Consider the following 70,864-nt stretch of genomic DNA (forward strand, 5'->3'; position numbering starts at 1 on the left):
TCTGTAAGCAGTCTTGTTGTTACATGTGATGTATCCAATGCTGCAGCTACAGATAATCCCAGAAGTCTGATCTGAGTCCAGGCTAGTAATCCACAGCAACTATAAGTAAGAATTAAAGTGAAATTGTTTCCAAAAAATGCTGTAAATGCAGCCAGATTCTGGTGAAAACAAAAGAGGAGCAGTGATGTTAAGCACAGCATCATCTGTTGAGAGGCTCTCAGCTGAATCAGAACCAATCCCAGAATCATTGGAAGCAACACTGCTAGTCTGGATTGCTAAAAGAGATGTGGAGCTTCATGTAACAACTCCACGAAGATATCAGTCTGCTGGAGAGTGGTGGTTTTACACTTTAAAAAAACGTTTTATTTTTTCTCTGATTTATTTGTAAAAACTAATTAGCAAGCAACGCTGTAAGGAAGCAGAGACGGAAACACACACTGACTAATGTGAACCTTGACTTCTATCACATAACTCTGTCAGGCAATCCATTTCTTAAATGAGTTGAATGTTGATTCTGATTGGCTGTTAAGACACAATAATACTTTCAGAGTATATCAATATATGGTAGTGGAATTCATTATTATTTTTCTTTTGAGCAGTTGCTCTTGCTCCCATTTTTTTAATACAAGATGCTCAAAAATAGACTGGGTCCTACTGGTTCTACCTTAGCAGAAGACTTTGACACTTGTGGAACAGTTAATCAACCAGTAGGGGGCAGTGTAGCCAGCGGAATACATACCAAGAGGTACAATGGCATGTTGTGATGAAGGCAAGAAGGGGAATGACACTATACTAGTAGTTTTTCAGAATATCTAGAAGATTTACACAACTATTTGACAGACCAGGATAAGGAGAATAACAATCCTGTTGTTGGGACATATGAGAGTGTGCAGAAAGATGAGCTGATTAAGTAGATGGCAAACAACAAGGGCAACCAAGACTGGTACATTGTGATTATTTCGTTAGAGTTTGGGAATTATGTTAGCTGCTGTTTTTAATCAATCATTCAACCTTTGATTGAATGACTTTACACATCCAAAATGACCAAAGTGTTTGAGAGGTTCTTAAGTAAAAGAAAACCAAAAAATACATAACAAATCACCAATATCACGCAAACACCAAAAATAAAACAAAAATTAAAAGTCATGGTAAAAAGACGGGTCTTTCATTCAAGATTTTGGCTATCCTTACAGTAGGTTGTAGTAGTCCTATCTAGAGGTAATAAGAACATTTAACACCTGTTCAGGGTAACTGTGAGGTAAATACGGTTTGATTTAGCTAATTAACCCGACATGATGGAAGCTAGACTGGAATACTGCATGAATCAGTTCATCAAATCTAGAACTCTTTTCAAAAGTTTTCCATGATTCCTGATAGTAGTCAAATTAAAAGAACTAAAAGGGCTAATAGCTCTACTGCGTTCTGCAGTTTTCCCAAAAACAAGCACCTCTGTCTTATTCTCATTCAAATGTAAAAAGGTCTTATTCAAGTTTTAGGGTCATTTAAACAGTTTACCAGATTTTGAACCAACTGGATTCCATTTGCTCTCATAGGGACATAAATTTGCAGATAATCTGTAAAGTAATCTGTAAAGTTTTTTCGCAGCATTTAGGCAAAAAAAAGTATAGCTCCTAAGAAGGAGCCTTGTGGTACCCCAAAATTCAAAGGGAGGTCAGAGGAGGAAAACTGAACTGACAGGACAGAAAACCTTCTCTCAGACAGGTAGCAGCAAAACCAATTAAGAGCTGGGTCCTAACACCAACAGACTGGTTCAAACATGATAATAAAACTTCATGGTCCAAAGCAGAATTCAAATCAATCGCGATTAAAACAGCTCAATCTCCCAAATTAAAAGCAGATTGAAAAACGCTCTGGTTCTGCACTGTGACACAATTTAAAATAGAAATTTTCAGTACTCCCACGTTGCTGTTGATGCTCCTAAAGTTGGAAATAACACTCCTATAAAACTTCAGAAAGAAAAGGCAACTAAAAAATACACATCAGGTCTCAAATATCAATAGGATCTAAGTTGATCTTTTAAAGATAACATTGGACCAAACTAGCTGGAGAAACAAGATGTATGGCAGGAGCAAGGGTGGAATGAGATTTTGATCACTGAGTCTTGCTTCCATAATTACTTTACATTTCATCACAAACAGTGTCTAAACAATTCAAGAGCAGATCAACATCTCCATCCTGGTAAAATGCCTGAAGGAAATTATTGTTAAATGTCGGCAGACGTTAGACCACCACACACAGCATTTTCTGTCTCTCCATCTGAACGTCAAAGCTGGAATGACCATTATGTCAGAAAAGAATCATGACGGGTTCAAGGGTTTATCATCAGCTTTCCACTTTTAAATAATTCAAGTCACTTCAGTTTATACAGCATCAATTCACCAGGCGTATTGTCTCAAGGCAATTTACCAATAAAAAGACAGACTTATGAGAATGACATTTGTGTAACAGAGCATGACAATCATAAACCAGAATAGCAGAAACTTACCAGCAGATGAAGTGAACCAACAAAACAGCAATTTAAATGTACACCTATTTACTGGTGCCATCTTGCCACATCAATACATTTCAATCAAGCATTGTGGATGTTGAGCAGAGAAATTACTATTCTGTGGTGTTTTAATGGGACTTGTTGTAATTGTAATTGACCATTTAGACTTAGTGATGACACGCACATTTCCCGTCCTGGTAGGAGTTTTCACAGCCGTGGCATTTTAAAGATTGCTTCTACAGGTCTTGTAGGAATTGCATAAGAATACAGAGTACATAGCTTGGCTCCTCTCCCAGTGCCACTCTTGGTTTGAAGTTGATTTCCTTAGAAAGATAACATATCAAATCACATCCGACACCCTGAGCAGTGCTTCAGATATCTATACATGTTATTTTCTCTTAAATAACCACATGGGATACTAGTTTCAAAATAATTCAATCGCTGTCAAATTATTTTGCCATAACCTATCTTAAACTTATCCTTCTTTTCTGCAAAATGAGGAAAAAAGGAAACTTTATAAACTGAACAAAAACAGGGAACTCAGTATTATCATTGTTCTTTTTGTGTTGTTTTGTTTTTCTCCTATTTCCCTGAGACACACTTAGACTCAAACACTCCATAAAAATTCAATATTACAGACCCAAGGAAGGGCTGAGTTTTGGAAATGAGGTCAGTACCAATGTTTCCTACACACTCCTCTGTCTCTGTCTAACCTTTAGAGAATCCTGCCGACACTCAGATTAAGTCTCAGTGAGGGTAAATCCTGGTCGACAGCTAACACGCACACACACATGCGTGCACAAAGGAAAAGTAATGCTTTCCTGTCACACAAAGAGCCGATTCCTTTCTGTATCTCTTGCAGACACACACACACACACTAAAGTGTATATAAAGTAGCATCTCACACAGACAGACACAACCTCTCCATCTCTAATTCTCGAGTGTACACACACACACTCTGCAGCTCTTGTACTATCACTTTGCAAATGTGAATATAGACGCTCCCCCTGGTTCCCTCACTTCTACACACACGCACACACACATGCATAAATACAGGTACACACACTTACAGAGGGGACCCGTCCTGAACTTTTGGGATCTGTGGGTAAAAAGCTGACTTGATGTGATGGGAGGTGTGCAGACTCGGCAGAAGTGCTTTGCTGCAGATGGCTGATGTGAACCTGCAGCAGCTGTCAGATCTCTGTCAGAAACTGTCACCATGCTCTTTATACTACAAGCTCTGCCTCTCCCTTCACCCACCCTCCGCCCTGCTTCTCCCCCCAGGAGTTTGTCAAACCTCAACCTCATCCTCCAACTGGGACTCAAACGAGAGAGAGAGAGAGAAAATGTGTTTGAATGCTGCACAAGATCATTTTCTACTTCGAAGGCATCACACTTTTTATTTCAATAAGTTGTTAAGTAGACATCTTTGTTATTTTATTTGCCTAAATAGTTGATTTATACATGGCACTGGATAGAAGATGAATATTATTTTGTCGTGAAAACTACAGATTACAATCAAATTCTTTCACTGGGAGGGACCACACTAAAATGAAATGAGCTTGAAGGTTTATTCAGGAAAGGGGCAGAGGGGATGGATGGGATATGGGGAGGAGGAGACTCAGTGTGGGGGTGCAGTCTTTGGGAAAATTGTCTTTTCCTGAGCCAACACAGGCAGCCCCCCTCCCCAAACTCACAGATGGATCCTGGAACAAAGAGGGGTAGAGGAAGAATAAAAATAGAAAGTAGGGATGAGGGTGATGGGATGAAGAGGAGCAAACGAGATGAGGGACGAGGAAATGTCTGTTGGGGAAACTGAAGGGTGGGGTTGAAGGAAGGTGACGGACAGTGAAGGATGGGTGAACTGGGTATAAGTAGACTTCTGGGGAATTAGAGGGGTGGTTGGGGTTTGGCCCTGCTCACATTCCTAAGTTCACACATAGATTTCATTAGTTGTTTGTTGCTGTTTTTGTGTTTGCTTTTTTTTGCTACGTCTCAATGTGTTTAGTGCAAAACCCAAAAGGTCGAATAGGTCTGAGGAAAAAAGTTGTATTGTCTAGGGAGAAAACAAAAGCCCTTAAATGTTGGATCTTCATGTATCAGTTTGAAAACTCAAACCTCCAGAACCAGATATCAGTCAGCATTAACTTTATCTTATTTGCCTCAATGAAGCACCTCTCAACATGCCGTGTTTGCTAACAACAAGTTTAACTCCCCACTTTTGCTCCAGGTTAGCTGTAAAGGCCAGATATCATATTTAACTGCCAGAAAATATAAACATCTTAAAAGGTGTGAAACCAATGAACCACATAGATGTCCATAGATTTTTAAAGCAAATAGAAAAATCTTATTACACATTTTGGACCCTTTGAATAATGTCCTCAAAACAAGATATGCTCATAAGTGCATGGGTAACACCTGAACCAAGATGGATTTGTTGTGAATTCTAGTTATTGTCATCCATCCATCCATCCATCCATCCATCCATCCATCCATCCAGCCATCCATCCATCCATCCATCCATCCATCTTCTTCTACCGGGTCGCGGGGGTAGCAGCTTCAGTAGGGAGGCCCAGACGTCCCTCTCTCCAGCCACTTGGGCCAGCTCCTCAGGAGGAATACCAAGGCGTTCCCAGCAGAGAGACATAGTCCCTCCAGCGTGTCCTGGGTCTTCCCCTGGGCCTCCTCCCGGTGGGACGTGCCCGGAACACCTCACCAGGGAGGCGTCCAGGAGGCATCCTGACCAGATGCCCGAGCCACCTCAACTGGCTCCTCTGGACGAGGAGGAGCAGCTGCTCTACTCTGAGTCCTCCCCGGATGACTGAGCTCCTCACCCTATCTCTAAGGGAGAGCCCAGATACACTACGGAGAAAACTCATTTCAGCCGCTTGTATCCGGGATCTCGTTCTTTCGGTCACGACCCAAAGCTCGTGACCATAGATGAGGGTAGGAACGTAGATCGACTGGTAAATTGAGAGCTTCTCCTTTTGGCTCAGCTCTCTCTTCACCACAACGGATCGGTACAGCGTCCGCTTCACAGCAGACGCCGCACCAATCCGCCTGTTGAACTCTTGCTCCATCTTTCCGTCATTTGGGAACAAGACCCCAAGATACTAAAACTCCTCCTCTTGGGGCAGGACATCCTCCCCAACCCGGAAAAGGCACTCTACCCTTTTCTGGCTCAAGACCATGGCCTTCTTGTCACCACTGGGGTAAATTACAGGCAGACTGCTTGCTAGAGAGCTCTTAAAGGAGATAATTACAAGTTTAACTCCTCCCGCCCTTCAACTTTACTGTTTGCCAGCCAACTGCCTGCTCCGATAGCATTAGCATAACGGTTAGCATTAGCAAACAGAACAAAAGCTTCTGAGCCCCTCTTCTTCCTGAAGTTGGCTGATGTTCTATCCTTTTTTGGTTCACTTGAATCTGAAATTTGTAACGGAAGCCGGAGTGAACCCAAACAGGGAGAACATGCAAACTTCATGCAGAAAGACCCAGGGTCAGACTCAAACCCAGGACCTTCTTGCTGCAAGACAACAGCGCTACCCACTGCACCACTGTGCATCCCCCTACTATCCTTTCATGTTGACTTGCTCAGTAGCAAGTCAACATAACTAGGAGTAATTATTTATATATTTTGGATATGTCAAAATTTATAAATTATTTGCTATGTATTAATTTTTTTTTAATAAAATAATTGCTTTGTTCTACACTACTGTAGATGTTGGAAAAATCTATCATTTTGATGAAAAGGTTGTAGCTATAAGCTCTAAATCTCAGAAACTGTGGTGGTTTATGTAAGCCCCATTTATCCTCACCTCTTCCTTCTCATTGGATATATCACTATTGAAATCTTCACTTTATGCCCTGACATTTAGGATGTCAAATTCACTTTTTAAATTTTTTAATGTCTACTTTGGACATGAAAATTACTATAACCATTGTTCCTGTGTAAACACTGGCAAAAAAATGGAAAACTGGAAAAAAAAATTAAAAACTTATGGCATTGATTAGACCTCTATGTACTCCATATTTCATGCAGGGTGTTTTTCGTTAAATAAGGACCAATTTTTGCAGCTTTTCATTCTGTCTTAGGACCAACATCAAAGTACATCTAAACAGTTTTAAGTGTGAAACTTATTCAAAATATTATGAAATATTTACCATTATAACAATTGGGCAAAAACACGTTTTTTTTTTATATCAGGCTCTGACTGGTTTGAATAGTGTATCAATCATTTTGTAGAGCTATGGTGAATTTGAAACCTTTTCTTTTACTTCTACTCACAAACTGTTTTGTAAATAGTAGGCCATTTTTCATTGAAAACAGATTTATTTGTACTATTTCTGCACAATGCAGGACGGTTCAGCTGATATGAATTCATCCGTCAGTTTACATCACAATATTTTAGATGAATTTAATCACATATAAACTGAAATTAACACTAAGACATCAGAGTTTCATTCTGCTGTAAAGAAAATACAGCAATGATTACAGCTGACCGCTGAATCAGCACAGGAGAAATGGCAGAAAGGAGAAAAATAGGAGAATAGGAGTCAAATATTGAATATTGTATATGAAAGAAGTAAAACAAAATAGGGAAATGTTAGACATATTCACTCAGATGATCACATATTCAATTCAACTATTCCTTAAAGCTAAACCTGAGTAATAGAGAGATATGTGATGGCACTAATCTGATTATATATTTGAGAACTGTCTGCAGTCCTCAATCATTTCTTCGCTCCAGAGCTCCTTTGTAATTAATGCTTTTGGTCTGAATACAACATGTGAAATATTAACAGTTCTGTGCTTTAAGCTACCATAAAGTCTCATCTGGCAGCAGCCGTCTTCCAAAACAACCAGCGGGCTCTTTAAAGGTGCTAAAACATCCAAATAGTATTCCTTGCAAAACACTAAGGACATTTTAATGGCTGTTGCATGTAGTCTCACATATTCTGGTCAGTTGTTGTTTTTAACGTAAAATCTAAATATATATGCCAGGGACCAGACTTAAATAAGGACAAAGGGTATTCCAAAGATAAGAAAAACTTCAATTTAATAAAGTCAAAAATGGTTAACAAAAGGGTCAAACTTCAATACAAAATAACTCAAATAATAAATAACTTGGATTTGGCCCAACTCAACTGAGGTTAACTGAACCGTAACAAAACGCAAACAAAACTGACCTCCAGACAAAGAACAGAGGCGGCATAAATAGGGGTGGAATAACCTAAACTTTCCACATGAGGTAGGCACAACATAACAGACGAGCAACAAACCAAAAATATAAACACAAAAAATAACATAAAATCATCTTTAACTTAGCACAAATAAAATAATTTTAAAATAAAATAACTAAGGTCAGCTTTTGGAGTAGTGGTATGTTCCTGGCTTTCCCCGCCACCTGATTTGTATTTGCAGAACCTCAAAAAAAAAAAAACAACAAGTGTAAGTAAATCATTCAAACAGATAATTAACTAAAGTGTGCACCCATTAGAAAGTGTATGTCTAAAAATAATTTGAGTTTAATTTATGTATAGTGTAATCTGGAACCAATAAATGTAAATTATGAAAAACAATACTAACACTTGGTGGTGGTGGTGGTAGAAGCATCCGCCACAATCTCTAGATAATATGCACAAATCTGGTAAGACTCTCTGATTCAGCCAGGTGTTGGTTGTTCCCTGCGCCTCTTCCTCCTGATCTGATTATTTCATTTGGACGTTTCTTTTGCCTTCTCATGGTAATAAACCTGGATTTCAGTGTCAGAGCACAAGGATTTTCCAACTCGGCGGTGTCCCACAGAGGAAGGCTACAGCAGTGTTTATCACTGCAAACATGCACGCTTACACACACACACACACACACACACACACACACACACACACACACACACACACACACACACACACACACAGTATTAAGACTGCACACATACTCAGGGTAAATATGATAGCAGGGATTTCTCTCCTCGAAATTTGTCAGTCAGAAGGGTGTAGCTTTCTTACTGATGCATGCAGTCATATGCATACGTTTAGAAATACACAGATACTGTATACAAACACACAAAAAGGGATTATTATTATCACATACACACATGCAGAAAGCTTAAGTGTTTTTTACTCACACAGTTGAGCATACACACACACACACATACACTGACACATGACAAGGCTTACGTATACACACACACACACACACACACACGTATTCCTCACATAGTTTAATCTCAAGGAAAGAGGCAGAGATGGTTCGGCAGCGGCAGCGAACGAGGATTTACAGCATCTTCTTCCTCCTCCTAAGCAGCCTTCCACATGATGCACACATATCAACGCACAAAGCTTATTCAGCAGAGGAAGAAATATCATGCCTTTCTGAAATAGGCGCCCTTTGCAATGTGTGGCCTCGACATGGCCGAAATAATCTGAAGCTATTCTCGGTGGTGTGAACCTGGGCGGAGAATACAAGCCGCCCAGTGAGAGACATTTGGTAAGCACAACTGATGCTGTGGTATGAATCAAACCCTCCTGATGATGACACTCATCAGACCCCAGGAAAAGGTATTGTTTTTACAGACAGAAGGCGGAGGTCATGGAAAGCAGAATATATGCTAAGCTAAACGGGAGGAGCCCACGGGTTCATCTCTGCAGCTCCAGGGGACTTTGGTGTTGTGGCTGTTGGCTTTCCTCTCCACTTTTTCTTTCACCTTTTCTCCCTCTTAGGCATTTGGTTTCATCTGTTTCTCTACTTTTTTCCTCTTCTACCTTCTTGTTTCAGTGTCCATTGAACATGAAATAGTCCCAACATAAAATCTAATAAAATTTCTTGCATATAAATCGCGCGGAGCACTGTAGATAAAGCAATAATGCTCCACTTGTGAAGGTAAAATCTGTTGAGCTCTTTTCAGCATCAACACAACAATTCTTAATGCTACTTTGCCAGACAGGACACACAAAAAATAAAATTTAAATAAAGCCGAGCCAAAGACCTACTTGTTCACCTTATCTTATGCAGCCTAATTCAATGCCTAAGCTTTATTGTTTTAATATTGGTGCTTCAATTAGTTTTTATGTTTTTATCTATTTTACCTGTTTTTAAATTGTATTATTTATTTCTTGTCTTACTATTTTTATCACCTACTGTTCAGCACTTTGAATGAAAGCGCTTTATGAATAAAGTTGTATTATTATTAACATAGTGTTTTATAAATAAACCCCATTTTATCACTGCTGTTCAAACTGAAGTGCTCTCGCTCCATATGTTTACTATATTTACCATAAATCTGTCCATTTCCCCCTACATTCTTTGTAAACACAGTGAGTGACATAACAGTTTTTTGTTAATTTTGTACGTAGAACAAAATTGCAAAGGATAATGTTGCTACAATCATATTTATCTTTTTTTTTTGTTAACATTCTTTATTTGCTGATGCCATGACTCATATTTTGCTAAATCATTAAATATCCCTCTGGGTGAATTTGGTCCCTATTTCTTTCTGAAGTTATATAACCCAACGAGCACTTTATAATATAACGAGGAGCTGAATCATACTCTAGATCAGTGGGTTGTTTTGACTCTTTTACTTGAGTTAAAATCAATAAAAGTATCTGCTCTTAGTCCTATAAATCTGAAATGGAGCACAGATGTCAAATTCTATTTAAAAAGCTCTTTTTGTTTAGTGGAATGATGCATTAGAAACACAGTACAGTTTGCACTTTACCAGCAATATATTATCAACTCTATTAACCCTAATCGGTAGTTTTTGTACGTTTCTTCTTAGTAATTACAGTAATGGTTTAAAAATAAATTCTGGGTGTTACATAAATACTAGAAGCGATTCTGGTCCACCATCCGGCGTCTCAGGAGGGGGAAGCAGTGCAGTACCAACACTGTTTACAGTGGGGGTGGTGTGCTGCTGACCTCGACTCGGGACGTCGTGCGTCGGTGGGCAGAATACTTCGAAGACCTCCTTAATCCCACCAACACGTCTTCCATTGAGGAAGCAGAGCCTGAGGACTCTGGGTCGGGTTCTCCCATCTCTGGTGCTGAGGTTGCCGAGGTTGTTAAAAAGCTCCTCGGTGGCAAGGCTCCGGGGGTGGATGAGATTCGCCCTGAGTACCTTAAGGCTCTGGATGTTGTGGGGCTGTGTTGGTTAACGCGGCTCTGCAACATTGCGTGGACATCGGGGGCAGTTCCTCTGGATTGGCAGACTGGGGTGGTGGTCCCCCTATTTAAAAAGGGGGACCGGAGGGTGTGTTCCAACTACAGGGGAATCACACTCTTAAGCCTCCCTGGTAAGGTCTATTCAGGGGTTCTGGAAAGGAGGGTCCGTCGGATAGTCGAATCTCGGATTCAGGAAGAGCAGTGTGGTTTTCGTCCTGGCCGTGGAACACTGGACCAGCTCTACACCCTCAGCAGGATTCTTGAGGGGGCATGGGAGTTTGCCCAACCAGTCTACATGTGTTTTGTGGATCTGGAGAAGGCATTCGACCGTGTCCCCCGGGGGATCCTGTGGGGGGTACTCCGGGAGTATGGAGTACCGGACCCTTTAATAAGGGCTGTCAGGTCTCTGTACGACCGGTGTCAGAGTCTGGTCCGCATTGCCGGCAGTAAGTCGGACTCGTTTCCGGTGAGAGTTGGACTCCGCCAAGGCTGCCCTTTGTCACCGATTCTGTTCATAACTTTTATGGACAGAATTTCTAGGCGCAGCCAAGGTGTTGAGGGGATCCGCTTTGGTGGCCTTAGGATTGCGTCTCTGCTATTCGCGGATGACGTGGTCCTATTGGCTTCATCAGGGCGTGATCTACAGCTCTCACTGGAGCGGTTCGCAGCCGAGTGCGAAGCGGCCGGGATGAAAATCAGTGCCTCCAAATCCGAGACCATGGTCTTGAACCGGAAAAGGGTAGAGTGCCTTCTCCGGGTTGGGGAGGATGTCCTGCCCCTAGTGGAGGAGTTCAAGTATCTTGGGGTCTTGTTCACGAATGAGGGGAAGATGGAGCGGGAGATCGACAGGCGGATTGGTGCAGCGTCTGCTGTGAAGCGGGCGCTGTACCGATCCGTTGTGGTGAAGAGAGAGCTGAGCCAAAAGGCGAAGCTCTCGATTTACCGGTCGATCTACGTTCCTACCCTCATCTATGGTCACGAGCTTTGGGTCGTGACCGAAAGAACGAGATCCCGGATACAAGCGGCTGAAATGAGTTTTCTCCGTAGTGTGTCTGGGCTCTCCCTTAGAGATAGGGTGAGGAGCTCAGTCATCCGGGGAGGACTCAGAGTAGAGCCGCTGCTCCTCCACGTCGAGAGGAGCCAGTTGAGGTGGCTCGGGCATCTGGTCAGGATGCCTCCTGGACGCCTCCCTGGAGAGGTGTTCCGGGCACGTCCCACCGGGAGGAGGCCCAGGGGAAGACCCAGGACACGCTGGAGGGACTATGTCTCCCGGCTGGCCTGGGAACGCCTTGGGGTTCCTCCTGAGGAGCTGGCCCAAGTGGCTGGGGAGAGGGACGTCTGGGCCTCCCTACTAAAGCTGCTACCCCCGCGACCCGACCCCGGATAAGCAGAAGACGACGGACGGACGGACATAAATACTAAAGTAAAACCCGGAATAAAATTATGTCCTACTTTTTTATCATAACTGAGAAGAAAATAGACATCTTTGGATAATTCAGCATTTCATTTCCACTTTCACGTTGACAACTCTGAAGACAGAGGTGCAAAAGAACTGTGTGACACACGTAGAAACTTTGCTTTACCTCAACATGATAAACAACTAACACACAAACAGGGACATATTTTAGACCTGATCATCACTAAGGGTCTAAACATTTCCAAGGCCAATCACTGATGTTGCCCTATCTGATCACTTTTCTGTTACCTTAGAAAACATAATTTTCTATTACTCATTTAGCCCAAGAGACATCATAAGAAAATGGATCTTTAAGGACAATGCCACTGAAACCGTTAACCAAGCTTACTCTTCTACTTCATCTTTGTCCTGCAACTCAGTAAATGAACTAGTAGATAACTTTCAGTCTAAAGTCTCAGACATCATTGACTGCATTGCTCCAGTTAAAGTACAGTTTGTTTCTGCGAAGAAGAAATCTCTGTGGAGAAGTCCTCCACCTGTTTGAAAAAAAAAACAAGCTGAATGCAGGTGGCGAAAGACTAGACTCCATGTCCACTATGAAATCTATATAGAGAGACTTTACAGATGTAACTTACAGCAGAAAAATGCAAGGGAATCTTTCTTTACAGAGATCATCTGCCAAAACAATAATAATGGTCATTCCTTATTTGCCACAGTTGACAGGTCAACAAATCCTCCTGTGACTGTGGCATCTGAGCTCCACTCCACCAGGGCCGCAATGCATTTGCTAACGTCTTTATTGAGAAAATACAAAAGATTAGAGGAGCAGCCTGTACATCCATATCAAGTTCAGTACCAAACCTGTAGAGTAAAAGTGCGGAAAGTCTGAGTTCTTTTAAATCAAGATTAAAAACACATTTGTTTAGGATTGCCTTTGACTGTTCTAGTTAACTGAAACACCACTAGTTTTTTTCCACGTTCTATTTTCTATCTACATTTTATTCCTACTTGCTTCTATTCTGTTTTATTTTGCTATATTTTAATCACGTAAAGCACTTTGCATTGTCTTTGTACTGAATTGTGCTATATAAATAAATTTGCCTTGCCTTGCCTTGTCTTTGCCGGATCTTCTCTCACAGGACCTTCAGACCTTCTCTCTCTGCCTGCAGTGCCTTCCTCCACTTCATACGAAGTTGTTGGTGCCTTAGCACAAGCTGCATGATCTCCTTTCTCTCCTCCCCTTTCCTTTCTGAGATGTGTTCTGTTTGGAGATAACTTCAACAAACCTGTCCTTGCAGGTATGGTGTATTATATCCCCAAAGACGTTAAACTTGGCTTCAAAGCCTCCTTCCAATGATCCTTCCAGTATCCTGGTCAGATCTGTGTCAAGTGTGTGCCTCTGTGCCATCCATGCCTTCCATAACATTGGGTCCCTCAGCTCTGTGGTTTTTCATCTGGCTTTTGGTCCCTCTTGTCTCACCCACCAGAGCGGTGCAAGGTTGTTGCTGGCCTGTCAGCACACACTTAGTTTTCCCCTGGTGACTTTGCAGTCCTCTAAATGTGGTCCCCTGTTCCCATCCCATGCACACTTTCAAGGAATCTTCTTTCTTACAGGAGTTCTGGTTTTCTCATTGCCTGTTTCCATTACAGTCTTTACCATGTGATCTGTCCGATTAGGCCCATCTTACATCCTTCCTCTCGGAGAACCCCCGTGTTGTTTTGCTTTGAATTCTTTGTAGTTGTTTTGGGTGTCACTCTTGTGAGGGACTTGTAGGTTGGGTAACTAGCCACCCACTCCTGGTGTGATCTTTCCCAGCTACCATCCAGTCTTTCCTCACTGTCCTCTAGTCTCCCCTGAACACCAACTGCTCTATTCACAGTAGTCACTGGATTACCAGAACTTCAGAAATCCCTCAACTAGTCTTCCTCGGAATACTCAGCCCCTTTTTGCATATGAACTGTGCAAACTGGACCTAAGGATGCCACTTAAATGTTACTGTGAATTTTTCTTTTACATTTTTATGTGAACTTGCTTAGTGCTGCCATCTTTGTCTTTACCCTGTCATTGTGGCGCCCTTTTAGGGTTGAACGGTGGCTATTGCAGTTGGATTTTCCTATTGGGTCAAATGGAACATGCTGTTGTCACCATAGCCCTACGTTTGGGGGATGAAAGATCCTCCACTTCAAAAGACAATTTCTTGGTAAAACCACCACATGTCGCCCTGGTCCCTCCATGTTTCAACAGGTCACTTTTCCTCATCCTAAAAACCCATTTGGTGTTTTTGCTCCTCCAGTTGGGGACCACAGTACTAGAGGATGTCGGCCTCTCAGGCATCCCTCCTGAAGTCTGTTTTGTAACGGTTTGTGATGTCTGTGGCCTCCACCTGCAAAGCCATTCCGGTTTTTGGGTTCTCTCATTTCTGTCCCTTTAGTGCACCTGCTGTTAATTTCATTAACATCAGAACTGCTGACACTGATTAACAACCCCCTCCACCACTTAAATGATCAAAATCAATATTCCAGAAGTTTAACTGACTTGAAATTAAACTCTGATTAAAAAGAGTTCCTTAATTTTTTTTTTTTTTTTGAGCAGTGTGATTACTTAGGTTTAATTACATTAAAGCCACTCGAAAGGATTATAGGAATATCTGGACCAAGACATGAAAAGTAGCTAAACAGGAAGACTTTTGTCCAGTGCTCATGCAAACACAAGAACTTATATGCAGAAGCTTCACCTAAAGCCAGATGTTAGAAGCAGACTGAAATGAATCTGAGCGCAGAAACATCAAATCTGTGCAATAGGAAAAGACAGGCGGCTGGCAAGCATTTCCAACAGACACACAGTGATGTGACAAAGATTTTGGACGCATCTCACATTCCTCACTTGCCCACATTTGTCACATCAGGCATCTGAACTGCACGCCTGATCGACGGAGTGTAAGCAGATGTGAATCTGTGGAGGATGAACTTCGATTTGACACTTTTGAGCAGACACCCGATTCAGAGGGAAATGGGCCAATCAGCTGTGAATCTGGTCCCGTGTGGATGTGTGTGTGTGTGTGTGTGTGTGTGTGTGTGTGTGTGTGTGTGTGTGTGTGTGTGTGTGTGCGTGTGTGTGTGGTATTATTTTTACTCATTTTGAGTATTAATTAATACTGAACCATATAGTATTTATGGTTTAAACCAATGAAATTATGTTTAAGCATCAAGTCAAGAAACCAGGTGGTGGAAGTCCAAAGGAACAACAATCTTTTTTAAAAAAAGAAGAAGCCTCTAGAGATCTAGCCTCAGTATAAACAGCCATTAGCCATGACTACAGGATACACTGATACAGGAATACCTTTTAAGAGCAGCAGTATACAGCTTCCCTGGCAGCTCTGTTGGCGACTTCTAGAAGAGAAACAGTTTGACAGATAAGCAGTGAGCCAGTAGCACTATCTATGCAATCAAAAGCAAAGTGATAACTCATAGCATATACCAGCAGCAGTTTCTCTGAGGACATTGTTGAGGAACTAGACATGGTTAAACACAGAATCACTGGGCTCAGCTGATCACCTCTCTACAGAGGTGAAACAGCCAAACACATAGACTTTGAGTGCATCTTCTGCGGAGAGAAATTTAAAAAGATTGTAAATCATGTATAAATGGTGAGCAGTAGGAGAATATAGCAGAGGGAGAGAAAGTAGATCTATGATGTCCTCCAGCAGCTTAAGCCTTTAACTACAGAGATAGCTCAGGGTAACCTAAGCCACTTTAACTAGAAGCTTTGTCAAAAAGGAAAGGTTTAGCCTGGTGTTAAAAGTAGACGGGGTGTCTGCCTCACGGAGCAAAACTGGGAGTTGATTCCACAGGAGAGGAGCCTGATAGCTAAAGGATCTGCCTCCCATTCTACTTTTAGAGACTCTAGGAACCACCAGCAGTGAAGAACGTATATTAGATAAAATTAATTTCAAATACTCTTCTGGATTTGACAAAGAGCTAAAGAAGAGAAACTAAAATACTGATAAAAATATAATTTCTCATTTTGAGTTTTAGTGTTTTATTGCATTTTTTTCCTCATATTTGCCTTATTCAGCACATTTATTTTTGATTTTGTTGTTCATTGAAAGGAGGTCATAAATTTTCTTTATTTTACTTCACCTACTAAAATTGTCATTTTAATAAACCCTGGTTGAGCAGGAGTCTAAGGCTGTAAAATGCAGCTACATAATATTGTGTTGATACATAATCAAAGGGCTGTATAAGTAGTTTTTCATGCTTTCAATGCTAAGAAATGTTCAATGATCAATCAGATCCACAACCTGTTTGTTTGTTTCAATCACTTTCTCTCTTTCTTTTATTCCTAATTCCCTCATAGTATTTCAAAATAGTTTCTTACTATATATCTGGTAGGTATGTAAAGCCTTAATTTGGCCCCCACTATCTGCATGCATGACTAATTTTAGCAAAGTAGCTTTCTCTTTTTTGTCCGTCTATTGTCATCACCAGCAGAGGAGTGTGTTAACTTTAAACCGGGGTGACTATTGGAAGAGCTTCTGCTTTTAAACGTTTGCTAACACAGCTCCAGGAGATAAACCCTTTAAAATTTTATGATAGACTTTTTTACAGCGAGAGCCATTAAAGCCCGAAAACATGAACCATCTGTCATATATCATTCTGTGAATTTGCGTGCACATATATATTATATTTAACAATGTAGTTATCCATGAATATGTAAGTAATGACGTGAATATGTGCTTGTATGTACTTTGTGTGTGTGTGTATGGGGGGGGCAGCCTGGGAAAAATAAGAAAATGCATGAATCAGAGCATAAAGATGTGCGTCTTTGTGTAGCATTTCTGTCACAGGAAGCCCTATGATTCACTCCCTTGTTACCCATCAGGCCTATCGTGCATGATCCAGCAATGGTTACACAGCTGACTGAACGACCGGCGCGACCTTATTGAACGCTGCTTTTGAAGATGATGCAACATGATGGCCGATCATGCTTTTTCCTTTAAAAGGAGGAATTCCAATGTTGTTGTTTTTTTAGTTCGTAGCTCTTCATGCAGCATAAAAAGCCAACTAAAAACGACAAAGAGGAGCAACATTATGCGAGACTGTCCCATTCGGTGTGTACCCTGCCTCTCACCCGATGACTGATGGAGACCAGACCCCTGTGACCCAGCAGGGATAAGAATATGGACAGATGGATGGATATGGCCCAGACGGTGGCTCAGTGGGTAGACTGTTTTTTTTTTTTTGCAATAGGAAGATTGCAGGTTTGATTCCAGCTTCTTCCTGTCGCATCTACATTTGCCCCTGTGCAAGGCACTAAACCCCAAGTTGCCTACAGATTTGCATATTGGTGCATGAATGTGAGTTTAGGTGAGTGTGGCTATAGTGTAAAGCACTTTGAGTAATGAGTATGACTAGTAAAGTATAATAATTCAGTCCACTTAGCATTTATTTGCCATGGATGGATGATACAAGACAGTAGCTAAAAATCGCCTTCGCCAGTCTAAAAGCATCGACCATCTAGATCTTTATTTTAGCTGTCTATACTGTGCGGCTGACACAACAGGAAGAATGAATTGACACGTTTTTAGTAAGTTCAAGGACTTTTCTTGATAAATCCATCCAGAGTCTTTCCTGCAGCTGGATTTTTAAGCCTGGTCGGTCCAGTCCAAGTCCCTTTATCTGCGTTTCTTCCCTCCAGCCAAAGCCTTGTGAAATTACTATTTCATGAATCAACGAGCAAATGTTTGTTCACTGCACCATTCTCCACCGTCGTGTTGTGTTTGCTCAGACTCTTTTGTTTGAATCACGTGAGGGACATACACGCCTGTGCATCTAAGCTGCCAGGGTGTAACTTCTGTTGACGGGTATGATGAGTTAATCTGATTGAATGAAGAATGACATGAAAAGGGCTGAGACCAGCATGAAGTCACGTGGAAGCCAAAAGGTTGCACAGACACATAAACACTCATTTATCCATTGACTCTTGGCGTTGAAACATTAAAACTGGGAAGTCTACACAAAAATTAACCCCAAATAAACCCAAATGGAACGGGACTCTTCAAAAACCAAAGCCAGACACATTTTCTAAAAGGACAGATATGATAATTACTTTTTATTTGTAATTTATGTTTACTGGGTCTCCTTTTTTTTTGTCTTGCAGTCTTCATTAGGTTGGCACCCTAACGGCCCCTATTGGCATCCTGCCACTGCATGTTATATGACTTAATTTCATATCGTGGATCTATGTTCATAGTAAAAGCAGAGAAAATGATACTGATGCTCTGCCAACTTACTGCTCTAACAAGTAATAGCAAATAAGGAGTGGAAGTCCGATAAGGGGATGCCTCGTTTCACTGCAGTTATACTATACCTTCAAGTCTTTACAGTATGTTGTTTGCAGCTTTGCACATTTAGAAACTAAAACTTTGGCCTTTTTTTTTTTTTTATTGCTGTCTCAGTCATACTGGATTGACGGCATCTTTAAAAATCTGAGCATCAATCATTTTCATCTCACCACAAGTTATGGCTTCTTCATTGTGTTCCCTTTCCACCACATGGCTTGTGGAAAACTCCTAAAAGGATTTCTTGTGAGTTTCTTCATGCCATTCTTCTATAAAGGCCAGATTTTGCAGAGAGCATGACAATTTATCTGCCGACAGATTCTGCCACCTGAGCTCTAGACGTCTGCAGTTACCTCAGAGTTACCTTGAGCCTCATGGCTGTTTCTCAGCTTAAAGCTAGAGTCTCCCCAAGTCCCTTTTTGAATAACTGAGCTTGGGCAAGACCCCTTTACCTGTTCTTGTGCTCCTGAGGGGATTCACGATAAAAAAAATCTCCCAAATCCACTCTGGTCTTATTTCTATTGAGGCCTTCGTCTTCTCTTAAAGTTGTACTCGGTTTGCTTCTTGTGACTCGCCGTGTTCAAAGTATACGGTGAGAGAAGTGGAGCTGCAACGAACGGCTAACACCGAAGCTAACTGCTAAGCTAACCGGATACATAGACACTAGAAGTGTGCAACCAGAAAGAGAAACTAACAAGGAACGAGCACACACACTGGCGTTATGTGAGCGCGTCAGAATGATGGCATGTGGGACAGCCAGTAGAAAAGGTGATACACCAAGAACTCGACCAACAGAGGGGAGTGAGAGCAGGACCAGAACTCTGACAAATCCCTGCAATTCGGACCGAACGGCAGGGATTGGTTAGAGATTTTACAGGCCTGCAGCTCTCACAGAGAATTTTTTTTTATCTCCTGTACTGTTAGGGTGGAAGGACGATTTCACCCAGTATAACAAAAAGCGTTTCTGAACAGTGGCTTTGAGTCCTTCTTTACCTGGCCATGTAGTTGGTGCTTACTTTTCCACAGAGCTCTGTGAGATATTCAATGTTTGGGATACTGTTTAAAACCGCACCTCCTCAGAACTTCTTCACATCGTACTCTCAGACCTGTCTGCTGGGTTCACTGGTCTTCATGATGATGTCTGTTCTCTAAGGTTCTCTAACAAACCACAGAGACCCTCACTGGATTTATCTTGAGAATAAATTAGACACAGAAGGACGTTACATCCGGTTACACTGGATTTCATTTATTTCATTCAGAGTAAAAGAAGTCTGAATAAGCGTGCATGCCACACTTTTCAGAGTTGAAAACACTTTTGCACTTCTCAATACTGATCTATCACCTGGAATCCCAAGAAAATACAATGTAGTTTGTGGTTTTAATGAGACACAATTGGGAAAAACTACGAGTAATTTAACAAGGCACTGAAAACTGTCTGAACAAGTGGTCTCAAATCCAAATCCTGAAGGGCCTGCATGCTGCAGCTTTTACATGTTTCCCTTGACCTGAATCAGATAGTTGAACCGTCTCAGTAGCATGCAGTCGAGCTCCTCATAGCTCTGCTAATGAACTCATATTGGAGTCAAATGTGTTGAAGCAGAAGCATCTAAAATAGCGAAATTGCCTTTTCCTTTTCTTTTTCCAGAAAACACAGGCTTCCAAATCATCCTAAGTGTGACAACAGCCCCCCCTGCTGTTTGGTCTGTACCTGCAATCAGAAATATGATGACTACTATTAATAACCTCTTTAGAAAGTACCAAACTTAATGTAATTTAAGTTTGTTTTTAAAATTAATGGCTTGATATTATGTTTACCATATAGACTTCATAGGTTGGTAAAGGTAGTCAATTTTTATTTCTAGAAATGAAGGTAAAAAACACCCAAGTCCCCTTTTAAATAACTGTGTGCATGCAGAACACTGTGAACAACCAACAGATAAGGTGATCCGTGTCCACTTTGCCTTTAAAAGTTGACTGTAGGTACGCATCAGGCTAAAAGACATTTATATTGTTAATATTATATAGTTTTAAAAAGGTGTGGCAATGCTGAAACGTTCTAGTTTTTAGAAACCATTGTTGTATGTTATAAATTAACCCATGTATAAAGTTATTAATTTCAAAAAAGGATTCTGGGATATCTTTAGAAAGACAGGTTTAATGCATTAAAACAGAAAACGATACAATTACATTTTTGACCCATTTTGTTGGGAAGGGGGCTGAAAATGTTTCATTCTCCAAAGGGGCGGGGGAATAACAGAAAACGTTTGTGAACCACTAGTTTAGTTTAATTTCCCAAAGTCTAGAATCTGTATGAGCCAAGACACAAATACCAAATGCAGGCACACCGTACGCCGAGATAAATCAAGTCTGACAGGTTTCACAGCTCATAAACAGATCACAACGCAAGTTCTGATCTAAGCAAAACTTTATTCAGAAAGGGCTAAATCACTTTATACAATGGATTAAGTAGAAAGTATAGACTGGTGCTGAGGAATGTAAAAATACATGGCAAAAAAAAGTGAGAGGTTGAACAACTTTTAGATGACAGACAATAAATAAATAAAAGAAAAACAGGAGACACGAGGGTCAGACAGTTCAATAAGCAAGACTACAGGTGAAATAGAAATTTAAAAAACATAACCGTAGATTAAATAAAGAAGATATTAAAAAAAGAACAACATTACAGCTGGTAAAAAAAGAGGACAGCACATCTTTTAATTTTTCTCCTTCCACCGACATTAAGCTCTGGCGGATATTGTGCTGTCAAACGTGACCCGACAGGCAGGATGGCAGAATGTATATCGAGGGGTTTTCTCCTCTTTAGTCGTGCATATTTACAGCTCATTTTAAGTCCCTATCTTCCCTTTTACCACCATCCTCTTTTCTTACAATACACCCTGATGCTGCCGCATGCAGACTGCAAATCCTGTAAACATGTTTAACTCGCCCCCTGGTTCCTGAGGAATAGATGCTGTCCACCAGGTTCACACCATGTTCTCTTAAAAGTCCTTTTATGAGTCTGTTGTCTTTAAAGACATGGAGTGGTTCAAAGATCTTTTTTTAGTCTTCGACTTTAACATCTTTATATCTGATAATTTTACCACCCTCTGTCTCCACCGTCTGCTCCCATGTTTCAATTTTCCCATTGTTCTTCTCAACGCGCCGCATCTGCAGTTTCCCTGTTTTGGGCAAACTGTTGGGAAGATCCCGAGCAGCTTTGTATTTCTGCTTCAGCTGTTCGATAGTAGGTGGAACATTTGTCCTGCCGGGCGGGAACATAGGCTGGCGTCTGTTTCTGTCCTCGGACAGCTTTGTGAAGGGACTGCCAGTCGGCCGAGGCTGGGGGCGCAAAGGCTGGCGCATCATTTCTGGTCTGGGTGTTGGCTCCCATCGTGGAGATGGTGCAACTCTGTCTCTGTGGAATGGAGAGGGATCTCTGGCTTTAATAAATGATGGCGGGTCGCTGATTGCCCCTAAAGGATTCTTGACAGGCGGGTTTAAACGTCTATCCATTGGTGATGGAGAGCTCTTCCTGGGAGCATCATCAGTCGATGTTGGCTTGAGATCTTTCTTAACTGGTGCACTTTTTCCGTTCGCTGCTTCTCCAGCTTTTCGTATCTCATCTATGACGCCCTCCATGGTGGCCCTCCGAAAGGGGTCTGTCTCCACCATCCTAATCACAGTCTCACAGTATGGCTGACCCTGCAAGGTCTCCTTGATCTTAGCAGGATTGACGGAGGGCGTGTGAAGCCGAACCCGGGCGTAAAGCTCAGCAATGATCTTCCCCATGGCCCAGACGTCTGAACGCTGACTTCGTTGGCTTCCCCTCCTAAGGACTTCTGGAGCTGAGTACGCCTCGTTCCCCATGTCTATAGCAGAGTTTAGACCGTGTCGGAAAAACTTCGCCAGGCCCAGGTCAATGATGACGGCTCTGCATGTCCCATGTTCCACCTGATGGAAAACAGTTCACAAAAACTTCAGTGAAAAATACCTTCACAAGTATGAAAATACACATTATAACTACTGGTAAAAAAGCTAAATATATTTCAAACAAATATTTTGCTAAACACAACATAAACTGCCCTGAGAATTGACAGCTATATAAATTTGCAGCTTTATTTTAAACCTCTGGATGCACAATATACAAGAAGGCTTTATTTAACAGTCTGGTGCTGGTCTGAAATACAGATAAAGTGGATTTTGAAGTTGTAAAGTTGCATTTGGATATTATAGTTATCTTATTATGGTAGTAAATGCATTAAAAAGAGAAAAAAGGCCCACATTTTGCAACTGACATGTTAAACTATTGGCCCAGATGTGTGCTTTGTCCATGTTTTGTATGTTGACTGAACTACTTTATGACGCATGTGTCTGTTTTTGGCTACCACAGATAATTGTCTGAGCATTTTAACTTGAGGTGAGCCTTCAGCGTATTGTGCACTTAAATGCTTTTGAATGCATAAAAGATTCAAATTGTTCCATCTTTCTTGAAGCGTTTGGGTGTAAACAACAATCCACTGAAGGTATTAGCATATATCAGATCATCTGCTTCCTCTCTAACACAGTGAGGCCGTGTGAGGACATATTTCTCCTCATCCGTGAGAAACCGTCTGCGTTGGGGAGGCGGTTTGCCTCAGGATCAGGAGACAATTGCAATCCTGTCCTCAAAGTACAGAGAGTGAGTTACTGGACAACACTGTCCAGTAACTCACTCTTCGCCTGGAGGACATTAAAGCATGGCTCAGTTTAAATGAGAACAAGACAGAAGTTATGTTGTTTGGACCGAGCTGCTGTCCCTCCCCAAACGTGGCTGATGGTCCCTAAAACTAGTTTGAAGCTCAGAGCTGACAGAGCTTTGCTGCTGCTGCTCCTAAGTTATGGAATAACTTTCCTGGTTTTAAATCTCTTTTAAAAAAACACACTTTTATTATTGATTGATTGATTAAATAATTCAAAGTCAAGACAAGAGGACACAGTTCATCCCATGGCTAAAACGAAGGACAAACAGGGAGTTAACAGCCAGACCATGAGGTACTCAGCAGTTGTTGGCAAAGATAAAGTTTTTCAGGCAAGAAAACTAATTCTTAACACTAATTACCGTAGCAGCATTGTTTTTTCTCTGTGACTGAGTCACAAAATGAGGCAAAGAAGGAGAAAAATGTGACTGCAGCTTCTGTCTGAGCCTCAGGCTCGACATAAAGTATTGAGTAGACAGTTGTTTAAACTAGAAATGCGAAGGCAAATGCCTGCAGGAATCAGACTAAAAATGTTAGTCAGAACTGGAGCAGAAATTACATCTGCAGGAATGCAGCCAGAATTTTTGTGAAAGTTTCAGTTTTTGGTGCAAGTGGGCATTTGGCCTTGTGTTGAATTGTTGGCCTACTGGACTCAACTCAGAGCTTTTAAAACACTTCCTCTTTAGGTTGCCTCCTGGGTTAAAGTGTTCAGACAGCATTTCTAATGGCCTGCTCCCCCTCACTGGACACATTACTATATAAAACTTCACTTTATGAAGTCAAATCTGAGCTGCAGCTGTTGTCTTGTAAAGGGTGTCTGTAAGTACTTAGTGCTGCGTCGTGCTGTGTTGTGTGTGACGTAATGTGACCTTGACTATCAGGTACTGCCTGTGACACAAGATCTGAGCCTCGTATGTAAAGTTGTTTAACCCTTTGTGATCAATCAGTGCCACCCACAAGTTCTGTCTCACCTTTCTGTAGCTGATCATAGTTATTTAGTCAAACCTTTTCTGTTGTGTCAAACATTTATGAACTAAACAATCACCGTCTTCTCTTCTGGATGCTGTGCAGTGAGCTGTTTTTATTAAACTCCGCGGCAGAAAGGAGCAGTCTGGCGATCTGATTCTCACATAAACGAATCCCCAGAGTTTTTTTTTAATCTCAACGCAGATATGCTGCATTTCCTGTTCTAGTGTTGGGTGAGCGTTCTGTAATTTGAGCGCTTGGTGTTCCGGGTTTAACGGCGTCACTCTTTGTTAACTATCCATAGCCTTCTTGGTGGCTTTGTGCACGGCTTTGGCTTCTTTCAAATGCATTTTTGCATCTTTTTTCATGCAAAATAAAATAGCTATTGTGAGCAACAAGCCTGAACACAGCGGAAAGGGCAACATTTTTAAGTGATGATGTATGCGAGCTGTTTAAACTCATGCACCTCTTCGGTTACCTTCAGCAGTATTTGGAGTTTGTGACTCATCTCGCCGTGCCTCTCCAAAGACCAGCTATGTTTTATAAGCTTCTGCCCACATAGAGTTTGCTTTTGCATCCAGGCTTAATAAGCACTGGACATATTACCCTGAGGAGAAGAGGTTAGCTGGGTCGTTTTTTTTATTTTTGCACATCTATTTTGAATAACAGTCAGTCGGCACCTTCGCTCTCTATCCTGCTTTGTGTTTTTCTGCTCATTATATGGAGAGTCATCTGATCCCAAGCATGACTTTTAAAATAACATTTTAATAAAAAAAATGTTTAATCATTAAATCACATGATTATATATTGAACGATACAAAATAAATAGTGTGATTTTTATGAGAAACGTTATAATTATTGTTTACACTCAGAACAAAGTCATTGTAAATTTTTGAATCTGTATTATTGAACACAGTAAATTAATAAACTAGAGTTTTACCGCAGAGGGACACATTTATTCCGCCTCCGTTACAGCGGCTCTTTGCTCACATTTCACCCACTAACTCTTCATCCATCTGATCTTATACACTCACCATGATGTTTTCAGGCTTGAGATCCTGATGGACGATATCGTTCCTGTGGAGGTGAAGCAACCCTTCACACATCCCCGTAACAATAAAAGCTTTATTGGTCGCAGTCATCTGTTGGCAAAAAAAGGAGGAAGATCAAGTTCAAACCGATATTTCCATCTCTCTCAGCTGCTCTTTTGCCTTCAGGCATGTTGGGAGCCTAAAATCTGAATTTGTTAAGGCATACTGAATACACGTTAACACCTGAGCAGATACAGCTTTCACCTTTTAAAGCTGAAATGCGTATAAAAGCAGTTTTTAGAACAACGGCTGTAATTTATGGCAAATGTAGAAGCTAAAAACTCTCAGATGATTTTATTTCACATCACGTTTCTTTTTCTTTTGACTCTAAAGAATGAAATTTGGACTGAAGAATGTTATTTGAAGCTGTTGGTCATCAACAGAGAAACAAAACAAAAAAAACTGTCTAAACTTTAAATTTGTACAAGATGACTTTATCTGATGAGGATAATCACTAGATCTACCATAAACATCCACAACCAGCACATTTTTAGATATAAAACTTAAAAATGTAAAGAAATATAGACATTTTAAATAACCCTAGGTATGATTTGAGTTGTTATTCTTTACAAAGGGATCTTACCTGTATTTTGGACTTTGATGCCTGGAAAATCGTCGTCTCCAAATCTTCTCCAAAGATAAACTCTAGTGGAATAATCCATTTCCCTTCTTCCAGAGTGATGTTGCCCAGAAGCTTCACTATGTTGGGATGACTTGCTTTGCTGCAGATCAAATGATGAAAAGAAGAAGAAACTGCAGATTAAAAATCAAATAAAAGGAAAGTGCCCTCTGACAATTTCAATAAAGGTAATTTAGAAAGCGAAGGGGAAGGAACTGTGGTTTTTAAATTGTTTTACCAATAAGAAGCTAAATATTATGGCCTAAGCATGTTTTTTAGCCCTCTTTATTTGGACAACCAGAAATGAGATCCACCAGAAGCTTTTGTCCCTTCATTAGCATACAGAGTCCACCTGAGTGTTGTCTCATCTCAGGACAATCCAGATGTTCTGTTTGGACTTCAGAGTTTTTTTTGGAGAACATTAATGAACAAAAAGCATCAGGAAGACCAAGGAACACAGCGGGCAGGTCAGGGAGAACGTTGTGGAGAAGATTAACACAAGATTAGGTTGTAAAACAATATCCTGAGCTGTTGGAAATCCTACAGAGCTGTGTTCATCCATCATCTCTGGATGTACCAACACACCGCTGCCAAAACAAAACGACACGCCTGGCGTGGAGAAAATCATCCAGAGAGGCAGACAGGAGGCCGGTGGTAGCTTTAGAAGCTAAATGGACATCTCCTTAAACACACCATGAGACATGGTGATGGCAGCATCATGCTGTGGGGACGCTCTGTGGTCCACGCAGAATAAGGACACAAGTTATTAATACCCATAAGGGAATTTCAACTTAGCGGCAAAGCTGAAAGTATAGTATAAAATCTACTAAAGTAGAATAAAATTAAAAGAGATATCAGTGGCACTATTTTGGACATGATTAATCTATCCTTAGTAAATGGATATGTACCACAGGTTTTGAAAGTAGCTGTTATTAAACCTTTACTTAAGAAACCTTCTCTTGATCAAGATGAGTTAGTAAATTACAGACCTATATCTAATCTTCTTTTCTTATCTAAAATTCTTGAGAAAGTAGTTGCTAATCAACTTTGTGAACATTTACAAAGTAATGACCTACTTGAGGAGTTTCAGTCAGGCTTCAGAGCTCATCATAGCACTGAAACAGCTCTGGTGAAGGTCACTAATGATATTCTCATGGCCTCAGATAATGGACTTGTGTCTATACTTGTCCTGTTAGATCTCAGTGCTGCGTTTGATACAGTTGATCACAATATTCTCCTACAAAGACTTGAACATACTGTAGGGATTAAGGGGAAAGCATTAGGCTGGTTTAAATCTTATCTATCGGACAGATTCCAATTTGTTCATGTTAATAATAAATCTTCCTCAAACTCTAGGGTCACTTGTGGAGTACCACAGGGTTCAGTCCTTGGACCAATTCTCTTTACTATATATATGCTTCCGATTGGCAAAATTATCAGACAGCATGGGATTAATTTCCACTGTTATGCTGATGACACTCAGCTATATTTATCCATAAATCCTGATGAATCCAATCAATTACTTCGACTGCAGTCATGTTTTGATGACATCAAAAGCTGGATGACTTTAAATTTCCTGCATCTAAATTCTGACAAGACCGAAGTTTTATTCTTTGGGCCAGAGTCCTCAAAAAATAAACTTCTTAACCAATCACTTAATCTGGGTGGCATTAACCTGGCCTCTGGTAATAAAGTAAAAAATCTTGGTGTTATTTTTGACCAAGACATGTCATTTAAATCCCATATTAAACAGGTTTCCAGAGTTTCCTTTTTTCACCTCCGGAATATCGCCAAAATTAGAAACATTCTGTCCAGGAGTGATGCTGAAAAACTGGTCCATGCATTTGTTACTTCAAGGCTGGACTATTGTAATTCTTTACTATCAGGAAGTCGACAAAATGCAGTTCAAAGCCTTCAGCTGATCCAAAATGCTGCAGCAAGAGTTCTGATGAAAATCAACAAGAGGGATCATATTTCTCCAATTTTAGCTTCCCTTCATTGGCTTCCTGTTAAATCAAGAATATAATTTAAAATTCTCCTTCTAACGTATAAAGCCCTTAATAATCAAGCTCCATCATATATCAGAGCTCTGATTACCCCGTATGTTCCTAACAGAGCACTTCGCTCTCAGACTGCAGGTCTGCTGGTGGTTCCTAGAGTCTCTAAAAGTAGAATGGGAGGCAGATCCTTTAGCTATCAGGCTCCTCTCCTGTGGAACCAACTCCCAGTTTTGGTCCGTGAGGCAGACACCCTGTCTACTTTTAAGACTAGGCTTAAAACTTTTCTTTTTGACAAAAATTATAACTAGTGGCTCATGTTACTCTCAGCTACCTTTATAGTTTTACTGCTATAGGCTTAGGCTACTGGAGTATATCAGGATCTAATTTTCTCACTCTATTGAGTTCTACTGTTCTTCAATTATGCATTATGTGTTGTCATTTCTGCTTTAACTTTCTGTTCTCTCTCTTTTCTCTTCATAGTAGGTACACCTGGTCTGGCGTTCTGTTAACTGTGACATCATCCAGAGAAGACGGCTCACCCGCTACTACCATCTAATGTAGAACAGATTACTAGATCAATGTGTGCTTCTGTGCTTTTTTGTTTCTCTTGTTGTGTCTCTGCTCTGTCTTCTGTAACCCCAGTCGGTCGAGGCAGATGACCGTTCATACTGAGCCCGGTTCTGCCGGAGGTTTTTCCTTCCCGTTAATGGGTGGTTTTTCTTCCCACTGTCGCTTCATGCTTGCTCAGTATGAGGGATTGCAGCAAAGCCATGTACAATGCAGATGACTCTTCCTGTGGCTCTACGCTTCCCCAGGAGTGAATGCTGCTTGTCGGGACTTTGATGCAATCAACTGGTTTCCTTATATAGGACATTTTTGACCAATCTGTATAATCTGACCCAATCTGTATAATATGATTGAACTTGATTTTGTAAAGTGCCTTGAGATGACATGTTTCATGATTTGGCGCTATATAAATAAAATTGAATTGAAATTGAATTGAATATATAAAATAAGACAAACTCTGCATCCTGTTTGGATTCTGTGGTAAGATTTAAACAAAAAAAATCCTTTACAGGGGTGTCTCCATCCATCTTATTTGAGCTTGATTTAAAGAAGGTAAATATGAATGCAAAACTTACTTTTTGGATTTATTTTAATGAAAGCCACGTTTTTTTTCCTTCTATTGTGTGTGATGGTCCGTCACATAAAACATGGCAAAATATATTAAAGTTAATGGTGATTATGCAGTAAAATGAAAACTATGAATGTTTTTGTAAAGTGTAGTGTGAATATATTGGGTTTAGTATCACTATCGCAGCTGTTAACCAATTAAGTTTACTTACTTGCACTTTTCACAGATATTTCCTGCTCAGGAAAACTTTCTTTCTGATAATAGTTGGATTTTTTTTTTAAATAATAATTTAAAGTCAATGTGTGTTTTTATTAGTTATTTTTTTTGTCACCCATACTGTTCCTTAATAATAATCCATACCTGGATGACGGTTGTGTTATAATTCGTGGTAATAAGGAAACACAACTTAAAAAAAACATCCAGCCAATTTCTTACTAACCGCTCCGGGGTTCTAAGGAAAAATGCTGGATGTGTTTTTGGACTCAGCAGGAAACACTCTTGTTCTTACTTGTAAACTTCGCATTCTCGCTCCAGATCTTTCCGTTCGATGAGCTGCTGGGGGACCTTCTTCATGGCAGCCCAGGTGCCCTTGTACTTTACCCTGTAGACTTTCCCAAAGCAGCCTTTCGCCAGCGTTCCCGTTGAGTACGCCATCCTGGAGGTACGGGTAGATCTGAGGAGTGAGGACAGGACGGCATCGTTGAAATCATATAATTATAGAGGTAGACTGATTAATATTCAGTGAAGACCACGCTGTTTTTTTTCTTTTTTTGGTTTAAGCTTTCAGGTCAGGTTGATGCCCTGGCATGTTCTGCTGTTTGGATTTAAATTCATGTTTTGAAAGTGGAAAAGCTGCATTCCTGTAACAGTGAATTTCCTCCGTCAGCTAAAGCTCGATGTTATTACAGGAACAAATTCCAGCGGAGGCGTCTGAGGTGAGAATTTGGGCAGCACCTCTGGACCTACTGATTCTGGTCTTCATCACCTTTCTGGTGATGAAGACCAGAATCAGACCTCATTTTACTCCCATCCTGAGGTCTCTGTCTGCTGGCAACCTGCGCATTTTATAGTTGATTTTAAAATGCTTTAAAGTACTTAGAAAACAATCAATTATCTTAATCCTACATATTAATTAGATCAGACTTTTTCCATGAAGCCTTCCAGATCCCCAAGTCTTCTAATAAACTTTTTTTTTTTATAAATAATACCTCAAATAAGGACAAAACCCTCTGATGTGGCATCATTTTCTCATTGATGACCCTATTGACTGATTTTGACCAAGGTACTTTTTCTAAATCAAGTCTTCGTTTATGTAAATTGCCAGATATCTAACAAATTAGTTCAGAACCACCATGGCCAATAGTGATGCATACGTATACAGAAATGCACATTCATCCTTCCTGTCCTTTGACAGTAAATCCAAAAAGCTGATTTATATTATGTTACCTGAAAACATTTTGGTCTCAAAAGCTCATATTAAAGAAAATGTATCCACAGAGCAGTTTCAGTAACTGCAGTTTCAGTAACGATGATATTTGTGCAGAAATTTAAATGATTTAAATGAATAATAGTGTTTAATCAACTGGTTTTCAAAGTTTTGGATTCTGTCAGAGCAGCCTGTTCTCGTCAGACGGATTAACTTTCAGATCAAGGGTGTGTCACCTGTGCTGAGTAAGCAAGGAGTTCCTGCGAAACAGCACAGAAGTAAATAAAATACAGCCCATGACTGTGGACCAGTAAATGATCTTTCAATTCTATTCTAATCTATTCAAAAGCATAGAGAAACAAAAAAATAAATAAAATTCAAACCCATAAAAAAATCTTCTCGCTTGACAAACGAAAACCAGATCTTTTCACCTTGTGTAAATAAGAGATGCACTGATCCATCAAAAAAATGCAGATTGATTTTGATAAGCGTGTCAGGAATGACAAGCCTGGTATGCTCAGACTTTTCTCCAGAAATTTTCAGACAGTGGGTCAAGCATGCAAATAACAAAGAAGCTGACAAACTGGTAAATCCATACATGAAAGGAAGGTTTATTCTTAGGCTGGCTCTTACGGGGAACTGCTGGGTTGCCATGAAAGCCTGAAACGGATTTCTACCACTTAACTTTACGCGGCAGGGCCAGAACGAGGGTTTTACAGCAATAGAAACATTTAAAAAGGCTCTTTTGGTTTGTAACACTATAAAACTGGGTCCACTGTTCTTCCTAAGCTACATAACATTTGACCTGATTATTTTATTAATTTGTTTATCCGGCTAAAACCTTATTCACATCTTTCCCAAGGTGGGCCTGGCAGGACAGCAGCACAGTTAGAGTCATACAGTGACACATTCACAGGGTTTTAAATGGATAAAATAATAACTTTAACTAATATAAACTGACTTAGTCAAAAACTAGAGCAGTTCCTAAAGCTCCTTTCTTCGCTGCCTTTTATTTACCGTAAATGCAAACATATTGATCCTACCTTTTCGCTCTTGAAGGGAAGAAGTCCAGTCAGGTCTGAACATGACTTTACATTCCTCCCTCCCTTTATACCTGCTCATCCACACCTTCCTTCTTTGTGGTCCATAGCCTGGAGCAGAAAAAAACGTGACGATGGCTCATTGTATCCGGGTTGTAAAATAAGGAAACAAGCAGAGCCAATGAGAAGACGCGAGTTTCTGACCTTCAGGTGAGCAACAGCTCAGGTTTCCCTAACATGACTCACAGAAAATACTGGTTTCTGTCACTAAAAGGAGGTCTTACTGTAATATGACGTTTTCACCATTCTTGTGTGCCTATGTTGCTCAGAAACAAAAACAGTACAGTTAAAAAAACTTTTTTTCTATTATTACTAAATAGTTCTGATATTCTTACGAGTTATATGTAAAGGAGAAACTTTTTACCTATGTTCTCAAACAACTTCTACTGCTGTGAGAGTTTATTTTCACTGTGTGGTTCATCCTTCACCTCCTAGATATCATGTTTCGCTGTATAATCTGTTCCAATCTGTATAAAATGATCCAATTTGTATAAAATGATCCAATCTGTATAATGTGATTGAGTTTCACTTTGGAAAGTACCTTGAGATGACATGTTTCATGAATTGGCGCTATAGAAATAAAATGTATTTGAATTGAACTGAAAAATTTAGTCAGATTGAGCACGTCGGCAAGAAAAACCTGCTCTACAGATTTTATTTGTGCCAAAGCGGGAAAACGTTTCACAAATCTATCCATTGTCTTTGCTTCTTTAAAAAATATAGCAACAGCTCATTTCTCTCAAGAAGACATCCAGTATGGCAGATGTTATTGGATAATTTTTATTTTTTTGTTCGGTGATTTTAATCCTACTTGAATTACTATGCTGAGATCTGGTGACACACACAAAACTACTGCCGGGAATCTGTTTTGCCCCTGTGATAGTTTTAGTTTCCACTGGTGGGTGTAGTTGGACTGTGTGAGAGTTCCAGGGAACAGGTGGGAACAGGTGGGAACAGGTGGGAACAGGTGGGAACAGGTGTGCTCTGGCAGCTGGAGTATATGAGGAGCTGTTGCTTTTTGCTTTTGCTTTTGCTTTTGTTTTTTGCTTTTGCTTTTACCTCTAATTATGTCAGTTTCGGGCCTCCATAGAGGAGGAAGTGAGACCAGGAATTATGTAGAAAAACAATGAATGACAGACGGAAATGAGGGGAACCTGGGAGAAGAGATCCGTGAGGAGGCTGGTGGATGGTATTCTGTCCCTTCTAACCAACCAATAGGGAGCAGTTATCCCCTTAAGACCGCCCCCTCCTCATTTGCATAATGAGTCCGAAATGCATACGGTAAAGTAAAAATAGGAGACGAGGAAATGTAAAAAGATTAAAGGCATGTATAAAGAAAAAGCAAAACAAAATGTAAACATTTGTTGACGAAACACGTCAAAGAGAATGCGGATACAAACAGACAAAATGGTAATAGTCAGCTAACCGGATGTTCATGTAAGTATGTATACACATACTTACATGAAATAATATATTACATTTGATACAATAAATAACAAAATAAGTACAATACATTTCTGACTCTGGGTACAAAATTGACTTTATTAGAGAACGTGGTTATATTCTCATATTTAAAGTGAGTGGAAGGTGTTTGTGTGTTTTTATTTTGTACTTTGTCATAAAGGGAGTTGTAGATTTTGTTTTGTATATAACATGTCATAATGGTAACAATCTGTTTTTTTTGGGGGGGGGGACGGGGGGGCAAGAAGCAGAATCATGATAGAAGAGTAAAGAACTCAATTATTTTTAACATCAGACTTGTTGGATTTTTTCAATCTGGGCTCATTTGAAAGTTCAAAGCAGGCAATTTCTATTTTTAATGATGCAGAGTGTGAATTACTGTGGGAAATTCAATAATTGTACTGTACAATAACTAAGACTAACTGTTTGTATTGTGTGTTAAATAAAATAAAAAAGACTGCATGCTGATAAGGTACAATTTGTTGATGTATTTTATTTTAGATGTTAACACAGCAAGAAAGTTGGTCTGAGTATTGAAAGATATTGAAAGATATTGTATTACAATAAAGTGTATGATGAGTTAATGTAGCTAAATATTAGACATAGACATGTCACACACACACGCGCACGCACACACACACGCTGTTTAAATGCAGAGACTGGACATAAAATATACACAACTGTTGTTTTCTCTCTATTGTGTTAAATCCCAAACTGAAACGTGAACGAGGCTCTCGTGTTAAACCCTGAGAAATGGCATCACTAAAGTTTGAAAAGTTCAGAAACGCAACATTCCTGAGAAAATAAACAGTGTAACAGCGCCATCTGCTGGCAAACCAATGTCAGCACCTCACAGAATAAGAACAAATCTGTTTATAACGTCTGCAGGTTGGGCATGTTGTTGCAGTAAATTTGATTTTTTTTAGGTTTTAGTCAATCAAGCCTAAAATAAAGAGCATTTTAAGGTAAAAATTAAGGTTTTTGATTGAAGATGTTAAGTTGAAAATTCAGGGCCAGCTCTTGGTATAGGCCACACTTAGTTGGTTGCCTCGGGTGATGCCTGCTGTAAGAACTAAATAAATATAGAAAAAAAAAGAACTAAATAAATAAATAAGGATAAATAAAACCAATAATGTGCAGTCCTGACTGGCGCTCTGTTCTCATGCTCCATATTGTCACATCCAGCACCGCACCAACAGGACCAAGACTGCTGTTTCAGTAACTGGGTCAGTTACTGCATTAATTTCAGAAAGGGTTCTATAATAATGGATGTGCAATGGTATCTATCAAAGTTATCCAGATTATTTGTGTTATAAAGAGTTTTGATGTAGTGCCGATCTGCAACGTGTCAAGCTAGAAGGATAATCAATAGAACCTGATTAAAACACTGAATAGTTGATCTGCTGTTCAGATATTTTCATGCCAGGAGAAATAAAACATTAAAGTAATGCCAGACCTTCAACTTGATCAGATGGTTCCAGAGTTAACCTCTGTTTTATGGGAGGACACTGCTGGGGCCACGCTTCTCACACGTTCAGCTAGAGGCACAGAGCAGTAACTGGAGCACGTCTGCCTTGCCTTGCCCTGCTGCCTCCTTCAGGAAGTGCAATGGGCCGAATGGGCTCTCTACCAGCCCTGAAAACAGAAAAGTCTTTACACACCATCCTTGCACCATGGCCGCAGACTGTGAGGAGAGAGCTGAGGTCGGCAAGCTTCCACCTCTTAAAGGTCACCACAGCGACCATCAAATCATTACTTATGATGTGATGAGCCCAGGGTCATGTAGCCCACAACTGCCCAGTGGCAGCCCCCCAAAGCCACCCAGCAAGGAAAACGCAGTGGTTCTAGTGAGGACATCACCACACAGCAGCTTGCCTCCTGACTTACAAATCACCACTGAATACCAGCCATGCCAGGCCCTGAAAGACACAGGGTCTACAGTTTACTCCCAGGGACCCTCACCCAACTCCCTCTGGACTGGTCATCCGCCAACACTCAGCTGATTTCTGCAGAAAAGACTGCAAATCCAGGCATGGGGCATTAAACTGGTGCATGTGTTTTGACTTCCATGATCAGTGCATCATCAGGCTTGATTTGCAGAGCCTCTGAGGTCCCTGTTTCCAGGTTTCAGGGCCAGCCATCCCCCTTGACAGGGATGCTGGCCCTCCAGCATGGTCAGGGGGTGGAGGATCAGCTGCTAGAGCCTGGTGTGAGCAGCCTACCATCACCAATGGCCAAGCATCAGAGGTTAAACAGGAACATCAGGGCACCAGTCAGAAGAAAATGCCTTGATTAGACCCCAACCCCCTTATCCTTTTCTGCTGTTGTCGATTATTTGTCACATAAATGCTTCATATCTTCAACCTGATTTTTTTTATACAAAAGACGATCCGAGGAAATACAAAATAGTGCTTTTAAACCATGATTCCTTTAATTAAGAGAAAAGGTTACCCAAATCTAAAGTAACTGACTCCTAAACCTGGTTGAGCCACCCCAGCAACAACTGCCTTCAAATGTTTGCATCACTATGGATGAATGTTGGCAAATTGCAGGATTTTTCAGCATGGCAGTCCTATTGCAATGCTTTAGATGTTGGTCTGAGTTTTTTTTTTTTTTTTTTTTTTTTTTTTGAGAATGTCCCTACTTGACCTCTAAATACATTTTACAATCCATCCATCTATCCTTTGCCCAAGCGCTTTTCCTTGCAGGGAGGCTGCTGTCCATCTCCAGCAGTCACGTGGTTAAACACAACTAGTAATGCCATCGGCTACTTCCGCTTACCAGTTGTATAAAACAAATTTGCAAAACGTTTATAACGTTAAATAAAAATGTGCTCCGTCCAGTTTGATTTTGAGCTCACGCCTTTTGTCAGCGCAAAGATGTGGGTCCTCCGCTTTCTGGTGGGAACTGGGAAACCAGCGCCTCGTTTACAGCTTTATTAGCTACTAAAGCTGAACCGTCGCTAATAAAAGGCTGGCACACGGCGAGGTGCCAAAGCTTCCCACATACCAAGGCGCACTCACCGGCAGGTTACGTCCAAATGTTCTAAACTGCTCCGTGGAGCTGCGCATAAAGTTTAATACCAGTTGTTCCCATTTACCGCCCAACCAAGAGGCGAAACAGCATTACGCACGAAAATTGCACATTTTACGCGCACATCAAATCTGATTGGATGTTTCTCTACTCATCACTTGATTTAATGTTAAATTGAAGCAGCGAATTTTCTGCGTATTTGTGGACGCCTGTCATCGCAGACGGATGTTCCAGCGTGTGAAACACGTCATCTTCAGGTGGAATTTACTCCGGACGCCTGACACTTGGACATCTGGATGGACTAAATCGTGCTTTTGCGTTTTTAAATTCATGGGAAAGGCGATTTGCTACCAGGGCAGCCCTAACTGACATGTGGAGAGGAGCAGATAGCTGGAGGAGGCAGGGGCTCACAGCGTTCAACTCATTCTAACAATATTTGTAACTAGATTATTTTCAGAGGATCACAGATAAAAACTATTTCTATAGTTGATACAAAAGAGTGTATTGTACTACACTAAAATGAAATATAAAATGTATTTAAATGAAGCAAATAATTTAGTTCAAAATGACCTATTTGAGGAGAACCTGGAGAAGAATGCAGACTGGACGGTGCACCCCACTCTCCAGCCCCACCTCTAAATCACACCTACGTAATGGGCGCGTGCAGTTGCCCCTTCCTGTGAGCAGCACGCGCCTCCAAGGTGTTACAAGCTCGTGCGCAAGCAATTCACATGCGTGACAACCATCCGTGAAAGCAGCGGGGAGCTCCGAGGAGCATGAATGCGACTCTTCAGATCTTCGTGGAAACCTGAGGGGTCTTCTGACTGGACGCTGCTTCTATTCACACCATCCCAGTTCGCACAGAACTGACGAACCTGCCTATGAGATGGAACAGCAGAAAATCTTGTACCAGGGAGTTCGCAGCCGTTCAATATGCGCACATTTCACGTCATGTTTTAATCAAATGGCGCAAGATGTGCGCCAGATGCTTAAGCATGCGCAGCTGGGAAGGTATTTGCATGCAGGCGCAAAAGCCGAACGGTGGCGGAGTATTTCCTCCCTTTTACCTCAAATCTTTAATATTCGCTATGACGTATCCATTCTGACAGGTAATTAAAGGTGAATCTCCACCTCCAACTTTCCAAACAGACGTTTCTGTCCAAAATTTGTGAAAATTAGATTTACCATAAAACTTAGTGACTGCAAAAGTTTGGACTTAGAATGAACTAACAATACTGATACCGATATTATTCTTATTTTTATTTATTTTATCTGGTCTGTATTAATACGTTCTTCTTTGTTAATTTATTACTTTGGGATGAACTTGTAGTATGTGTATTTTTAATCGTTTTTATTGATGTTTTTCGTTTATCAAAGCGCCACAGGCTGTTTTCAAATCAGTGTAGAACAGGAGGTTGGTGATTCGTGTGTGGCATTTGCGAGATGGGATCAAGGACTGCGTGACATATTATGTTTAGATGTTGTTAATGGCATAAAAAATAGGACTAATTATACAAAGAAATTATTAAATAACTGTTGCAAAGACATTTTTTTCAAATTTTCTCTGTTGTCGTACAACTTTATGTGCCTCTGTTAGTCCTGGCTGCGTAGGAAATGGGTGGGAGTGGGGTGAAGAGTGAATCTGTTGGACATGGAAATTCTGGATTATGATGCATCACTTTGTGCTCTGGAATGTTGTATATTAATTTTGAGATGAAAGATCGCAATACAATAAACTGCGCTGACTTGGGTTGAAAGTAATTTTAGTCATAAACTATAAGATGAAATTGCAGAAGTAGCACAAGCTTGAGGTTTTTCTGTTTGTTTTGTGTGGAAAAAAAATCTGTCATTTTACGCACAAAGCGCTCAAATGAGTTTTTGATCAAAAAAGTCAAATCAAACAATATTTGTGTCCTATTTGGTACAGGCCTAAGAAATCTGACATAATAATACTGGATTATGATGCATCACTTGGTGCTCCGAGATGCTGCATATTAATTTTGAAATAAAAGATCGCAATGAAATACATTGGGCTGACATGGATTGAGAGTATTTTTTTTAAAGTCATGTAATATTCGCTTAAAATAAGATGAAGTAGTAGAAGTAGCACAACCTTGCCGTTTTTTGTTTGCTTGTTTGTTTGTTTGTTTGTTTGTTGTGTGTGTTTGCGTGACAGAAATCTGTCATTTTACGCACATGGCTCCAAAATAAAATTTTGATCATAAAACGTCAAACCAAAAGACAAAAATCTATTATTTTTTATCAGGCCTAAGAAATCTACCATATGCGTCCAACATTCCAAAATAACAACTTTTATTATTATTACCACCATTCACAACTTGCTCAGATATCGTGTGCGCCTATTTCACGCGTGTTCGTGGTGTGGGAACGTGGGATCAAGTCTTTTCACAGCAGACGGACTTTGTCAACGACGTATCAGATTTAGCAGGTAATAAAAGCGAGGGTGAAGCTTCCTGGTCCACATTCCCACGATGAGAACAGAGCTGCCGGACACGCTCCCACTGTCACACTTGGAGCCACGCCGCATCTGGCTGCGTGTCGCTCACTGCGGACCGGTTCTCCCTTTTGCCGCAAGCCGCCCAGAAGACTGGCTTCAGCAACAAGATCCGCCTGTCCTGATTGTTCATCAGCTTGATTTAAATATATCCTCTTGAATTTTAGGGTAAATTCATTCTTACACGTCTTCTTGCCACTAAAAGCAACAGCAGCCATGTAATGTGTGTATCACATAATTATATAGTGATAATTGCACATACAAGGCAAATCAATTGTGCTGCAAACTGCACTCCTGGAGATGAAGGAACATTGTCTGAAGGCATTAACTGATCTTCTAAGAAAATCCTGAAGTTAAAGTTATGTGCTTTCTTAAAAAAATAAGCTGAACAAAGCCCAAAATCAAAATAGAGAGCAAAACAAAGTGAAACACAGAAAGTATGTGTAAATGATAAATAAAAGGCATATCCAGCGTATCAGTTGAAATGAAAAAAATGTGGTTGAAAAAGATACAAAAGCTACATTAATAACTGCAGCTTTGAAAGGATTGTGAAGAAAAAGCGTTCAAGAGTTGGAGTGCAAAGATGTTCTGGTCCCACGTTGGTGAAGCTGACTCCAGAACCGACGCAAAGAGAAGTAACCAGACCCTTTAGGCACTCTATAATTCTGATGAATGGATATAATAGTATTTATTTATTATTAAGGTGTCTGGCTTCAGAATCACATTCGTGCGCTAAAACCAGTGACTGTGAAATAATCTGCCTGAAACCCCAGCAGGTCCTGCAGCAGCGAACAGCAAACAGGCGGTGGCGGAGCAGGGCGCAGCGCCAAGGCCGGGATACCGGGATCCGTTCCCAGAGGAGAACCTCTACCTGAAGAACTACTTCCCAGATCCTCCCGACTTCTCAGAAATCCACGTCATCTACTAGAAATCAGCACAGACTACCGAAACAAACGTCAGCGCAGCAGGAGATGCGCCCACTTTTAGTTTCTTCTTCTTCTTGTTGTATTCCAGAGGTGAGAAAAATGGAGCCAAACGAGAGACATTCCACCGGGAAGGACCGAACCGAGACTTTCCCACGGATACAATTCAAGACGAGCAAGAACCAGACTTCTCACCAGAGTGCGCAAAGTGTGCGGCCAGAAGGACCGTGAACGACGCGTTATTTCCAACAGCTAATCTGAAGAGCAAATGGAAGCTGGTGTTTCGCTTTCCCACGAGAATAAAACAGGAAAGGGTCTTTGGCGGAGCTGGAAATAATAATAAAATAAAACAAATAAAAATGTATGACAATCGAAACGCATTCACCCATAATATTACTTCGATTTTTTTTTGCTTTTGTAAGATTACTCTCCAAAGAAGGTCTATCGTTCATAATTCTAATCCTAATTATTACAATAAATTGCATTTTGTTTTTTACAAAACTTTCACAATCAGGGCACCGTTTCCATTCATATTATCCCCAGCGGTCAACCTAATGACAGACATTGAACGCAGACCGACCCCCACCACCAAACACCTTCACGTCCGTTTGAAATGCAGCAGGCAGCGGACACGCGTGGAAAACAAACGGCCCCTAAAGGCTCCTGGTGTTAACATGGGGGCCGATTAGCATGGAAACAAAGGCGAGCATGCGCAATGGAGATGTGTGGACTTAGCATATAAGGAGAACGTTGCCCATGTTTGATAGATACAGCTGACGTCTTGGTGGCAAATGTTTATTTCACATTAAGTGAAGCCATGTATACATTTGCATATAAAGACATTACATATTTAAAATGATTTGCCAACTTTAATTACATCAAGTCTAACAGGTGGATGTGGCAGTTAAATGTTTAAGAAAAATGTATTTTAGTTCATAAGATTTTCTGACATCTTCATATTAAAATTACTTTTTAAACATTAGTGTACATTGTCTTGCATTAGTATTTACCACATATGAACCTTTTCACTAATTAACAAGTAACAGCAACATATATTGTTGGGTTTTTATGTGATAGCCCATCACTAAGAAGAGGAAAATTGTCCAAGTTAAGGAAAGGGACACAACGGCTCTGATTCTTATTTCATGAATAAAACTCAGAAAATTGTGGTGTACTTTTTGTTACCGCTAAATTGAATAACTGGGATTTACCTTTTACACACAATCAAAGGAAGAACGTTACAAAAATCGTAACATTTTGAAAAGGATTGCATAAAAATAAACACATTTTAAAATGCAATCTCCCAGCATGTAAATGGAAAGTTGAGTGGAAGGAAAACATCTAACTTGGTTGTGTCGTGGCAAAATTTATAATATTCAAACATTGTTATGATGAAGGTGACCCAGTCGGATTTAATTAATTCATTCTGGAAGAAGAGAGCAATGATTCAATGAAACTGTGACTTATCATGAGAGCGGACTCTCTCTTCATCTGTTCTGTTACAGATTCTGGCGGCTTGGGAGCAAAAGTATACTTTGCTCAAAGTTCATAAGGATAATAAAGAAATAACATAACCATAAGTTTATAACCATGAGATTTCTATCACAGTTCCTGTCAGCAGGAATGATTATCAAACCCACAGATTTCTGGTTCTGGTTTATCTGTAACATTTTAAAGCACATTCAGACCCCTCCCAGTGAGCTGTTATTTTCATGAATCTACCGTTTATTTATTGGGATTTCTTTCATTATTGATAGACACAGACAGAGACTGGTTATGTTCCGCCTATCAGCTCTTGGTCCATGTTGGTGGAGTTTTAATAAATGAAACACAACAAATTAGTTTTTTAAGCTGTTTATTAAAAGTCGGCAGGAAGGACAGATTTTGGAATCCTGTTTCTGAAAATAGTTGTCATAGATTTACACTTCCCTATTTGGGAGACCAATCCTTAGAAAACAAAAGAAAATAAAGAAAATCTGCTGTTCCTTAGAAAAGAATTCATACCCCTTTAACTTTTTTAGATTTTCACACAAAAATAACAAGAGTAAAGACAAAAAACAGTTTAATTTATCAGGTAGAAATGCCCACCAAGCCAACCTGGCCCTTTTTTTGAAAATACAATTTGCTGTTAAATTATGAATTAACTGTTATCTGAAAGCCAAACCTGGACCTGATTACTGCCTGACCTGCAGAACCCAGCAATCATTTAAATAGCACCAGTCTGGCAACATGAAGTAGACAACAATTTTTTTTTTATAAGCAATGCATCCTGTTATGATCTAAAGAGATTCAAGAACAGATGAGAAACATCTCACCTGTTCTTGATGAGATGTGGACTTTGATTATTGTGGCCTAGTCAAAGTCCACAAGTAAATCTCTTTGAGGAACTGTGGCGTGACGTCAAACAGGACGTTGGTGTTTGAAAACCCTCTAATTTGCTCAATTAAAACAATTCTGCAAAAAGCAAATTGATGAAATTCCTTTACAGTAAAAATTAATTGCTAATTATAGCAGATTCTCCTTAACGAGTAAAACCATCATTTGAAAAGTGGGTTTTGCAGTTTTCTCTAATATCAGATTTTTTTTATCCTTTCAAACGTGTTACAGAAAAGTTAAAAACCTGACAAACGTGTAAGGGAACAAACATTTTCTTACAGAACCACATGTGATTGATCAACATGAGGTAGTGTGAGGGAAATATTGCTTTGTTTTCATGATATTTTCTCATGTATAAATCCTAAAAGCGCGTCTGTGTTCACTCCACGAGTCAACGCTGTGGAAGTCTCTACCTGGATTACTTTAGTTTTGAACTAGGGACATAAAAATTAAAAGAACTGAACCAAGGGTCTGGGCCATTAATTAGTTAGCTAATTATGAAACTATTTCTGATGTTTTACGCCATTAGCAATGGTGACAGTATATTTTAAATATTAATATTTAGAATTTAGCACTCCTGTGCAACGTGTGACGGCATGTATTTTTGCACTGAAACCTGGGATTCTCAGCACTGAAAACAATTATTTCTATTTGATTCTATGTGTAATAAAACGTTCCTTATTCTTTATCGTTACAGGACAAAGACTGCATTTATTTTCTTTGAAGCGAGGACTTCTCCTGAGCTCTTTTATTGCACAGAGGCTTCACACCTGGATGTTTTAGCCGAGCAGGAAATCCTTCTTCACACCTACTGAACTAAAGAGGTTTGCCGCTGCGACCAAAAGGCGTTCGTCAAGGAGGGGGAAAAAAAAATCACATAAATGTCTTTATAGTTTAACAAATGTTTTATTGCTTTCTTTATATATAAAAAGACAGAATAATGCTCACCATAGGGAGACAAGCAGAATAAATTAGTGTGCAAAACAGACAAGATATAGGCGAATATCTTTGGGAAGGGATGCGTGTTATTTTGTACTCAGAGCCACAGATGTCGTTTGTGCCAGCAGATAAGACGGCACTTAGATGAAAAACAGAGGGCTCTCTCCCAAACCCAAACCTCCAGGTTCCACACCTGGAAATGTGACGGATTGACACTGGATCATTATCCACGTTAGCATCACTGACGTACATGACAAAAGCAGGCTTTCTAAAAGCACAGGCAGAACGGCAGCTGTGGGGATACTCACCTCTGCGATGGCTCTTCGGCACGGCAGCGGTGCCGGCTGGGCCGCCTGGAGGGTCCGGATCAGGTCCTGGTCGGGGAGAGTCCCTGCATGCGTGCCTGCCAGCAGTTAACATGGCCGCCACGCTGACTGAGGTACAGCAGGAGTGAGTCAACCTTATCAAAAATACTACAGCACAGGTACAAATCAGGACTTTTCTCTCTTTTTTTACATTATTTACAGGATCGTGGGCATGATCTTACAAAGAAAGTAGGATTAGAATATATTTTTTGAAGGCAACGTAAAAAGAGAAGCGGTTTAAAGGAAGGGACGGGTATTTGTGGACAGTTCTGAGGTCACGGCTTGATGATCAGGGCCAAGGTCTCCATAAAGTCTGGCTCAGGGTCCCGCTCTGGGCCGAGCTCTCTTTGCTCCCCGCTCTCTCCGCTCCCGTCTGGAGCCCAGGGGGCCCCTGAGGCCCCTGAGGCATCGTCAGGCAAATCTGAGCCGAGGTGCTCGCCCCGGAGGCCTGCGTGCGCTGCCCGGACCTGGACCTCAGCCTCAGCATCTGGAGGAGGGACTTGGTGTGGGTCATGGAGATGGAGGTTCTGATCCAGGCGTCTGCAGAATGGCTGTCTGAGCGCGTGAAGCGCGCGGAGAAGGTGGCGTCCAGGACCGGTCCGAGCCAGAGGCCTTTGCCTTCGGGCCCCAGGAACTGAGACGCCCTCTGCAGGCAGCTGGAGAAGCCGTCTTGGAAGGAGCGTGTTGGGCCTCCCGTCTTTTCCTTGTGTTCCTTGGCGTTTTTGTGCAGGAAGAAAACGGTGTGTTCCAGAATCTCCGCCTTCTCCGCTCTGTGCTGCGTCCCGGCCTGCAGCAGAGACAGTGAAAAGGATTTAACAACGAGCCCTGAAGAAGACACCAACCTTCTCGTTCTCCATCAACCACATGCCTCCCTGCTGAGATTGCAGAAATAGATGCATTTTATTTACTTGTTGAGGCTCCTGGAGCAACATGGTCCTCAGGCGCTCCAGGCTGCGGTTCATTCTCTCCCTTCGACGTTTCTCCAGCTGAGATTTTATCAGCTGGAGGCAAGAAGAAAGAAGAGGACAGACCCAAGGTTTGGGGTCTCATTGATTTGGTTTAAATATTCTTACATTTACAGAACACTCACACTCTAATCCCAATAAAACAATGAAATGTGCGTATAGCTACCAGGTTGCATGCATTGTCATTTTAAGGGAGGTCTTAGCGGTACCTTTCTCTTGCTTGTTGCCTCGTCGGCTTCCTGCAGCAGCTTCATTATCCCGGACTTCCCAAAGTTGTGTTCTAGTCCAGAGATCGCTGCTTCCTTCCCAGTCTGTGACTGATCAGGTAGTGAGGCTCATCACCTCTAGTTTCTGCTTTTACCACCTCCCCGCCGGCTCCTCCCCCCCCCCCCCCCCCCCCCCCCCCCCTCTTTTAGGTCCCTCCTATCTTACACCCCAGCAGACTTTCCCAGCCTGGACCCTGGACCCACCCCCACACTCCACAACTTCTTATCAAAGCCCTTTTACGTTCCAGATCACTGCAAAGTTTTGTTTTAAACTACAAACCAAGTAAATCCAGTTAAATTATATTCAACTTTATTTATTCCAGCAAACAAACAAAGGAGCACAGACACATATCTGAAAACCTGAGTGGAGAAATGGAAAAAGAAAAGTCACTTTGGGATGATGTATAAAACAGGAAATATGTTCTCAGTTGTCTCTTCTTCCTTCTTTTCATCCTGCAAGAAAAAGTAAGTTGTACACAGCAGCGTGATGAAAAGCGGTTTGCATGAAAAAATAAATGAAAACTATGTTAGTGTGAAAATCTTTAATGAGAATAAAGTGGGACTGACACAAAATCCAAAAATGTATATTTAGACTTTGATAAGATTATAATAATAATAATTTTTATTATGTTATTGTTGAAAAACACCAGTAATTATGAAGCAATTTGAGGGTTTATTTGCACAGAAACCCAGTTGGTGTCATTTAAAGTGAGTTTGCTTCTTAGAGGGTAGAGATTGGTCTTATTTCACTATTTTTCATTTGAAACATCCTTTCATGACCTTTTTTCACCAAATCAAAGCCCACAACGCTCAAAATAATAAAAAATAAAAAACAATATCACTCAGACACTTTGTGACAAAGAAGAAAATGTCCCACTTACAATTTTTATCAGTAGGTTTACAAATAGATGTAAATTAATGCACTTTGTATTTAAACAGGAATTAAAACCAGAAATAATGCTTGTATAATATTCTATGTGAACAGTAAAATTGTGAGATTTGTTGCACTTTTTAAATAAACCTTGATTAATATCCCTGCCTTTCCCTTACTACAACCTCAAACTTCAACCTATTTTATTAGAATTTTATATAAAAGCTCAACGCAACATATATTGCACAATGGTGGCAATGAAGTAAAATCATGCATTGTTTTAACTTTACAACAAATATCAGAAATATGTGGCTTTCATGCAGCTCTTCGCTCCCTCTGGATCAATGCATTGTACCAGCATTCAATCACAGCTCTGCTGTAACATCTGAAGGTCTTTGGGGATTGTTTCTACCTCCTTAGCACCTATAAAGACTGAAATCGGGACTTTGACTAGGCCATTTTAACACATGGATATGCTTTTATTTAAACTATTCCTTCACAGCTTTGTCTGTAAGTTTAAAGCTGTTGTCCTGGACATTAAACCAAAATCCTAATCTTCAGCCTTCTGCAGCTTCTGACAGGTTTTCTGTCAAAATGTGAATTTATATGATTCCATAGATGTCCCCACCACCTCTGCCAGCTTTAAGGTGCTGGTCTCGTGGTTAGAGCAGGGTGCTTGTATTCTTAGAAGGCTGAAAGTATTCAGTTTGAACCCCAGAAACTGCCTCTATGGCTCCCTGAGAAGACCCTCAGCCCCAGATTGCTCCCAGATGGGTTAAATGCAGAAGACACATTTCACTGGAATGTACAATAGCAATACAAAATGAAGATTTTTTCACAACTAACACAGATCCTGTCAACAGTTTTCCCACCTGAGGTGCGGCTCTCTGCAGCTCCTCCAGTCTCCCTATAGTCCTTTTGGCTGTGTCAGATTTGTTATGACACAAATGTATTTAGTTTTATTTGTGTGCTACTATTTCAGTGAGATGATCAAAGCTTAGGATGTCGTTTTATAACTTGTCCTGATTTTTAACTTCTGCACAACTTTTACAAACCTCTAAAGCCTTCAGAGAGCAGATAGATTTAAACTTAAAATCCTGGATTTCGTTTAGGGCTATTGTTTTCCTTCCACTTCACAAAAAGCACTGCTCCATGTTGGACACTTAGGGCCCCACAGTATGGAGTGTGTTGAATGTATAAAAAGTAAGTTAAATATCAAACAATTGTCAGATATTTTGCGTGACAGACTTGGCTCCCCACAGAGTTGCTCTATCTCACGCATCATGCACCATTGTAACCACATGCAGAGCGGCTCCAGCAGTGTTTTATCTAATAAAGGCGCCATTACGTCCAACTGCAGGAAGATACTCATGCTGTCCATCTTTCACAGGAGAAGATTTGTTTCACAAATATTGTGATTTTGATGATTTGTGGATAAAAAAAAACATTACAATTGTTAAAGTCACTGTTTGGCCTCTAAACTTATCTACATTTAAGCTTCTTTAAATCTTATATGGAGGAGGGAGCGTCCTTCGCTGTTTAATGCTCCTCTAAGGGAAAACTTTGACTAGGACACCAGCCTTAAACCTTCTTCGCAGCAACATGGCGGAACGTTTCCCCGCGTTGTTCCTCTCTGGGAGCCCGGCGGGTGCTGCCGCGTCGCCTTTCACGCCTTCAGGATTTCCGCGTGCGGGCTGGAAACGCGGGCTTTGCGTTCACACCTCGGTGTTACCTGGGCGCGCGCGTGCCATTTGCGCCGCTGTCTCGTGCTGGCGGGACGCTTTTGTTCGCCGTTCGCCTTTGATGCTGCGGCGGCTCACCGTGGGAAGCAGAGGAGGCGATTATGCACGCGTGGATGCTCTTCAGATGCATGGTGGCTTTGAAGCCCCCCCCCCACACACACACACACACACACACACATATCCCAGCCCATGTTCCCCTGGACTCTGGATCTTCTATGCAGATGCAGACTGTTTAACTAAACAGGCTTTCAGCACTTTTACAGTTTTCTGGAAGTTTGTTCCAGATCAGTGGAGCATAGGAACTAAATGCTGCTTCTCCATGTCTGGTTCTGGTTCTGGTTCTGCAGAGCAGGCTGGAGCCAGAAGACCTGAGTGGTCTGGAGGGTTGATGCCCTGATAACAAGTCTGTGATGTATTTAGGTGCTAATTCAGGGATTTATAGACTAACAGAAGGATTTTAAAGTCTATTCTCTGAGATACAGGGAGCCATGGAAGGACTTCAGAACCGGGTCCATGTTCTCTACGTTCTTAGTCTTAGTGGAAGGACTTCAGAACCGGGTCCATGTTCTCTACGTTCTTAGTCTTAGTGAGGACTTCAGAACCGGGTCCATGTTCTCTATGTTCTTAGTCTTAGTGAGGACTTCAGAACCGGGTCCATGTTCTCTACGTTCTTAGTCTTAGTGAGGACTTCAGAACCGGGTCCATGTTCTCTACTTTCTTAGTCTTAGTGAGGACTTCAGTACCGGGTCCATGTTCTCTACGTTCTTAGTCTTAGTGAGGACTTCAGAACCGGGTCCATGTTCTCTACGTTCTTAGTCTTAGTGAGGACTTCAGAACCGGGTCCATGTTCTCTACGTTCTTAGTCTTAGTGAAAGGACTTCAGAACCGGGTCCATGTTCTCTACGTTCTTAGTCTTAGTGAGGACTTCAGAACCGGGTCCATGTTCTCTACGTTCTTAGTCTTAGTGAAAGGACTTCAGAACCGGGTCCATGTTCTCTACGTTCTTAGTCTTAGTGAGGACTTCAGAACCGGGTCCATGTTCTCTACGTCCTTAGTCTTAGTGAAAGGACTTCAGAACCGGGTCCATGTTCTCTACGTTCTTAGTCTTAGTGAGGACTTCAGAACCGGGTCCATGTTCTCTACGTTCTTAGTCTTAGTGAAAGGACTTCAGAACCGGGTCCATGTTCTCTACGTTCTTAGTCTTAGTGAGGACTTCAGAACCGGGTCCATGTTCTCTACGTTCTTAGTGAGGACTTCAGAACCGGGTCCATGTTCTCTACGTTCTTAGTGAGGACTTCAGAACCGGGTCCATGTTCTCTACGTTCTTAGTGAGGACTTCAGAACCGGGTCCATGTTCTCTACGTTCTTAGTGAGGACTTCAGAACCGGGTCCATGTTCTCTACGTTCTTAGTGAGGACTTCAGAACCGGGTCCATGTTCTCTACGTTCTTAGTCTTAGTGGAAGGACTTCAGAACCGGGTCCATGTTCTCTACGTTCTTAGTCTTAGTGAGGACTTCAGAACCGGGTCCATGTTCTCTACGTTCTTAGTCTTAGTGAGGACTTCATAACCGGGTCCATGTTCTCTACGTTCTTAGTCTTAGTGAGGACTTCAGAACCGGGTCCATGTTCTCTACGTTCTTAGTCTTAGTGAGGACTTCAGAACCGGGTCCATGTTCTCTACGTTCTTAGTCTTAGTGAGGACTTCAGAACCGGGTCCATGTTCTCTACGTTCTTAGTCTTAGTGAGGACGTGGGCAGCAGGTTCTGGATCAGCTGCAGCGTTCTGATCCACTTTTTAGACAGACCTGTGAAAACACCGTTGCAGTGATCAGTTCTACTAGATAAACATGGATTAGTTTTTCCAGATCCTGCTGAGACATTAGTCCTTTAATCCTGGAAATGTTCTCCAGGTTCTAGAAGGTCCACTTTGTATGATGGTGCCACTCTGGACCCCAGGAGGTTGAGTTGGGAGGAGGACGACGATGTTAAGGATGTTACAACCCAGCATGGCCCACCACTGCAGATTTAGATGGTGTCTACACCTCCCCTGGTCTTATTGTAACATGCGATTTTTATTTTTTTTCTGCTATCGTCATCAACCATTTATTTGTGATGCATTGTGCTCAGGAAAAAAAAAACCTTTTCCCTTTTCCTGATCACAGTGCAATGAAATCCAAATCATGTGCCGTGAACCTCCCTGGATTTGGAAACCTTCATCAGAGGAGGGACGTCTGCTGCAGAGTCCTCCCAACAGTAAGATGGTAACAGTGGTAAGGGCAGCGCCTCCTGCAAGATGCACACTGGAGAATACTGCAAAGCTGCTGGACTACGTTTGCTTCCATTTTCCTCCCCTGGTTGTCTTCCACATAAGATATTACATCTATAGCACAGGGGAATACGTGCATCAACAACCCAGAATATATTCAGGCCATACTTGCTGGGCATGAACTGTAAAAACTTACATCTTCCACCGAATATAATGCTTAAATTCATGCATGATTCTGATGTTGCTGCATTTATAATCGCCTGAAGTTGATTCTTTTCCAGTAATTCCCTTCAAAAAGTGAAACTTGTATATTATGGCCATTCATTACACATTTATTTCTTTTATTCCTGGGTCAATGTGAGCTTCTGTGCTTTCTGTGTCTCTGCTCTGTCTTCTCTAAGCCCCAGTGGGTGGAGGCAGATGAGCGTTCACACTGAGCCTGGTTCTGGTTCTGCTGGAGGTTCTCCTCCCTGTTAAAGGGGAGTTTTCCTCTCCACTGTCGCTTCATGCATGCTCAGTATGAGGGATTGCTGCAAAGCCATCAACAATGCAGACGACTGTCCACTTTCTGACCAATCTGTCTGGATGATTTGATTAAATTTGACTTCATAAAATGCCTTGAGATGATGTGTTGTGAATTGGCGCCATTTAAATAAAATGTAATCAGTCATGATCACTCTCAATGCCTCCAACAGCCAAACATTTGACAGTTTCTTGCTCTGGATCATAAAGATATGAATTTAGATTATTATTATTTTCTGCTGCTGATCAGTTTGGAAATAGCGGTCCATCATTCTACAGAGAGACATTTTATTCTCAAAGAGGGAAAAAAAGTCAAAAGCAAAAATGTGTTTGGTTTTCATAACAGACTTTAAACCTTTAATTCAAAGAGATGCCATGAAGTCTGACTACTTGGTGCTTTAAAGCCTCGGACCACAGGAAGGGTCGGTGAGCAGCTGCTTGTGAATACAGAGAGTCTTTATTGTAAAAGAGGTAGAGAGAATACAGGTGTTTCACTGTACAGAAAAAAGACAGCACAGTCGACACTCATTCAAACCAATAATATGGACTCAGGCACGCCTCATTCATTTCCAGGGACAGGCCAGTAAAAAAGAGAAAAGGACGTTTAAAACAACACGAAACAGAGAAACAAACACACAAATCTTTGGATTTTTCTCTACTGCCCTCTCATTCACTACATGCACTCCCTTTCTGAGCTGTTAAAATCAAAAAACACGTGGTAAACTAATAATAAAAGCAACAATAATATTATTAAACATGATATAGTGTGCTAAAAACATAATAAAATCCCACCTCTCACGTCTTCCCAGTCACAAATACATTTTAAGTAACAAGTCGGCGTGGAGAACGAACCCTACGCGCCCCGATGATAAAAACCAAACCTGCATGCTCACAACACTCACTCTGCCTACGCTGGGCGGCTCTCCAGACACAAAACAATTACATTTAAAATAACCAAACCAAACAAACGTCATAGAAAAACTGCAGCCGAGTGGGGAGGATGATATCATTCTGTCTGTCTTTTCCGTCGTCAATCGTTCTGTCGTTGTGTGCCGGCGGGGCAGGGCGGGGCCATCAGTCAGAGTTATCCGAGTGGTCGGTGCGGGGCGAGGTGCCGGAGGGGGGCGAGCTCCGACCCTGCCAGTTTCCATTGGCCTGGGGGGGGGGGGGGGGGGATAGGGATGGCGTTAGAGAGCAAAACTTCATCAATTCAAATCCTCTGAGATTATATATAGTAATCTTAGGGCTGGGCGACGTAGAAAAAGAACATATTGATCAAAATCGATAATTAGCAATAAATTCAAAACATACATTTAAAGTGCAGCCCTGGCTTTTTTTATGCTGCTGCTTAGTGACTTATTTTTAGATACAGACACAAACACTGAATTCAAAGTCAACCCTTTATTCAACCAACTTTTTACCAAAACTTGAAGTTTAAAAAAGAAAATGTGTTCTCTAAAATCTTTGAAGGGGGGGTGACTTGGTTCCTTGGTCTGCGTTGTGATTGGCTGGGAGGATGTAATGACTAATATTTACCTACACGATAGGCTAGAATGCAAAAGGAAGGAAAACTGTTCTTCTATTGAACTTTTTATTGACCCTTTTTTCTACCATTGATATACGTCCATCGAGCGATATATATTGTTATTGAATTATCGTCCAGCCCTAATTAATCTTCCCCAATATTACCTTATTCTTGGGATTCACATAAAAAAATGCTTCAGTAACTCTTGTACATCTAGCATTTACATTTGATTAAGCAGGACATGAAACTTTTGAAGACAAATAGATAAAGTGGATATTCTAAAACTTAAAATCTTTAATTTATCAGAACTTTTAAAGAATCACAATCTCTTATTAACCAACCTAAGAACCTGGATCTCCTTTTCCTTCATTTCCTGTTGGATTTAAAACTGTTGTAAAGGAGCAGCCGGGCGTCACTCGCCAATGTAAAGGCATAACCCCGGCTGCAGTCACATTTAGAGAAATGATGGTGGGGCTCCAAGAGACACTGAGTGGTTTGTTGAACCATGAAGTGACCAGAGCGACATCTGGTGGTTTTAATGTGGAATTGTCTTAAGGTAGAGCATTTGTCATTAATTTTATTGACAAGGCGTGGTGAAATGAAAAGATCTGACAATATTCAGAAACAAAGTGCCATTCATCCACAACTAGAGCAAAAAGTGAGCAAACGTCTTAATAATCTGAATTTTGATTGAACTGTTTTGACTCTTTGCTGTTAAACTACCTGAAGTCGAGGGAAATGCAAACATAAGATTTTAAATCACAGAGTTGGTGGCAAGAGAAAGTCACCATTTCGTTTCTCACGTCAGTTTTCACTCTGGCTTAGCAGCAACAAAGTTTTTGTCGAAGGAAAACTTTTTTCATGTCATGTGAAACGATGTAAACTAGATTAACGGGTGCAAATAACAAACCTAATCACACATGCCGCCCAAGTTTAAAGCGGTCATATTCCAGCACATTTCTTAGGATAAATGTCTCCAAAGATTTTCAAAGAGTAAAAACAGAAATCCCAACAAACACGACTAACGAGTGTGATCGCCCCATTCACCACTTTACTTTTTTCTTCCATTTATCCTCCCTGACCCTGCAGTCATGCTTGGTTTGGTCATAACCCCACGTCTGGCTCAACAAATCTTTCTTAAATATAAATGTAAAAAATGTACCAAGCAGCAGCTGCCAAACGTACAGCCCTGTGCAGGAACGCATCTTTATCGCCCCCTGCTGATGAACAGCAGTCTGAGCAACAACAGCTTCGCCTTCAGAGAGACGCCTGTAACCTTTCAGGACATTTTGCTCTTTAAATGATTTAGTAGTAGAGGCGTGTTGTGAAGCACCTGCATTTGGTAGGCAGACTGCTCGCCGTTCACAGATGGGACCCCGAGGAACATGTCAGCTGAGCCGGACAGCGAGAAGGACCCCGACCCTGACAGAAACACACAGAAAGACGATAAAACGTTTCAGCCACAGCATTAAGTTTCTCTTTACTTTGCAGTAATCTCTAAATGAAAAGACGAACAACTCTAAGGACGTTCAGGTAGAAACGTAGAGAACGTGACCCCCAGGCTGCAGCTGTACCTGTGGAGTTGGGAGTGTGTGGAGAGTCGTCTCCCTGTCTGGCTCCTAAAGCCGTCTTCATGGCGTACAGGTTGGCCTCCTCTTGGAACTTGCCGATGTTTTTCTTGTAGCGGATTCGTTTGTTGCCAAACCAGTTGGAGACCTGGTTAAAAAGGTTTGAAAAATAACAATTCATAATTTATTACAACAACGAGACCTCTGGTGTCAGCTTAGTCTCAGATACGCGTCAGACAGCTCTATTGGTTTATACGCACATGAGTTAAAATACAAAGATTTACCAGAGGAAACACTGATGTCTGTTGTACAGCATAAAAAAATGACATGAACTGGAAGGCAGGAACTGACGGCTTCTATCAGCAGCATCCCTATTATCAACTAATGAACAAATAAAACTAATTCCATTCCTTTTTTTTTTACCTTCACATACTAACAGGATGTTGGCAACAGCTCATTACAGCGACGTAATGTCTACACTGCAAAAACGAAACTAAAAATAAGTTAAATTTTCTTAAAATGAGTGTATTTGTCCTTGATTTGAGCATGCAAATAAGATGACTTGCCAATGGAATAAGATTTTTGCACTTAAAATAGGAACAACTCATCTCCATCATCTTACTTTAAGTGTAATATATCTAATTATCTTATTTTAGGGGTCAAAATACTCATTCCATTGGCAGATCATCTTATTTACCTGCTCAAATCAAGGACAAATACACTAAGTCAAGAAAATCTGACTTATTTTTAGTTCTGTTTTTGCAGTGTAATTTCTGACAAACAAAAATCCTTGTTCTTAAACCAATGTCAACATATTTTCCTCATATTATGTTTGGAAACAGAAAGAGGTCAATGCATAGAGATATCTGAGAGTTTTACCTTTAATTTGTGTTTTAATTTATTCACCAATAGGAACTAAAAATGCTATCAAGCAAACTCATCAAGGAAGCTTGTTTTTATTTGAGGGATTTAAAAAAGAGAAGGTGGGAGAAGACGTGGCAGCACACCAGATCTATTATCTATGTTTAAGCTCAGAGAAGTAGACCCAACCTGCTGCTGGAACGTTACTGACAGAACGACATTATTCAGGTGTTCTTTCCCTGCCAGCTCATTGCTTCTCCTCCGCTAACACACCTGAGAGACGGTGATTCCACACTGCTTGGCAAGTTCCTCTTTGGCTTCTTCGCTGGGATACGGGTTGGACAGGTGGGAGTAGAAATACTCGTTGAGGACCTCTGTGGCCTGTTTGCTGAAGTTGCGCCTCTTACGCCTGAGGAAAGAAAGCCAGGGTGAGCGCTGAGGGAAGAAAGAGGAAATAAAGACGCAAAAACCAAAAGATTAACTTGTCAAAGAAGGATTTGAGCCGTCTCTGAGTGTTAGCTGCACTTTTGTTCCTGCAGCAAGTCGAACCTGGAGGCGATTATTCCGGTCCGTCTGGGTCAGACACGCAAACGCTAACATTTGGGATTCCTCCAGGTTTGTCATGTAAAAATACGCGCTGCTCTTTTGCTCCGTTTTGATTCTTCCACACCGGCTCAGATCAGCGTGTGTGTATGAAAGAAAACGAGAAACAAGAGGAACGGGAACCTGATGGAACAGTGAGGTGGGACCTTTCTTCAGCGTTGGGACGTCGTTCCCCACGATGCCGATGATCTGATGAGAACAACGGAGCGCTCCATCAGATGCTCAGTTTAATTGTTTTTTTTTTTTTTTATGGCTTTTTTAAAATAAAAAGACAGCAAAAGTTGTTTTCCTCATTCCTCCAGCAGTTAGAGCAGCTGCAGTTTCTGTTTTAGCAATCCAAACAGCTGGAAGGAGGGGCATCAAGCTAATAACAGCTAGCGCGTTAGCTTATGGAGGTTTTCTCCCAGACGGGAACTTTACTCAACGTTTTATGTTGAGTAAATAACATTTATCGATCAATAGATGTATATCAATGATAGAAAAAAAGGGTCAGTAAAAAGTTCAATAGAATAACAGTTTTACTTCCTTTTGCATTCTGTAATGTAGATTAATATTACATCCTCCCAACCAATCACAACGCAGACCCAGGAACCAAACTCCGCCCCCTTCGAAAAGATCAGAGAGCATACGTTCTTTTTTCATTTTTAAAAACTTAAAAAAATGAATAAAGGGTTGAATTTGAATGCTGTGTTTGTGTCTTTATCTAAAGATAAGACGCTATGAAACATCATAAAATGTCCAGGGCTGCACTTAAAATATAGGTTTTGAATTTGTTGATAATTATCGATCAATATAATTTCTATTTTATCAATATGCTTTTTTCCCCTATATCATCCAGCCCTAACTGAGATAATTCATTTTAGAGCCGAGGCAGAATGACGGCTGAACTAAACCTGCTGCTGTAAACCACAACGGGGCGTGGTCAGAGCCAAGTTAGCGAGTGTGTAGTGAGGTTAGCACCGCTCTATTAGGCCGTTATTTAAACTGATCCAGAGCACTTTAAAAGATCACAGGAAAATCTGGCTGCTTGAAGGGGAAAGAAAGAAATGAGGATGGTAGACAGAAGGAAAACGGCCACACCTGGCGTCCAGGAAGCGGGACCTCAGGATCATGACAGCTTCACACGTGCTCTGCTTGAGCTGCGTCTGGATGGAGCTGAACTTGCGGTGGATGATGGCCACCATGCGCTCGATCTCCCGCGGGGTCACGGGCCGCGTGCGCGACTGCTCCCTCAGCAGGTTCATGACGTGCGTGGTGAACTCGGTGCACGCCTGCGTACAGTCAGAGCAGAGGAGACACCAGGGGAGGGATTAAACCGGCACCCGTGCTTCCCACCAGGCAGCCATCTTGATTTTGAGGAAAGGAAAACCCTGCAAAGCTTTTCAACACAACAAGCGGAGCCCAGACTTCATAGCAACCAGTCACACCGCCGCTAACTTTACGCAGTCTACCAAAGCCGGGTCCCCCGTGGGTAAATTCAGCAAAGCGGCTGGTTAGTTTGCAGATAACGTGACATTTGCAACAGATTAAAACAAAATATGCAACAGCTGTGGAAAGATTTGCTTTAGAAAGGATGAAGGAATTACTTTAAATGAGTTCTAAATGTTCTAATCAAAGAGGAGACAAACTAAGGGCCCACCCCCGTCCTAAAGCAGGAATGTTCTGGGAACGCGTGGCCTAACATGCCAAAGGGTTTACTCTCCTGGAGGGCAGCTTCAGAACAGGCAAGCGTGTACAGACAACGTCAGCGACACGGTACCTGCTCATACTTCTCCAGCTCAGTGTGGTAGATACTGCGAATCTGGCTCAACTTGCTTTTGTAGTCGGAGTGCTCGAGCGAGCTGTCGGGCGACATCCCTCCGGAGCTGGTGGCGGCAGACACGGCGGCGGCGGCCCCGCCCCCTTTCTCCGGCCCGGCGACGCCCTCCGCCAGCAGCATGTTGTCCAAACGCACCAGCTGAGGATCCTGAGGCTCCTCCTCCTGGGTGTTCCTCATGGACAGGCCTGTCGGTCCCAGACAAATCACCGTTTCAACTCAGGATTAAAGATGAACAAACACTAAAAATAAACTTTTTATTTAACGTTAGAGACATTCAAGTAACCTTTATTAGTCTAACAAATCTTTATTCTTGCAACAGCAGGTAAGCGTAAGATTGAAATTTTACGCAATCTGTACAATAATTGACTTGCTTCACAGAGAACGCCCAATTAATCCATTTCTCAGTTAAAAATTATAAAATCGAACGGATCAATGTGTAACAAGTTTGACCTGAACTTGCAAATTGAAACTAAAATTAAGAAACAAATGGTGTCAAAAATAAAACAAACATTTCTGCTTCAGTAAAGTGAATAAACCGATGCAATGTTCCTTTTGCGAACCCTTGAAGTAGTAAGAGGATGAATCTACAGGCTGAATCTGTACCGAGGCTCATGTTACTATATTTGATTTATTTGGCATTTATTTAACCAGCATCTGTGATTCTGCTGAGACAGCAGGCTCCATGTTGAGATTGAAAAAGAGTTTTTCATGTTAACAAAATATTTTCTATACCTTTAATTATGTCTTTTTTTTAAATCCCTGTAGTATTGAAAATGGTATTGAATATTTTCTAGGTATTGATATGGAGTTTAAAAGTTTAAGTATCGTGACAACCCTAGTAGACAGTCCACCTAGTGAGTTCAATTTAGTTTTTAAAGGTAAAATTTAACATTTTATTCATGACTCTTTATGTAACAAGGCATTAAATGGTCTCGCTGGTCCTTACCTCTGTGGTTATCACCACATTATCAGGATCATTTTAAATTAACGGTGACAATTTGTGGTGTTTGCTCCAAAATGTCCTAATTTTAAGTCTCTTTTGATAAAAACATCTTATTTTGATAGTTTGGCCTGATGTGAGCAGACACGCCCTTTTTATTGCCTCCGTTTCCATTTTGAGCGTTTTAACACCTTATGTCTTGGTTTTAACTTATTTTTACAGCACTTTGAGTAAACCTGCTGCCTCATTAAAAGTGCTTTATACATAAGTTTTAGCAACCATAGTTGGAGAGAGCCTGGTGAGATCAGATCGTTTCCATCCTGTTTCAGGTCGCATGTGAAGCCGCTCTCATATCCCCAACGATCAGCTCAGGGAGAACGCAACAACGGGAAGATAAGACGGGATCCGGTTTAACGCACAACAGACATCATCGTAAGATCAGAGTTTGCAGCATCCGAATCCCAAAGGACTGGATGGATGCAATATTTGCTGCCATAAGCCAGACACCATGCATTCAAACGCTGTGATCCAACAAGACGTTTGACCAGCAGGATAGACTTTCTTTCTACCTCTGACACAGACCCAAGTGACCAAGATGTGAGAGCTCCAGGTGAATGGAGGGGACACTGCCATGTTAGAAAAGAAAGTACCGTAGTTCTCAGACCATAAGGCGCATTAAATATTCTTCCCAAGTGTATAATATCCCTCCTCCAGGTCCACAGCTTTCTATTCGTCTGGTAGACAGCTCAGGGGTCCTATCAGGTAGTGACACAGGCCATACGGACTTGCGTTCTCATCAAGTCCGTTCTTAGCTTAGGAAGTACAGACTTACAGTACAGACAGACGTGGGGAAAGTTTCTCCTTTGTTTTGTTTTCCACATTTCAACTACAAGTATATATGTTCAGCTGGTATTTTCAGGTGACTTTTACTCAAACAACATTTTACACAGCAGCTTTTTACAGGAATGGCCACATGCATTGTGTACGGATCATTTTATTGGCCTGTGATGACACCATGTCAACAAGGACTGATGAAGGCTCTACAGAGCCAGGAGATGTTCTTGGTGACAGACACCTTGTGTGTGTGTGGAAATAGCTTACCCGTTTTTTCCTTGATCTCGCACAGAACGCTGAACAATGCGGGCTTCATTCGGTGACAGTTCAGTGCGTGTTTCCTGCGGGACACGAAGGAAACATGTTGACTTGTCGGGAAGCACAGAACGCGATAAAAACGCGGACAGCTGAGCGAAAAAAACAAACAAAACAAAAACAAGCGTCCGAGCTACGGTTAGCAAGTTAGCAACCGTTAGCTTCCGGATGGCGGAGACAAATATGGAATGTATACATGTAAAATGACTGAATATTACAGCCAATGTGTTACCGTATGTTTTAATGTTATTGTCATAAAATCAACCCATTCTTGTAAAGAAATGCATTGTCTTTACGCTAAACCTGTTAGCCGCTCGTACTAGCTGTAGCTAGTTAGCCTCGATTAGCACAGGCTAAACGCTGAAGTTAGTTTACGGCTGGACACAACAGCTGAGGGCAAATTCAGATTATTTTAAATTAATTTTAATACCTTTGATCGGCTCAGTCAAGCATCATAAAATAACCGATTCTGTTTGTAAAAACGGTTTTACTGGCATGTGGACCACCGTAGATATGGGCCAGTTTGAAAACTACAGAACTACAGTACCTAAACCTGGACAAGTCTACACTGACAGAAAATTGAAAACAAAGTAAAGGATCATTGAAAATTAGCTAAGAGGGAAAAATAAATAAATAAATAATTATATATATATATATATATATATATATATATATATATATATATATATATATATATATATATATATATATATAAATAAATAAACAGCAAATTCGTTTTTTTTTAAACTATTTAAACTGACTTTGTTTTGGTTAGTCTAGTTTAAAGTAGAAAGCATTTTAAGGTGGACTTGAAGCAATCTTGTTAACGGACTAAATTACAAAAATCGATAAAAGAAACATCCCTTTTGCAGTTTTACAAAGTTAGCAAATTTCACAAACTGCACAAAAATATTTTAAAGAACCTGCACTCATTATGGAAAAACGCAGCTCTTGGTTTCATCTTCAGGTATTAATTAAACTCATCACTGACGTCTGAACCTACATTTATATTGTGGAAACAGCAAATTCTATGTTTTCACGACCAGAATAAACAGAATTTTTTTAGTTTTGTTTTTTTAGTTAAAATTTGAATCGTCTCTCTTAGGCAGTTTTCAGGTAGGACCCCAGCTAAAGTGATCTGCATGAGAAAAATTGGATGTTTTTATGCTTTCCATAAAACAACAAAAGGTTCATACGTCTCATAATCGTGTTTTACAGTGTTTCTGTACCTGCTTGCCTTATGTTGAGTATAAATATATATTAGATTTTGCAGCAGAACTGTTCAAAGATAGCTAAAAAGACCCTCAGAAGAAGCCACCAAACGGAAGCCAACTTCAGTCTCTGGCAGGCTAACAATGGCTGCGATCAACAATCACTGCTGGAAGGAAATATGGTTTAACTAACATAAAACACAAAAAGTCTAATTTTACTCTGATATAGCGTAAACGTGAGCATGTTATAACGAAAGCAGCTCAGTTTTATGACATGGCTAATAAGTTAGCTGGTGGCTAATCAATCTAAACAATAGACTGAAGTTCGGGAAACTTTCCCGAAGCGACACCAAACAGGAGCCACAGCGTCGGTAAGTTTACAATAAAATAAAAATAAAAAAGGCTGCCACTAACTTTGCTTGTGCCTCGTCCAAACTTTGGTCGGTGATGGTCATAATCTGCTGCAGTATGTCGCCAATATCTCTGCGGCTCTCGTGTCCATTCTCCGTTCCCTCGAGGCCCGGCTCGCCTCCGTCCGACCGGTGCTGGGAGGGCTGGTGAACCGAGTTGAGCGCATGCATCCCGGGGTGGCCGCTCACGCCGAGTCCCCGGCCGTTGGACGGCCCGTTGCCCGTCAGAGGCTGCTGTTGCAACATCTTTGGCGACGCACAGCGGCGACGACTGCAGCCCGACTGCGCGCTCTCTCACGCAGCCCACCACCCGGAACCGACCGAGGCATCTCAGAGCAGGTCCCCTAGCGGCTGACAGCAGGAGGTGCAAGGCGGGCAGATGTATGGAGTCCGGAGAGGGCCAGAAATAGGGATAGAAATAGGTGCTTGGATCCAGGTGCTTACTGACTCACTTACAGAAAACCCCTATTATTATCTTCAGCTGTCACTTTATATAGGTTGAATTGATTAACAATGTATATACAATGTGCTCACATAATTAGTAAGTCAATCAAAGGTGTGCACGTATCACAGGTATGCTAGTAGGGTTTTCAAAATAAGGGTCTGTCTTAGTGACACAATTCTACATAATGCAAAATAAAATACATAAACTTCAGTTCTGGCAGTAATTCACTTCTGACGCCCTTTTGTTGTAATTTTAAAAACTGAAACTGCTATAAAGTTGATTTTCTTAAATCTTAGTCAAATAATAAGATCCTAAGACACATTTATGTGTTTTAATTATGCTTTCCAAGCATTTGATTAAAACTGATTCTCTAAATCTGTTTCTTCTTCCTAAATGGACCTGTTCTGTTTTATTGTCATCTTTCCAGCCCTTCATTCCACCTATCAAGGACCCATTTTTCATTTGTCCCACAAAACATAATAAATCAAACATTTCACCACAGTCTGCCGTTCCCCACTGAACATATGCGCCATTAGTGCGGTCTTTACTATTGAACACTTTCTGTGGAGAAAAATGTGTTAACTTGTAGGGTTTAAAATAGGGATGCACTGATGTGAAAATTTGGGCCGATATCGATTTCCGATATTAATATTGCCGTTTACGTCCGATAACTGATATTTACTGATATGTGTGCACACACATTTACCTTTCTGTGATGGTTAAATCTTGTAAAAGTTTGTACTGAATGAAAACTATTCTAACTCAATTTTTCTAATGTGCATTATAGTCTAGACTTACACACCACTTTTTTTTTATTTTTTATCTCTGCTTCATTTAAAAAAAAAAAAACACAATCCTGGCTGCGATGCAGCACTGTCACATTAACATGACTGCATGACCAACCCCCTCACACCCCCCTCTTTAAACACAGGTATAAAGGGCAACTAGCTGGAAATAAACATTGGTTGTTAATATCAGCCCAGTTTTACATATCGGACCGATACCGATATGTTAAAAAACGACTAACATTGGCCGATACCGATGCTAATGCCGATATATCGTGCATCCTTAGTTTAAAATATAACAGAGTTTTATCCTGAGCCTTTGTTTGACCCTCATCCTTTGTCCTGGTATCAGTATTAATATTTTAGTTATTAAGAACTGTATACATAAAATGGTATGCACATTGAGTAAAACTGAATCCTTAGTTTAGTTTATATAATATTATATATTACATCTATTATTCAGGAAAAAGACACTTAGCTAATTAATGGTTTATTTGTGATTAACTGCTGTGATTTACATACTTTTTAATATTGCACCTTTAAACAACCCAGAGCTGTATGTTTAGAATCAGAAAATACGGAGGAGAAGAGGGCGACTTACTTTTACACTCACTACTATGCCTTAATTCCACCAGTAGATGTGTTATATTTTCCCAGTTTATCGAGCAGCACATTTTTCTGTCTATTGGACCGGCTACAGGAATGAAAAAAATGTTGGTGATCTAAAGAATCTATTAATGTGTTGAGCTACTTTTGGAATAAATGCTTTGATTTTGACTAAAAAGGACCACATATTTTCAACATCATAGTTTAAATCCATGCTGGAAGCTCACAGAGAGGGTTCCAACTCTTTTCTCTCATAGCCAGAGCTGTAGGTCAGGTGAAAGTTTCTCATGATGACCCTGGTGATGCTAATTACATTAAACTTCCACCTCACATCTCCCTGGGAGAATAAGTGATTAGCTGTAACTTACAAATAGCCCATTCTGACTCAGCATTCAGGTTTTAATGCTAACGGTGGCCTGGGTTATGCAGCTGATGTGGAGTAAAATACAACAAATCTGACTGTTAAATCTAATGTCATTTCGGGGCTCACTGCATCTCTTTAGCAGACATCTACTTCTAAATATGTGTTTTGGTGAGAAAGAAAACAGGCTGTTCAGAAAACAGGACCAGGTCTAATGACATGCCTGGAATTAGCCTTTATATAGGCTGCATATTTTGATTCAGTTCAGGGAGCAGATTTGTTATTATAACGAGCAAGTTCATTGTATGGTTTCACTAAGGCTGAAAAGACAGTTTTACTCACACTTTTACTCACACACCTCACCACACTGCATCCACAGAAAAATAAAAGATGATGCTGTCCCTGACGCCTCACAGTGGAGTGGATAATGACCGCTGAGAGGAAGAAAACAAACACTTTACTGATTAGGTCACGGGGCAAACAATTAAACAGGTCTATGCGTTGATACCTTCTTCTTCTCCATTCAGCTTTACCCTTTCCAGGGTCTCCACAGCGAGCCACCTGTCTCCGTCTAACATCTTCTGCATCTTCTTCTCTCACACCAACTATCTTCATGTCCTCTTTAACTCCATACGTAAATCTCTGGTCTTTTTCTAGGTCTAGGCCTTCTGCCTGGCTGTTCCAGCCTCAGCATCCTGCTGTCGATGTCCTCACCATCCCTCATCTTGTCCAAACCATCTCAGTCTGGACTCTCTGGCTTTATCTACAGAACATCTATCATGATCCGTCCCTCTGATGTTCTGATCCTGATCCTCTCCATCGTTGTCACTCCCACAGAGAACCTCAACATTTTCCTCTCTGCTGCCTCATGTCTCTACCTCGGTGTCTCTGTCTCTAAACCAGACATCATCGCTGGTCTTCTATACCTTTCCTTTCATTCTCGTTGAGACTCTTATCACCCAACACACCTTTCTCTTTTCAATTTACTCCTTTCTTTTCCATTCCAACCTGCTTGAACACATTTCTTCATCTCTTTTCCACACTCGCCGTTGCTCTGGACTGTTGACCCTAAGTGATTAAAATCCTCTACCTTCTTTTTCTCTGCTCTCTGTAATCTGACGACTCCACATGGGTGTCATTAATACACACATCATGTGTCTTTTGCAGTGATCTTCATCTAAAAATCATTAAAAATAGGCTTCAAAAACATTTTATGTGGCAATTCGAGACTCCTTAGCTTAACGCAAAGCTTTAGAATACACTTAGAACATACCTTTTTGGTCCAGTTTTATAAAGTGAATTACTGTTGAAAAATCATATCAACAATATCATTACTTTTGTAATCAGAGTCGATTTACCGGTCGATCTACGTTCCTACCCTCATCTATGGTCACGAGCTTTGGGTCGTGACCGAAAGAACGAGATCCCGGATACAAGCGGCTGAAATGAGTTTTCTCCGTAGTGTGTCTGGGCTCTCCCTTAGAGATAGGGTGAGGAGCTCAGTCATCCGGGGAGGACTCAGAGTAGAGCCGCTGCTCCTCCACGTCGAGAGGAGCCAGTTGAGGTGGCTCGGGCATCTGGTCAGGATGCCTCCTGGACGCCTCCCTGGAGAGGTGTTCCGGGCATGTCCCACCGGGAGGAGGCCCAGGGGAAGACCCAGGACACGCTGGAGGGACTATGTCTCCCGGCTGGGAACGCCTTGGGATTCCTCCTGAGGAGCTGGCCCAAGTGGCTGGAGAGAGGGACGTCTGGGCCTCCCTACTGAAGCTGCTGCCCCCGCAACCCGACCCCGGATAAGAGGAAGAAGACGGACGGACGGACGGTAATCAGAGTCTGAAGTTTGGGAACTCCCATCATGGAAGTAAAGTTCCTATAAATATACAAAATACAAAACAATTATATTCATGTTGAAAAATAAATATCTGGTGCCGTAGTTCTAATTTATTGTGTATTTTCTCTCATCCACATGGGGTCAGTATTATATACCCTGTTATATACATGCATTTGTCCTTCTCTTAATAAGTGGTGCTGTTGTTACTAGAATCTGTTTAGCATTAACAAGACCATGTCCTGCCAAATTCTGGATATTGATCACCATCAAGTGCCGCTGGTAGCGTCTCCTTGACGGGATAAAAAAGGGTTTGTTAGCCACCACTTATTGGCCTGAGCAATGCTCAGAACAAATGAGTGTCAAAATGTACAGCCAAGATCTACAGAGAAGAAGAATAAACTTACACAAACTGTGGTATTCTTTTGGAGCCATTTTACATTAAATGTAAAATATAAATACTACAAAATTGCTTCAAAGTGCAGCAATCATTGTGCAACTGCAATTGCAAAACACCATCAGCCAGAATGAGCTGAGCTCCGTTCAAGTTTATCTATAATATAAAAAAAAGTTTTATTGTTTAAGCTTGAACCTTAAAACTAACAAAACCTGTTATTATCATAAGATAGGATACATTGTACAAATTCTGCATATAGCTTGAATGACATTTAAATAACAGAAAAACATGTTTCTGTATAGGTTTTAATGTTGAGAGCTTCCTTCTTATTTGGTATCTCACAAATGTCACTCTCAAGACCACTAAGCTTTAATTCCATATAATTTCCCCTGATCCCAATTTTAATTTGTAATAACCTAAGATAAGATGGTGTCCCTTTAACCACAATAAGGAAGTAAGTAAATAAGTAAGACATTTAAGCCTTTCTCCTAATCCTAATGTAGTTGAAAATTTATATGTAGTCTTGTTTTTGAAAATAAGAAACCCTGCATCATTTGTTTTCCCTGTTTTCATCTTTTTTACATTTAACAGTTTCAACAAATACAAATATTCGGCTGTAATAATCTAACCTGCTGTTCATTATTAAATTAATTCAAAATCCGGAATGTCAGTTGAAGCTTTTAGATTAACAATATTTAGTATTTAGCCAGCCACAAGTGCTCAAATATGTTATTTAACAGGGTGAAGTCTGTACATTGCCTGCTTCAATGTCAGCCAGTCTCTCTGAATATATTAGACAGTAAATTCTGAGTAAAGGCGTCTGTGCATTTTGAATAAACTTCCGTCTTCTCTGCCATCTGACTTCTGTCTGCAAAAAGACAAAATGCCTGCAGACTCCTGCTACTGCAGTAATACAACAAGGACTCTAGCTTCTAGAAACGCAGTGAACATTAAAATATATCATTGTAAATTTGCCAGAAGGTGGACGGTTAGAAAATATTTAAAATGCAACAACGAGATTGGGTCCAGATAAGACTTCATTTGGGCTCCAGTTCAGACAACAGTACGCCATTTTGGGGAATTTTGCTCTAAACTCTCATTGAGGTCATTGACCTCTCCTTTCTTTTTGCATCCTGGCACTTGCAGAGCTCCATACAGGCACAATGCTGCATGTGATCAGATGTGACACCAGCGCAGCACTTTTATCTGCACTGGTGGAGAAATTCAGCTAAATCAAATGAGACCACAGCAAAAAGTTTCATAAAGCAGAAGTTTCTGTGTTTTTATGGCTGAGTGGGAGAATAAAACAAAAAAACAAAAGCAGAATCTTAAAACCAGAATAAAAAGCCTGGAAACCACGTGCTGGCTTGTTAAAATAAGACCGGAATCTGGTTACAAACAGATGAAACCTAATTTGTCCCCAGTAAAACAATAATCTCCCTCAGACAGCTCACTTCTCTACTTCTCGTTTTAGCTTTAAGTCAACAGGATGTGCGCCAAAACCACAACAGTGAGGCGCAGACGAGCTGTGCGCGTTTCAACATGTTGCACTTGGGCCTGACACATTCAAATGCGCTGCAGTTTGAGCCGCGGCTGCCCACAACTGCTCAGCATGCTCCCATTTTAAGATCAGATTATAGACACCACAGCCCCAGAGCACACCTGGAAAGAAACAAGTGCATGACAGGACTGTCTTAGGTGTTTTTTTGTTTTTTTTTTTAACAGACGTATTTCATGACCATCAGACGAGGAAAATGTGGGGCATGTAAATAGGGGTGGGCTGTGACGAGAGGAACAGGAAGAATAGAGCTGAGAGACAAGCGGCTGCAATACACAGACGGGGAGATCTTGTTACGCTGGTATGTGAAACGCTTCACAGCCGAGTTTTTATGTCTACCTAAAGATATTGACAAGAGACGGACCAAAAAAAATGCTGTACCCCATCACTGGTCACTTCAAGAGATGATATTGTGAGGAGATAAAGTCCAAACAACAAAGGTAAGAACAAATTTACTTAATTTACCTTTAGTTAAAGTAACCTTCATGGGAGAACATCAAAGGGAGGATCTCCTAAAAAGAAACTAACCGTGATATAAATGTGTAACTAGTCTACAGTAATCGTTTTTGACCACGTCACTCGTGTTTGTTGTCAAAAAGCCAACAAAAGTGTACATTGTATAGTTCTGTGTAAAGAGGCAAAAACCCGCCGAACTGGTTTACGACATTTTTTTTTTAACGAGGGACAAACAAAGGACCTCAAAAACAAGTCGGTAAACACCTGCCCGTCTGTTAACACTGTGCGCTGTCTGCCCCTTTACCACCAGAACAGAACCTTTTTTTATAATTAAGCCTCTGCTTTGTGTATCTTCCTGTCAGAGTTAAACCGAGACGATGATGGATTATACAGAGACCAAAGTTGAATATTCTGTAGAGGAGCTGCTGGAGCCACTGATCATCACCGAAGACGGGGACACAACCACCGAGGAGGCAACAAGCAGTTCAGATGCCATCTTGCGAAGCTGTGGCGAAGACTCTGCTCTCGGAAATAAAGAGGAACCCTCTGGGGACGACGAGAATAATGAAGCTGTGGCGAGTAGTGAAATGCACTCAGAGGAGCTAAAGTTGGAAAAGCAGCAGAGCGACGCAGAGAAGGAGGGTTCAGATGAGCCCAAAGCAGAGCTCGATAAACAGGAGGAGGATGAAAACAGAGATGATGGACTAAATTTAGATAAAACTGGGGAGCAGCAGACACAAGCCGGCGAGACAGACGACCAAAAGGTTGAAATAAAGAGATTAAAGTCCTCCGAGCAGCAAACTGAAGGGGAAAAACAGCAAGACGAAGATTCAAAAAAGGTGGGTTCTGATTCTGATTCTGATAAAGTCTTAATTAGTAGGTCAGACATTAAGCAGAGTGCTCATCTATTATGCCGTTGACTTTATCAACTAGCCGTACTCCACGGCGTGGAAAACACACACGGTCGTTGTGGAAAATCGTCAGATTTACGGACGATGCGGGATTACGTAGGAGTGGAGGGAACTCTTTTGCTGCGCCAACAATCATTGTGTGCCACTCAGTCAGAAACCTCTCCCTCTCTCTCTGCTTCTCTCTCCACCTTCCCCACCTACCCGCCTCCTCTCAGGCCCACCGGTTAACCCCTGACTTCCCGGACTCGCTGTTCGAGCTGCTCTGCACCCTGCAGGAGGGCAGGCGGCTCAACGACCAGCGATGCTCCTTCAGGCTGGAGGGGGGCTTCGCCAGGAGGAGGTGCCACTCGGAGCCCAACACCAGGAAACCGGCACACAGAGGTGGGAGCGTGTTCGTAAGGTTCCACCGAAACCGATGAAGCAAACCAGCTGTTTCAGCTGTTTCTCTGACACGCCTATGACTCATTTCTATATAAAAAAAAGAAAAAGAAACCTAAGCGGTGTTGCCCTTCTTGTTTCTTCCCCTTTCAAAATTGAAAGTCTTTGCAGAATTACCTACTAAATCTTTTCTCTGTGTCTCTCTCTCTCTTTTTCTTTCCAGTTGTCTTTTCCTCCATGACTTCACTGCAGAAAGAAGAGTTTTTTGACCTGGTTGCAACAGCGCAAGCTCGCCGGCTGGACGACCAGAGGGCACAGCTGAGGAGTTCTCTGCCACCCAAGCCAAAATCCAGAAGTTTCAGGGGCAGCTTGAAGCAGCTGTCTTTAATGAAAAAACCTGAACCGGTTCCTGTCCCCAAAGAGGATCTGTATGATATGATTCTGACAACACAAGTAAGAAGGCTTTGGCCTTAAGCAGTACTGGAATATTTAACGTAGAGGTCTTTCTCTTTTTCCTGACTGCCTCCTTTTTGCTGTAACCTACAGGCTCAGGGCAGACTGGAGGACCAGCGCAGCCGGGCTCCTGGCCCCATGGACGATGAAGACTTCTTCTCCCTCCTTCTAAAAGTGCAGGGTGGGCGAATGGATGAGCAGAGAACTGAACTGCCACGCTTGCTGAAAACCTGAGACATAAAATAGAAACTCTGTGGCCAGCTGTGAAATCCAACAAGTGTTTTAGCCTTTTTTTTTTTTGCTTTCATTTCATGTATAAGCAGGACTTTCTGAGCCTTAACTCCTCCTGAATGTTAGTCAGTGTTAAAGTTATCAAGACTGGAGCAAAAACGCTAATGTTTGAGCCACAAAGCTTTCCGATTAAGAGCAGCAACACATAATGCACCCTGTACTTAGAGGGATGTTAAAGGTTACTTTCTGAAGCATAAAGGTTACTTCTTGAGACCTAAAGTTTTTTTTTCAGAATATAGTTAATTTCTAGATTAGATATATTACTTTCTAAAGCTCAGGGTTTATGTGAAAGTTTATGTTCCAGAATATAGAGGTTACTTTCAGGGTCTTACTTTTTAAGACTTGTGGGTTATTCTTTGGACATTACAGATTACTTTCCATGATTTATAAGTCACTTTCTCAGAACTTACAGGATACATTTTCTGCAACCTACTTGTACGTTTACTTTTTGTGAAGTTCTGGGAAGATACCTTGAAAGTTTTGATAAGTAACTTCTAAGATCTGGAAAGTAACCTCTAAGTTCCTCAATGTACTTTCTGTTAGAAGATTCACGTCGCAGAATAGTCCATGAAAGGGCTTCTTATGTTCTTTGAATATACTGTGAATTTTGGAAAGTAACCTGCGGGCTCCATAAACGTAACCTCTAAGTTCATGTAAGCATTAGGTTACATATCTCTTATAATGAGAGCCCAGTTTAAGGAGGCATCTCTTAAGTTAACGAACATAACCTTTAAATTTCATCAAGCAACCCAAAGGTTGTGGAGAAAATAACTTCCTATTTGCTGAAAGTAACTTCAAAGTTTCAGAAAGTTCCAGGTTACATGAAACAGCTTGGTCAGTGAAAGAACCCAATTAGCTCTAACAACTAAATAAAGCCGCATGCAGTGTAGAATGGTTCGCACCTCAGCGCCGCTCCGGCTTGAATCATGACCATGGACCATTGCCACCTTCATGCCTCCAGCGAGCGTGCCACTCAATTCCACAAACAGCCACTGAGCAGGACCTTAAACAAACCTTTTTTCAGTGAGGGTCAGGCTCCATCCCAATACAGCTCCTAACTCCCGTTCCTTGACCTCTCTGGACATTTTCGTTCATTTCTTTGAGGTGGGCTGTGCTTACACGTCATGTCACAGAAAGGATTGTGGGATACCTTATAGCTCTTTGGAGCCGGTAAGGGGCATCGTGAGGTTCCTGGGCTGAACTAGCCGCAGGAGGAAGCATATAGGCTCCTTTTCCTACCTCCTTTCTTACTGACGGCACTATTCGGACAGCACTTATCATGGCGACCGCTGACACACTTCCACTTTGGCTAAAGAGTCTTTACTCTATGAGGGTGTTCGGATGGAGCCTCAGTTACACTCTGGTGAGCTGTGGTTACGTCCGGCTTGGTGGTGAAGGATTAATGAACACTCCCTGTATCATAGTCAATTGGGTTCAGATCATATATGTGGAAATTAAAACCAAACATGCGGCCACGGTGTGACATCGGATTTTGCCATGACGCCATAGTTACAACCTCTGGCAAAAAGTGTTAGTACTTGAGATCAAGTTCCACAGATTTGACTTCTTTCACTGGGCACAGGGTAATGTTTATTGGTCAAGATGGTCAAAATGGACCTTCCAAAGTAAAAAAACAAAACATAAACACTTCCTGTTCTCAAGGGGCGGGGTTTAGGTGATTGTCAGCATTTAATCGTGGAGTTTTGTTTGGAACCAGATCTGGAGCTGCATTGTATATCTTTGACTTTCTCTGTTGAAGCTTTAACACTTTTAGTTGTAATAGCAACAAGTCAAAGTTTGCGGGCTGGCCATGAACCTTATACATCCACGAAAATTCAGGATTTTGAGAACTTTAGATCCCACGTGCCTTTTGAGCAAACTCAGCAAATTTTGAGCCAATTGATTGAAACATCTAAGAGGAATTCAATCAAATGCAGAGCCTAGAAATGGTTAAAATGCAGTCAAGATTGAAAACTCGATTCAAGATTGCTGACTTCCTGTTTTTGTTGTAGAGCATGGGCACAAGACAGTTGTTGCAAGATCTTGGGAAGTTCTACAGGTCTACAAAAAAATTCCATACTTTTCGAATAAAGTAAGTTAAAAGAGGAAAGGTGTTTTTCTGAGTAACCTCTAAGTTTTGGAATGTTGCCTCTAAGTGGGAGAAAATACCAAGTTACAAAACTTCTTGTAGTATTACAATGTCCCAAAAAGTAACCTTTAGTTTCTGAGGCTAGTGACCCGTCAGTTTTTGAAAGTACCCTTTAAGTTCTCACAACGATCCTCTACATTCTCTACACAAATAATGCCTAAATTCAAGAAAAGTCACATTTGCGTTCCAAGAAAATAATCTGTTTAAGTAACTAAAAAACTGAATTGTGAGAATGGAGGGCTTGTATTATGCATTGCTACAAAAATTGTTTACTTTTTTGTAGTGTTTTCTCTCTTTCTTTTCTGGCAAATGCGATCAGTAGACGAGCTTCTTTGGATGTTGAGGAGAAGGTCTTTGTACAGCGATCAAACACAGCAGAACTACTGAGGAGATTCCTTAAAGTCATGTAG

At 41.1% G+C, this 70,864-nt stretch overlaps 4 protein-coding genes across 5 annotated transcripts in view; 1 reads left to right on the top strand and 3 right to left on the bottom strand.

Annotated features, from left to right (window-relative positions):
- Positions 1-20,841: 20,841 nt before the first annotated feature.
- zmp:0000000881 (testis-specific serine/threonine-protein kinase 1) lies at positions 20,842-31,540 on the bottom strand. Its single transcript, XM_012876679.3, has 5 exons — positions 31,451-31,540; positions 29,490-29,654; positions 25,811-25,949; positions 25,171-25,278; positions 20,842-22,385 (listed from the first exon to the last, which is right to left on the bottom strand). Exons 2-5 carry the CDS (start codon positions 29,633-29,635, stop codon positions 21,495-21,497), a joined length of 1,284 nt encoding a protein of 427 aa, XP_012732133.2. The 5' UTR covers positions 29,636-29,654; positions 31,451-31,540; the 3' UTR covers positions 20,842-21,494.
- Positions 31,541-42,733: 11,193 nt separating this feature from the next.
- Positions 42,734-44,441, bottom strand: her7 (hairy and enhancer of split related-7). Of its 2 annotated transcripts, XR_002429019.2 has the most exons (4): positions 44,294-44,441; positions 44,028-44,120; positions 43,063-43,906; positions 42,734-42,947 (listed from the first exon to the last, which is right to left on the bottom strand). XR_002429019.2 is itself a non-coding variant. In XM_012876699.3 (3 exons), the coding sequence occupies exons 1-3, from the start codon at positions 44,336-44,338 to the stop codon at positions 43,409-43,411; spliced, it is 636 nt and encodes a 211-aa protein (XP_012732153.2). In that variant the 5' UTR covers positions 44,339-44,441; the 3' UTR covers positions 42,734-43,408. The 2 variants fall into 2 exon arrangements, 1 of the variants encoding a protein (XP_012732153.2); XM_012876699.3 differs by having other exon boundaries at positions 42,734-43,906.
- Positions 44,442-50,188: 5,747 nt separating this feature from the next.
- pbx2 (pre-B-cell leukemia homeobox 2) lies at positions 50,189-60,169 on the bottom strand. The gene is made up of 8 exons (XM_012876698.3): positions 59,841-60,169; positions 58,168-58,241; positions 56,067-56,311; positions 55,388-55,578; positions 53,978-54,113; positions 52,850-52,991; positions 52,609-52,697; positions 50,189-50,905 (listed from the first exon to the last, which is right to left on the bottom strand). Exons 1-8 carry the CDS (start codon positions 60,080-60,082, stop codon positions 50,825-50,827), a joined length of 1,200 nt encoding a protein of 399 aa, XP_012732152.1. The 5' UTR covers positions 60,083-60,169; the 3' UTR covers positions 50,189-50,824.
- A 5,652-nt stretch (positions 60,170-65,821) lies between these two features.
- LOC105936058 (G-protein-signaling modulator 2) overlaps positions 65,822-70,864 on the top strand; it is a 5,109-nt gene continuing 66 nt past the window's right edge. Inside the window, exons 1-5 of the mRNA XM_012876703.3 lie at positions 65,822-66,256; positions 66,635-67,111; positions 67,399-67,564; positions 67,785-68,014; positions 68,108-70,864. The exon at positions 68,108-70,864 is cut by the window's right edge and continues 66 nt beyond it. Coding sequence (XP_012732157.2) covers positions 66,650-67,111; positions 67,399-67,564; positions 67,785-68,014; positions 68,108-68,248 — 999 coding nt within the window. The 5' untranslated portion in view covers positions 65,822-66,256; positions 66,635-66,649 and the 3' untranslated portion in view covers positions 68,249-70,864. The remainder of the gene's footprint in view (positions 66,257-66,634; positions 67,112-67,398; positions 67,565-67,784; positions 68,015-68,107) is intronic.

Source organism: Fundulus heteroclitus, chromosome 3, assembly GCF_011125445.2.
Source record: "Fundulus heteroclitus isolate FHET01 chromosome 3, MU-UCD_Fhet_4.1, whole genome shotgun sequence".
Classification (NCBI taxonomy): domain Eukaryota; kingdom Metazoa; phylum Chordata; class Actinopteri; order Cyprinodontiformes; family Fundulidae; genus Fundulus; species Fundulus heteroclitus.

What these genes read in the sequence shown, in the direction of transcription:
- zmp:0000000881 (XM_012876679.3), bottom strand. Translation starts at nt 29,635, where the DNA reads ATGGCGTACTCAACGGGAACGCTGGCGAAAGGCTGCTTTGGGAAAGTC. An exon ending in CGAGAATGCGAAGTTTACAA is followed by an intron (nt 25,950 to 29,489) that starts GTAAGAACAAGA and finishes TTTGATCTGCAG; the next exon opens with CAAAGCAAGTCATCCCAACA. An exon ending in TCAAGCCTGAAAACATCATG is followed by an intron (nt 22,386 to 25,170) that starts GTGAGTGTATAA and finishes GTTTTCCATCAG; the next exon opens with GTGGAACATGGGACATGCAG.
- her7 (XM_012876699.3), bottom strand. Translation starts at nt 44,338, where the DNA reads ATGAAGCTGCTGCAGGAAGCCGACGAGGCAACAAGCAAGAGAAAG. An exon ending in AGGCAACAAGCAAGAGAAAG is followed by an intron (nt 44,121 to 44,293) that starts GTACCGCTAAGA and finishes TCTTGCCTCCAG; the next exon opens with CTGATAAAATCTCAGCTGGA. An exon ending in TGCTCCAGGAGCCTCAACAA is followed by an intron (nt 43,907 to 44,027) that starts GTAAATAAAATG and finishes TCTCTGCTGCAG; the next exon opens with GCCGGGACGCAGCACAGAGC.
- pbx2 (XM_012876698.3), bottom strand. Translation starts at nt 60,082, where the DNA reads ATGTTGCAACAGCAGCCTCTGACGGGCAACGGGCCGTCCAACGGCCGG. An exon ending in CGAGATCAAGGAAAAAACGG is followed by an intron (nt 56,312 to 58,167) that starts GTAAGCTATTTC and finishes TGGGACCGACAG; the next exon opens with GCCTGTCCATGAGGAACACC. An exon ending in ACACACTCCCAACTCCACAG is followed by an intron (nt 52,698 to 52,849) that starts GTACAGCTGCAG and finishes TGTTTCTGTCAG; the next exon opens with GGTCGGGGTCCTTCTCGCTG.